The sequence below is a fragment of the Hyla sarda genome, chromosome 2, assembly GCF_029499605.1.
Source record: "Hyla sarda isolate aHylSar1 chromosome 2, aHylSar1.hap1, whole genome shotgun sequence".
Lineage (NCBI taxonomy): Eukaryota > Metazoa > Chordata > Amphibia > Anura > Hylidae > Hyla > Hyla sarda.
This window is the reverse complement of record NC_079190.1, coordinates 81,594,256-81,666,344: the sequence shown is the minus strand read 5'-3', so window position 1 is coordinate 81,666,344 and position 72,089 is coordinate 81,594,256.

Here is a 72,089-nt window from a genome sequence, read left to right as displayed (position 1 = left end):
GTGGATACGACCTGGTTGCTACCGCCGCAGCAAGACCATCCCGCTTTGCGGGGGGCTCTAGTGAAAACCAGTAGCAACCCTAGAACCGGTCCACCGACACGGTCCACGCCAACCCCTCGCTGACACAGAGGATCCACATCCAGCCAGCCGAATCCTAACAGTAGATCCGGCCATGGATCCCTCTGAGGTGCCGCTGCAAAGTCACGCTAACCTACCCACGGTGGTCGCCCAGCAATCGCAGCAAATTGCCCAACAAGGACACCAGGAGCTCCGCCAGGAAAAAGACCTTGATTTCTGGGCACCTCTCTCACAATATCCTTTGCAATCCACCCCTGTGCCTCCTGCCGAGGAGGCTATGCAAGTGGATCGGTCTTGCCTGACCCATGAAGAGAGGACTCGCCGTAGGGATAAAAATTTATGTCTGTACTGCGCTAGTACCGAACACTTCTTGGTGGATTGCCCTATTCGCCCTCCACGTCTGGGAAACGCATGCACGCACCCAGCTCACATGGGTATGGCGTCTCTTGGTACGAAGTCTGCTTCTCCACGTCTCACTGTGCCCGTGCGGATTTCTCCTTCTGCCAACTCCTCCTTCTCAGCCGCGGCCTTCTTGGACTCTGGTTCTTCTGGAAATTTTATTCTGGCCTCTTTGGTGAATAAGTTCTGCATCCCGGTGACCCGTCTCGTCAAGCCGCTCTACATTTCCTCGGTCAACGGAGTGAAATTGGACTACACTGTGCGTTACCGCACAGAACCCCTGCTCATGAGCATTGGACGGCATCACGAAAAAATTGAACTTTTTGTTTTGCCCAACTGCACCTCTGAAGTCCTCCTTGGTTTGCCATGGCTCCAACGCCACTCTCCTACCCTTGATTGGACCACCGGGAAGATCAAGAGCTGGGGTGCTTCTTGCCATAAAAAATGCCTCACGTCTGCTCCCAGTCCCGTCAGTCAAACCTCAGTGTCTCCTCCTTTACCTGGTCTCCCCAAGGCCTATCAGGACTATGCTGTGTCTCCTCCTCATAGCCCCCGCGCTGGTAACACTTTGCCCCGTGCCCAGCTTCACCCTCTTCCCCCCTCCCCACTCCCACGCCTTCTGGTTTGCCCGCTGTTGATGAGGTTTCCTGGGACTTCTCCACCATCTGGAAAGAGACTCAAAAATCCCTCATACAGGCCTCATCCCGGATGAAGAAACATCCCGACAAAAAGAAGGGGAGACCTAAGGGGGGGGGGGGGTACTGTTACGCCGAGCGCTCCGGGTCCCTGCTCCTCCCCGGAGCACTCGCGGCGTTCCTCTCTCTGCAGCACCCCGGTCAGACCCGCTGACCGGGAGCGCTGCACTGACATTGCCGGCGGGGATGCGATTTGCATAGCGGGACGCGCCCGCTCGCGAATCACATCCCAAGTCACTCACCTGTCCCGGTCCCCGGCTGTCACGTCCTGGCGCGCACGGCTCTGCTCCTTAGGGCGTGCGCGCGCCAGCTCTCTAAGATTTAAAGGGCCAGTGCACCAGTGATTGGTGCCTGGCCCAATCAGCCTAATTAGCTTCCACCTTCTCCCTGTCCATATTACCTCACTTCCCCTGCATTTCCTTGCCGAATCTTGTTGCCTTGTTCCAGTGAAAGCGTTTAGTGTTGTCCAAAGCCTGTGTTCCAGATCTCCTGCTATCCTCATTGACTACGAACCTTGCCGCCTGCCCCGACCTTCTGCTACGTCTGACCTTGCCTCTGCCTAGTCCTTCTGTCCCATGCCTTCTAAGCAGTCAGCGAGGTTGAGCCGTTGCCGGTGGATATGACCTGGTTGCTACCGCCGCAGCAAGACCATCCCGCTTTGCGGCGGGCTCTGGTGAAAACCAGTCCACCTAGAACCGGTCCACCGACACGGTCCACGCCAACCCCTCGCTGACACAGAGGATCCACATCCAGCTAGCCAAATCCTAACACTCAATAACGTGAATAGTAGGTTTAGCTATCAATGATCCTTCTCAGTGTGAACAGAAAAGTACTCTGCACTCCTGTCTTTCCCTAAGGCTGATGTGACTAGCAGTTGTAGTGTAACGCTGTGGTATGAGCTATTCACACACACGCAGTCCCGTCCTCTCTATTTGAGTGCATAGATGAAATGAAGAGAGGCAAGATGGCCGCCGATTATATAGGGGCTGTGACATCACAGGGGTCAGTGAACACTGATAGGCTGCATCTCACATGTGGTTCTGGGTCAGCCCGCCTACCTTCATTCCCGCTGCGGTTTCCCGCCCTCCCATAATCCCCTGCCCCATGTACTCACATGTGGATCAGCCATCTTAGGCCTGGAACGCTGTAAAATGGAGTTTAATGAAGCGATTCGCACGATCGAATCGCGGCGATATTCGCATTAGTTGCGAATATAATTTTTCATGAAATTCGTAACGAATTCAGGTTCGTCAACTTCGATTCGCTCATCTCTAGTAAGGACATACCTCGTATCTGGGTGTAGAACGGCTCTACTCACTGGTCACGGAGGAACAGGAGGGCAGTCAGGGGCCTGGAGCTTCTAGACAGCTGCCTATGCAGCCAGAACAGTGGGACCCCCCCTCAAGGGGCAGTAGATGGGGTACAGTGGGACATAAAATGATAAAACAGGTTATGTTCCCAGAATGATGACCCAGAGCATATCCAAAACTAAAAAAATAAGCCCACCCCAAACCCTATGCTCTGAATCATCATTCTGGGAATGTGACCTGTGTGGCCGTCCCTAACCTGTTGCCTCAAATGCACACCTCGCTCAGGTGGAGAGAGAGTGCCGCAAATTTGTGGCAACATAAAAAGTCCCCGATGATAGTGACTCAGTGACCCATGACCCATTTTTTTTTTAATACCCCCAGAGGTCTTATCATTTTGTTTTTTTGATGGAAAAGTTATTTTTTGGGCAATTTAGTGGTTTTATGGGATTAAAACTTGGAATGTACATTGGGGTCAAATTATGGAAAATTAAAATGAAGAGGGAAAATTTAGAAGTCCGTGGAAGTGTGATACTCCCTGAAGCAGTTTTTAATGCAGAGGCCCGGATGATCAGGGCAAGTGTCACATTGAGTGGTGGTGTCCTTCCGAATCCCCCTCCTGTTGCATACTCTGCATTTTTTTCTGGGATCGTCCCTTCCTTCCAGTGTGGGGGACTTCACCTGGAAAGTGTTGGCCTGGGACTATCCTGGCACCTATAACTTCAGTTCCTTTGGAACTCCGGCCTGCTCTTTCCCGGTCAGCAAAGATCAGGAACCTTAGGACTTCTTCCTGTGCTGCCAGTGTTCCGGTACAGTACAAAAGAGTTGTACATGGCAACCTGTACCATGTAGACCGCAACCTTCTTGTACCATACACATGTTTTCCGCATGGCCATGTATGGCTTGAGGACTTCATCAAAAAGATCAACTCCACCCATATACTGATTGTTGTCCAGGATACAATCAGTCTTGAGGACCGTTGTTGTGGTACCTCGCACAGGGACAGGTGAGCTGCCATTATCATGAATAGTGGTAAGCATAAGGACATCCCACTTATCCTTATACTTGACCAGCAACAGGTTTTTATGGATAAGGGACTCACCCTTGGGAATAGGTGTCTGGATAAAATTTAGAGGGAGGCATCTCTGGTTTCTCCGCACGGTCCCACAAGCGGACGTGGATCTGGCGGCAAGGGATGTGAACAGAGGGATGCTGGTATAAAAGTTGTCCATGTACACATGGTAACCCTTATCCAGCAATGGGTGCACAAGTGGGGGAACAATCTGGGGGTTCAATACGGGAATCTCGTCCCTCATATACTCTAAACTTGAGAGTGTACCCGGAGGTACTCTCACAAAGTTTATAGAGCTTCACGCCATACCGCGCCCGCTTCAGGGAATATACTGGCGGAAGATGAGTCTCCCCTTAAAACTGATAAGAGACTCATCAACCGAGAGCTCCCTAATCGGTACGTAGGCCTCCAAAAATTTGGCCCCAAAGTGATCGATGACCGGACTCACTTTGTAAAGCCGGTCATAGGTGGGATCACCTCGGGGTGGACATGCGTCATTATCTGCATAATGAAGGGATTTCCAAATAGCCTTGAATCAGTTAAGTGTCATGGCCATACTGTACAGCGGGGTCTGGTATAGGATGTCCCCACTCCAGTACTGCCTGACCCTAGGCTTTTTGACCAGGCCCATGTGCAGCACGAGGCCCCAAAATGTCCTCATTTCGGCTGCACTGATGGTGCACCATTCATTGGACCTGGCCAAAAAAGAATAAGGGTGGTGGGTGCTGAACTGCTTGACGTACATATTTGTCTGCTCCACCATTAGATTGACCAGGCCGTCACTGAAAAAAAAACTGAAATAGTCAAATTCAGTGAACCCGGCTGTATCAATCCGGATTCCAGAGTCACCAACAATCTCCGGAATCCGTGGCTGATAACCCTCTGGGGGTCTCCAGACAGGTTCACCGGAAGGGAGCTCCGGTAAAATTGCCTTGTGGTCAGACTCCTAGTACGAGCGGCATCACCACTCGCACTAGTGCCGGCCACTGGGGCACTTTCATGGGAGCCGCCTTCTGGGGGCGCATCATCACTACTAGATGATGAGGAGGACAAGGAAGAACACAGGAATGTTGGATCTTCCTCGTCCTCACTGGCAGATTCGGATTCGGAGGCAAGTAAGGCGTATGCCTCTGCCTCCGCCACCGAATATGCCTGGCGAGCCATCACCTTTTATCTACGGTCCTGTACGGGTTAAAGGGGTACTCCCATGGAAAACTTTTTTTTTTTTTTTTTTTAAATCAACTGGTGCCAGAAAGTTAAACAGATTTGTAAATTACTTCTATTAAAAAATCCTAATTCTTCCAGTACTTATTAGCTGCTGAATACTACAGAGGAAATAGTTTTCTTTTTGGAACACAGAGCTCCCTGCTGACATCATGACCACAGTGATCTCTGCTGACATCTCTGTCCATTTTAAGAACTGTCCAGAGTAGGAGAAGTTTCCCATAGCAAACATATGCTGCTCTGGACAGTTCCTAAAATGAACAGAGATGTAAGCAGAGAGCACTGTGGTCATGATGTCAGCAGAGAGCACTGTGTTCCAAAAAGAAAACCATTTCCACTGTAGTATACAGACCCTAAAAAGTACTGGAAAAATTAAGATTTTTTAAGAGAAGCTATTTACAAATCTGTTTCTGGCACCAGTTGATTTAAAAAAAATAAAAATAAAAAAGTTTTCCACGGGAGTACCCCTTTAAACTAACAGGCCTTAATTCCCAGGGTCACTTTTTGACCCCCTTTTAAATATTGGCACCACATTTATTATGCGCCAGTCCTGGGGAACCATCCCTGTCACTATGGAGTCCTTGAATTTTAGAAATAGGGGTCTGTCTATTACTTTACTTAACTCCCTTAGAACACGGGGGTGAATTGAAGGCGGCACTGTACTTCTTCCTGGGTTAGACAGGTGACCTTTACTGGGGAGTTTACCTCACTGTATTTCACCTGGGATTTCATTTTCCTCTATGAATACAGTGGAAAAGAATGTGTTTAATATATTTGCTTTTTCCTGATCCCCATCTATAATTTCTTCCTCATCACTTTTTAAAGGGCCAACACTTTCATTTTTAACCTTTTTGCTATTTATATAGCAAACGAAAATTTCGGGGTTAGTTTTACTTTTCTTGGCAATGAGTCTTTCTGTCTCCATTTTTGTGTCTTTTATCTGCTTTTTACATATTCTACATTTTTAGCTATAGCTTTTTAATGCTTCTTCACTGCCGTACTATTTTAGTAGCTTAAATGCTTTTTTTTTTTTGTCATTTATTGCCCCTCAAAGGGGTTCTCCGCTAGAAAACATTTTTTTTTCTTAAGTGAACTGGTGCCAGAAAGTTAAACTGATTTGTAAATTACTTCCATTTAAAAATCCTAATCCTTCCAATACTTATCAGCTGCTGTATACTACAAAGGAAATTCTTTTCTTTTTAAATGTATTTTCTGTCTGACCACAGTGGTCTCTGCTGACACCTTTGTCCATGTCAGGAACTGTCCAGTGTAGGAGCAAATACCCACAGCAAACCCATAGCTTAAATGCTTATTTATTTATTTATTTTTTCATTTTTTGCCCTTCAAAGGGGTTCTCCGCTGGAAAACATTTTTTTTTTCTTAAATCAACTGGTGCCAGAAAGTTAAACTGATTTGTAAATTACTTCCATTTAAAAATCCTAATCCTTCCAGTACTTATCAGCTGCTGTATACTACAAAGGAAGTTCTTTTCTTTTTAAATATATTTTCTGTCTAACCACAGTGCTCTCTTCTGACACCTTTGTCCATGTCAGGAACTGTCCAGAGTAGGAGAAAATCCCCACAGCAAACCTATCCTGCTGAGGGCGCACTTTTTGATAGAAAAGAAGTGCCTCTAGCAGTTGCATAACTACAACTCCCAGCATGTGTCGGACAGCCGAAGGGCATGCTGGGAGTTATAGTTGTGTGCCTCCAGCTGTTGCATAACTAGAACTCCCAGCATGCCCTTCGGCTGTCCGTGCATTCTGGGAGTTGTCGTTATGGAAAAGCTGGAGGCACTTTTTTTTCATCAAAAAGTGTGCCTCCAGCTATTGCATAACTACAACTCCCAGCATGCACAGACAGCCAAAGGGCATGCTGGGCGTTGTAGTTGTGTGCCTCCAGCTGTTGCCTAACTACAACTCTCATCATGCCCTTTGGCTGTGCATGCTGGGAGTTGCACTTATGCAACAGCAGGAGACACACAGCCCTCACCACCTGCTGCTGCCACCACCGTCCAGGATCCCGCCACCATTGCTGACCTTGATGCCGCTGCCGCCTCCACAGGTACCCCCACCGATCCCAACGTCCACCCACTCTGCCCTCTGCTCTGGGGGCAGGACGGGTGCCTCTCAGCAGGAGTTGTGAATGGCCGGCCAGTCCTGGAAGACCAATCACAGCAATAGTAAGGTGGTACCAGTGCCACCTCACTCCTGCTGCATAAGGGTGATTGGTGCTGTGTCGGACAGCAGCAATCAATCTTATTTATTGGCTCATCGGCTCACCAGAGACCCGATTGGGCTGGAAATGCCGTGATTCGCTGGTCAGAATTGACTGGTGAATTACGGCAATCGCTGACAAGGGGGGTTTCAGGACCCCTCTGGGCAATATGCTGGGGTGGCTGCTGTTATATAACAGCAGCCATCCCAGCCTTATCATCGCACTGCACCGTAAATGTATGGCACTGTGCGCTAAAATGAACTGGGCAGCACCGTACATTTACGGCGCATGTCCTTAAGGGGTTAAAATATGTTTGTGATCCTGCACAGTGAATGACATGAATGTAAAAAGGAAAAAAAATGCCAATATATAAGAAAAAAAATGAATAAAAGTGATCAAAATGTCCCATCAAAACAAATATGGTACCGATAAAAACTACATATCATGAAGCAAAAAATAGCCAGTCATAGGGATCAGAATACAACAATTCTAGGCATAATTATTTTGTTAAAAAAGTTTTACTTAAAGTCATTATTGAGTATTCAATGCAGAATGATGGGGGGAAAACTGGAAAAATTAAGCATCATAACAAAATGTGAAAAAAGTAAAAGGGTCTTAAGGATTTCCGAATCAATACTATACATACCAGTAGTTATAGAGAATAATCAATAAATTACCATTTAAAATACTTATAAGATGTGTCTCCCAACAATGCGGGAGATTAGCAACAGACCTTGGAAAAAATTAACTCTCAAGCTGTAAAATGTTCAGTGGGTACATTGCTCTCTGTGGGAAACACGGTTTTTCCCAGAAGTCTCTCCTGCTTCAGAAATAGGACAAAGTATGACAGTCCTAGAGCAATTTATACATAATTCAGCAAGGAAGTGTTTGCTGAATGGAAGTCTGTGTTCACAGGCAATTTGATTCTGGGACTGCTTACAAAACCAGAAATAATCACATTACTTAAAGGTGCATTCACTCTCAGGTCAAAATGAGGAAAAACTTCACTTGAAAAATGACACATACAAAAAACAATGCCAATCCAAAGGTAATGTTACATTTATTTGACCAATTAATATTGTGGGCTTCTTAAAAATCTTAGAAAAATAGTAGTTGGGGAGGCTACACACTATATTTGGGCTGCACACCTGTGCCGAGGTACTGAGATGCACTATACCCTTAGTGCCAAATTGCAGTAAAATAGATAAAAGAGGTTCAGACCTCAAGGTGCAGGTGGTTAATAGTAAATGGAAATAATTTAAAATATATTGGTGTGACTGGAGCTGTAGCTGGTAAAAATCATGTTTGATTAAAACAAAACATAAAGGATGACCGCAGCACTCAATAGTAGTGAAAATATCAAAAAAGTGGCTTTATTCCAAAAGCAAACAGCAGCGACGTTTCGGTGTTCTCACAACACCATTCTCAATGTTTGATTAAAATATATGTATTAATTGACAATCAAGTGTAACCAAATCCCTGTGCAGGGTCCTTGCTACAGAGATGGTTCAGTATAAGTATTAAAGGCATAAGACAACATGAAAACATATAAAGGACGTTATGCAACAGTTGTAATAATGCCACTCTATGACGTCACAATCTCATAAGTATTAAGAATCAGCGCTAAGGTTGCCCGGGATGGATGGGTTAATAACCATGAATTTGGAACACCAAGAGTTATTATGTGCTGGGTACAATTAGGTAGAGATGAGCAAATCAAATATGACGAATCCGAATTTGTTACGAATTTCATGAAAAATTTGATTCGCAATGAATGTGAATATCGCCGCTATTCTATCGCTCGAATCGCTTCATTAAACTCCATTTAGTGCGGTCCAGGCTCCAGGGCATCTAAAATGGCAGATCCGCATGTGAGGACATGGGGCAAGGAACTCTGGGAAGGCGGGAACACGGGTAGGCGGGATGACTTGAATCAAATACAGGATGCAGCCTATCAGCAGCCAGTCACCCCTGTGAGGTCACAGCCCTATATAATCAGCAGCCATATTCCGGCTAGTTACTTCATCCTTTCACTGCAGAGAGATAAGACTGTCAGTGCTTTGTGTGTTACACAGAAAAGCTTTTTCCAGCAGCGTTTTACCTCCTAGTCACATCAGCATTCTGGAGGACAGAGAGCAGTGCGTTTTTCACTGAAAATAATTTTTACTGCAGCCATTAACCTCCCAGTCACTTCTACAGCATTGTATTACAGAGAGGGGCAAAGAGCCCCTCCTACTAGAGATGAGCGAAGTGGGCTCCGGTGGGCTGGCGACTCTCTCCTAGGACTGTATCCACCTTTTCCAGCCCACAAGAGCACCGGAAAGCTGAACTAATTTATGCAGGCTAAAGTCAGCAACTGCCGAGCTGAAAAGTTTGTGACGAATCGAATTACTGTAACTTCGCTCATCTCTACCTCATACATTTGAACAAGCTGGCTCAGCTTATGAAACGTTAGCAGAGGATGGAGGAATAATTTTTCAGTGCAACTCTGTGTCTTTGTTCCACAACAAATGGTCTGCTTGTTATAGTAGTCTGTAGGCGGTATAATACCCAGCAGTCCATTCCTAATATTCTTTGAGAGAGTGCAATTTTGGGTTTCCTACACAGCGACTGTGTGCTGCAGAACTGTTGTGTACTGCTGGTGTTGTGCAAAAATAAGTTTTTTAAGCATACTGTAGCGCCCTCCTAAGTGCATACCACATACCTATATCTAAGTAGTGTACTAGTTTTGTATATTTGAATCTGTCAAGGGCCTAGATACTGTGAAAGGCCAGGCAAAACTAATCACTGGATCATGTTTTACTCCAATACTTTTTTAAGCGTACTGTAGCGCATTTTTCTGCCCTCTTTGTTCCACAACAAATGGTCTGCTGGCTATACTAGTCTCTAGATAGTATAATACATACCCAGCAGTCCATTCCTAATAGTCTGTGAGAGAGTGCAATTTTGAGTTTGGTACAGAGCGACTGTGATCTGCAGAACTGTTGTGTACTGCTGGTGTTGTGCAAAAAAATATTTTTTAAGTGTACTGTAGTGCATTTTCTGCCCTCATAAGTGCATACCACATACGTACATCTAAGTAGTGTACTAATTTGTACCTGTTAATCTGTCAAGGGCCTAGATACTGTGAAAGGCCAGGCAAAAGTAAGCACTGGCTGGTGTTTTACTCAAATACATTTTTTAACCCCTTCAGGACCAAGCCCATTTTGGCCTTAAGGACCAGAGCGTTTTTTGCACATCTGACCACTGTCACTTTAAACATTAATAACTCAGGAATGCTTTTAGTTATCATTCTGGTTCAGAGATTGTTTTTTCGTGACATATTTTACTTTAACATGGTGGTAAATTTTTGTGGTAACTTGCATCCTTTCCTTGTGAAAAATCCTAAAATTTGATAAAAAATTTGAAAATTTAGCATTTTTCTAACTTTGAAGCTCTCTGCTTGTAAGGAAAATGTATATTACAAATAAAAAATTTTTTTATTCACATATACAATATGTCTACTTTATATTTGCATCATAAAAGTGACGAGTTTTTACTTTTGGAAGACACCAGAGGGCTTCAAAGTTCAGCAGCAATTTTCCAATTTTTCACAAAATTTTCAAACTCACTATTTTTCAGGGACCAGTTCAGGTTTGAAGTGGATTTGAAGTGTCTTCATATTAGAAATACCCCACAAAAGACCCCATTATAAAAACTGCACCCCCCAAAGTATTCAAAATGACATTGAGTCATCACTTTAACCCTTTAGGTGTTTCACAGGAATAGAAGCAAAGTGAAGGAGAAAATTCACAATCTTCATTTTTTACACTCGCATGTTCTTGTAGACCCAATTTTAGAATTTTTACAAGGGGTAAAAGGAGAAAATGTATACTTATATTTGTAGCCCAATTTCTCTTGAGTAAGCACATACCTCATATGTCTATGTAAAATGTTCGGCGGGCACAGTAGAGGGCTCAGAAGGGAAAGAGCGATAAGGGGATTTTGGAGAGTACGTTTTTCTGAAATGGTTTTTGGGGGGCATGTTGCATTTAGGAAGCCCCTATGGTGCCAGAACAGCAAAAAACCCTTACATGGCATACCATTTTGGAAACTAGACCCCTTGAGGAACATAACAAGGAATAAAGTGAGCCTTAATACCCCACAGGTGTTTCACGACTTTTGCATATGTAAAAAAAAAAAATGTTTTCACTAAAATGTGTGTTTCCCCCCAAATTTCACATTTTTGCAAGGGTTAATAGCAGGAAATACCCCCCAATATTTGTAACCCCTTCTCTTCTGAGTATGGAGGTATCCCATAAGTTGACCTGAAGTGCACTATGGGCGAACTACAATGCTCAGAAGAGAAGGAGTCATATTTGGCTTTTTGAGAGCAAATTTTGCTCGGGGGGCATGTCGCATTTAGGAAGCCCCTATGGTGCCAGAACAGCAAAAAAAAAAACACATGGCATACCATTTTGGAAACTAGACCCCTTGAGGAATGTAATAAGGAATAAAGTGAGCCTTATTACCCCACAGGTGTTTCACGACTTTTGCATATGTAAAAAAAAAAAATTTGGAAATTAGACCCCTTGAGGAACGTAACAAGGGGTACAGTGAGCATTTGCCCCCCACTGGTGTCTGACAGATCTTTGGAACAGTGGGCTGTACAAGTTTTCATTTTCACGGACCACTGTTCCAAAGATCCGTCAGACACCTGTGGGGGGTAAATTCTCACTGCACCCCTCATTACATTCCGTGAGGGGTGTCGTTTCCGAAATGGGGTCACATGTGGGGTTTTGTTTTTTTTGCGTTTGTCAAAACCGCTGTAACAATCAGCCACCCCTGTGCAAATCACCTCAAATGTACATGGTGCGCTCTCCCTTCTGGGCCTTGTTGTGCGCCCCCAGAGCACTTTGCGCTCACATATGGGGTATCTCTGTAGTCAGGAGGAATTGCGTTACAAATTTTGGGGGTCTTTTTTCCCTTTTACCTCTTGTGAAAATGTAAAGTATAGGGCAACGTCAGCATGTTAGTGTAAAAAATAAAAAATTTTTACACTAACATTCTGGTGTAGACCCCAACATTTCCTTTTCATGAAGGGTTAAAGAAGAAAAAGCCCCCCAAACCTTGTAACGCAATTTCCCCCGAGTACGGCGATACCCCATATGTGGCCCTAAACTGTTGCCTTGAAATACGACAGGGCTCCAAAGTGAGAGCGCCATGTGCATTTGAGGCCTAAATTAGGGATTTGCATAGGGGTGGACATAGGGGTATTCTACGCCAGTGATTCCCAAACAGGGTGCCTCCAGCTGTTGCAAAACTCCCAGCATGCGTGGACAGTCAACGGCTGTCCGGCAATACTGGGAGTTGTTGTTTTTCAACAGCTGGAGGCTCTGCTTTGGAAACAGTGGTGTACCGGACATTCTTATTGGGGGAGGGGGGCTGTGTAGGGGTATGTGTATATGTAGTGTTTTTAACTTTTTATTTTATTTTGTGTTAGTGTAGTGTAGTGTTTTTAGGGTACAGTCACATGGGCGGGGGATTAAAGCGAGTTTCCCAGCGCAAAATTTGCTGCATCTCAAGATGCGAGAAACCCACTGTAAAAGCCTCGCCCATGTGAATGTACCCTGTACATTCACAGGGGGGGGGGTGCACCAGCTGTTGCAAAACCACAACTCCCAGCATGCATGGTCTGTTAGTGCATGCTGGCAGTTATAGTTTTGCAACAGCTGGAGGCACACAGGTTAGGAAACACTGAGTTAGAAACAGACTATGTTTCCCAACCAGTGTGTCTCCAGTTGTTGCAAAACTACATCTCCCAGCATGCCCAGACAGCTGAAGGGCATGCTGGGAGTTGTAGTTCGGCAACATCTGAAGGGCCAGATGTTGCTGAACTAAAACTCCCAGCATGCCTGGACAGTCGGTGCATACTGGGAGTTGTAGTTTTGCAACAGCTGGAAGAGCACAGATTGGAGACCATTATACTATGGTTTCCAAACTGGGGCCCTCCAGATGTTGCAAAACTACAACTACCAGCATGCATGGTCTGTTAGTGCATGCTGGGAGTTATAGTTTTGCAACAGCTGGAGGCACACAGGTTAGGAAACACTGAGTTAGAAACAATGTTTCCCAACCAGTGTGTCTCCAGTTGTTGCAAAACTACAACTCCCAGCATGCCCAGACAGCTGAAGGGCATGCTGGGAGTTGTAGTTCGGCAACATCTGAAGGGCCAGATGCAGCTGAACTAAAACTCCCAGCATGCCTGGACAGTCAGTGCATGCTGGGAGTTGTAGTTTTGCAACAGCTGGAAGAGCACAGATTGGAGACCATTATACAATGGTCTCAAAACTGGGGCCCTCCAGATGTTGCAAAACTACAACTCCCAGCATGCCCAGACAGCCAAAGGCTGTCTAGGCATGCTGGGAGTTGTAGTTTACAGACTCCTAGAAGCAGCAGTGAAGATCTTCACTGCTGCCTCTGAGGACCACATACTTACCTGCCGGTCCCGTCGCTGCTCGTCCAAGTGGCCGGTCCAGCCGCTGCTCCTCGGTCCAGCCGCTGCTCCAGGTAAGGCCGCCGGTCCCCTCGTGTTACCCCCCTATGCTGCAGGTCCCCGCGAGCCCCTGCAGCCATCGTCCCCCGTTCTGCCCGACTTCCAGGGGCGGGCAGTGCGGGGGATCTGAACTTTCACCCCAGATCACTGTGATTGGTCCACAGGGACCAATCACAGTGATCACTGACCAGGACCATCAATGGATGGTCCTGGGGGGTGAAGCAGAAGTTGTCCCCTGCTGGAAACAGCGGGACTTCTGCCAGTCAACCCGTGCGATGCTGCGCAGCGCCGGGTTAACTGAATGTCATTTATAAATGCCGGGATGCGCGAACGCACTGCACAACCCGGCGTTTATATATGCCATTCTGCGGGAAGGGGTTAAGCATACTGTAGAGCATTTTTCTGCCCTCATAAGTGCATACCTACATCTATGTAGTGTATTATTTTGTACCTGTTAATCTGTCAAGGGCCTAGATACTGTGAAAGGACAGCCAAAAGTACACACCTGCTGCTGTTATAGAAAAATACTGTTTAAAGCGTAGTGAAGTGTATTGTACTCCGCTCATTTACGAACTAAGTATGTAAGGCAGAGAAGTGCCAGGATGTGCACCAAGGAGTGGCAGAGGCCTACATTCATCAGAGGTCGCAGCAGACTAGGGGTAAGTGGCAGCAGGAGTTGCAGCGAGAGGTCTGATCTCCCGGCATCAGCTAGCGATCGTGTCTCGACCAGCAACCCAACTTCCGTCTTCGATTGGTTAACATGGTCATCCACTTCATCACAAGTGACATCTGATACCCCCAGTCAACAGTCGGTGGGTTCCTCAGACACAACCCTCAGTTGGCATGGCCCGGGAGAAGTCCCTGTCCTTCAATTGCATCGGTCCTCTGCTGTTCCCTCCCCTAAAGAAGTATCTTATGTTGTGGGTTCAGCTCCACTATTCAGTGAGGACAATCTGATAGAGAACAGTCAGCAGCTACTGCCCAGCCAAGAAGTGGATGAGACATCCACTGCTTTCCCCGCTAGGCGGGCAAGTAGTGATGAGGAGAGTGACGTGGGAGGCTGTGTTGCCAGCGTTAAGCGTCCTGAAGCAGACACTGTTGAGGAACCTGAGGAGGACATCAGTGACGTCTAGACACTTGTTGATGATGATGAAGCCGATCGCAATTGGGAGTCGGATGCAGAAGGGGCTTCATCATCAGGAGAAGAGGGTTGCAGGCTGCCTGTGAGGCAGCAGCTCTGCAAGCAAGGTGGTAGCATGGTTGGCAGTCAGCATGGTGACAGAAGTGGAAATTCTGGAGCCAAACGTGCTGGAGGGAGACCGCCTGCTTTGCGGCAGCTTACCTTCCCGGAGGTAGTGGAACAGGGGTTCCTGGAGATGGCGGCTGTAGCAGTCAATCAGTGTGGACTGTTGGTGGGAAAATCAGCTACTCGGCGGTGTGGCAGTTTTGTATCAAGCATCCGGAGGAGGTTAACATAGCCACATGCAAGATGTGTCGGCAGAAGGTGATGCGTCCCAATGTTGGCACCACGGCCCTGCATCAACATATGCTGTGCCACCATAAAGCGGCCTGGGAGAACCGTGGCTCTGATGTAGTGGTCTAGTCTGCTACATCACCCAGCCGCTCCCTCTTTCAGCCAGCTAAGGCTCCACCACCTCAGCCAAAGGAAGCTGTGTATCATACCCTGCTTCTGTCATTCCAGATGCTCCTGCTCCCCCTACGTTTAGTCAATCATTCCGCCAACAATCCATCGGCAAAGCCATGTCCAAGAGACAACAGTATACGCCCACTCATCCAACGGCGCAGAAGCTGAATGTGCTCCTGTCCAAGTTGCTGGTGCTGCAGTCCCTCCCTTTACAAGTGGTGGACTCTGCACCTTTCAGAGAACTGATGGCTTGTGCCGAGCCGAGGTTGACAGTGCCAAGCTGTCATTTCTTTGTGAAGAAGGCAGTACCAGCTCTGCACAATTTTGGGGATGAGAAGGTGGGCCAGTCCTTGAGCCTGTTAGTGTTTACCAAAGTGCACAGCAGTGCTGATGTCTGGAGCTGTAACTATGGTCAGGGACAACACATGTGAATGCGGTTCCTGTGACAGTGTCCACTGCACGGACAAGTCTAAGTGCCCCTTCAGCATACCATGTGTGCAGGGCATGATGGTGTCACGCTGTTCTTCACATGGTTTGCCTTGGCGAATGGAGTCCCACAGGGGAGGAACTGCTAAAAGTCATTCATAAAGAAATCGGAGCATGGCATACTCCACAAAAACTGGAAATGGGAACCCTGGTGACTGACAATGGGAAGAACATCTTGTCTGCGCTGCGACAAGGGAGCCTGAGACATGTGCCCTGCATGGCACGTGTGTTCAATCTGGTTGTCAAGCAGTTCCTGAAGTGTTCCCTCCCCCCCATTTGCAAGACATCCTAACAATGAGAAGGAAACTTTGCATGAACTTCAGCCACTCGTACACCGCAAAGCACTCATTGAGCTGCAACGTCAGAATGGTATCCCCCAACATAGTCTGATTTGCGACATTGCAACACGTTGGAATTCCACCCTCCATATGTTGGACCGACTATATGACACCAATTTCTTGATTATCCAAGCAGATAGGGGGACTCCCCTGTGTAACTTCAATGTCAACCAGTGGCAGCTCATACGTGACACCTGCCGTTTGCTCAGGCCCTTTGAGGAAGCCACATTATTAGTCAGTCGACAGTATTAGGGGATGAACAACGTTGTTCCACTGCTTCCTTTCCTACAACACATGTTGGAAACGATGACTGGTCAGGGCAATGGAGACGTGGCGCCCACATCTCACGGCCACATGAGCCCTGTGGGGGCTGAACTGAAGGAGGAGAAGGAGGGGGGGAGGGGCACAGTGGAGCACAGAAATTGGTGGTTTTTCTAGTCATCTGACAGGAGAGGAGGAGCAGGAGCAGCTAGAGGAGCTAGAGGGTTACCCAGACAGGAAACCCAGATACACTTTGGCAATTTTCAGTGGTGATGGAGGCAGGGAGACCCTCCGAGTCACTTGCACAAATGGCACGATGCATGCTCATTTGCTTGCGTAGTGACTGCCTAATTGTCACCATTCGGCAGCAGGATGACTTCTGGCTCTTCACCTTATTGGACCCTCGCTACTGACACAAAATGGGGGACTTTTTTACACCCACTGAAAGGGAGGACAAACTGCACTCACCTTCCATTGCCATGGCTGCTGGGGAGGGGTGGGGCGGCAGGAGCAGTACCAGCTCCATCAGCAGCAGCCTGAGTCTACAGTCGCTGATGAGTACCTTTATTCACCCTCATAGTGAAGCAACTCATCAGCAGTAGGTAGACCTAGAGCAAGACCTGAACCAGCAGTTGGTGGCTTACCTTGACATGCCCATGCTAACACACCTTGAAGATCCGCTCAACTTCTGGCCAGCCAAACTTGATTTGTGGCCGCAACTGGTAGAGTTTGTCCTGGATAAACTGTCCTGCCCAGCCAGTGGTGGAAGATGTATGTACACTGACTGGGGAAGAATTCCCATTTGTAATATGCTTAATAAAGTATAGAGATTCACGAGATGATTATTGTGGATTAGGGGAGTATGCACTATATACATTTGTGGGGTAATGGATATTTTCCAGAAATGATTAAATTGAAAGAGTACGTAGATTGGGAGAAAAGGGGGGTAATTAGAGTTAAAGATTTAGTGGTAGAGAACACGTTAAAAGAGTGGAGAACACTTAATCGGGAATTTAATATAAATCAGAACAATTATTTTTTGTATTTACAAATTAAAAGCGCATTTGATATGGAGGAAAACAACCCTAGATGGGTAATAAATAGACATGAGTTGATGGATTTTATATTTGGGCTTCGGTCCTCTTCTACAAAAGTACTGGGTAATGAATATAATGGATTGGTTAGATCCTCCCTGGGAAAATCTCCTCCAAAAAGTAGGGATAAATGGAAGCAAGAGCTGGGTCAGATAGAAGGGGAAGAATGGAGGGAAGTGTTTTCCAACATCGCACACTCATCCCTAAATATGAATCATAAAATTTCACTGATAAAATTGATACATAGGATTCCGTATACACCGGGGTTCTTACATAGGATAGAAAAAAGAGTGGATTCAAAGTGCCCAAAGTGTGACATGGAAGGAGCAGATTTGTCACATATGGTGTGGATATGTCCAAAATTGTGCTCGTTATGGAAGGAAGTATATAAAATTGCGGAAGCGAAATTGGGAATAAACATAATGTTCGATATTAAAACTGCTATTTTAGGGATAGGATTAAAGGGGTACTCTGGTGCTTACACATCTTATCCCCTATCCAAAGGATAGGGGATAAGATGCCTGATCGCGGGAGTCCCGCAGCTGGGGACGCCCGCGATCATGCACGCGGCACCCCGTTTGCAATCAGCGAACACGCTCCGGGACTGATTACGGTCGACCGCAGGGCCGGCGACGTGTGACGTCACGCCTCCCACCGTGTGATGTCACGCTCTGCCCCTCAATCCAAGCCTACGGGAGGGGACGTGAAAGCTATCACGGGGTGCCGCGTGCATGATCACGGGCGTCGCCAGCTGCGGGATTCCTGCGATCAGGCATCTTATCCCCTATCCTTTGGATAGGGGATAAGATGTGTACAGGGCCATTTGAAGGAATTTGGGGGCCCCAAGCAAAATTGACATGGAGGCCCCCCCCCCCCTGATGTTCACGCATGTCACGCATTAGGTGCAGTATAGTTCCCCCACATTAGGTGCATTATAGCTCCCCACATTAGGTGCAGTATAGTTCCCCTGATAATGGTCGACCGCAGGGCCGGCGGCGTGTGACGTCACGCCCCCACCCCCGTGTGACGTCACGCTCTGCCCCTCAATCCAAGCCTACGGGAGGGGACGTAAAAGCTATCACGGGGTGCCGCATGCATGATCACTGGCGTCGCCAGCTGCGGGATTCCTGCGATCAGGCATCCTATCCCCTATCCTTTGGATAGGGGATAAGATGTGTACAGGGCCATTTGAAGGAATTTGGGGGCCCCAAGCAAAATGGACATGGAGGCCCCCCCCCCCTGATGTTCACGCATGTCACGCATTAGGTGCAGTATAGTTCCCCCACATTAGGTGCATTATAGCTCCCCACATTAGGTGCAGTATAGTTCCCCGCATAAGTGCAGTATAGTTCCTCCACATTAGGTGCATTATAGCTCCCCACATTAGGTGCAGTATAGTTCCCCACATTAGGTGCAGTATAGTTCCCCCACATTAGGTGCAGTATAGTTCCCCCCATATTAGGTGCAGTATAGTTCCCCCACATTAGGTGCATTATAGCTCCCCACATTAGATGCAGTATAGTTCCCCCACATTAGGCAGTATAGTTCCCCCACATTAGGTGCAGTATAGTTCCCCACATTAGGTGCAGTATAGTTCCCCACAATAGGTGCTGTACAGTCCCCCACATTAGGCTGTAGTTCCCCCACATTAGGTCCAGTATAGTCCCCCCACATTAGGTGTAGTATGTTCCCCCCACAGACATACAGCCTCCAGCCATACAGTGTATGGCTGGAGGCTGTATGCCTGATTACTGCCCTACTTCAGTGCTCCGACCACTGACCACTGAAGCTGATGTGCCGCTGGTCACTTACCATGCTGGCCAGCGCATGTCCTGTTCGCTGCTCTGCTCCTCCGCGTTGCTTTCCAATGGGCGCACGCACGGGACGTCAGTGGGCTAACAGGGGCATGGGATGTCCTTAATAGGGATGTCCTTAAAAGTAATGGGGAAATTAATCTGGGGGGGGGGGGGGCAATTTCCCCATCCCCCCCCCTGGATCCGCCACTGCATACATTATATACACACACAACACATTGTACACATTACATACTGTACATGCATGCTTCATACACACACAACACACTGTACATATAACATACTATACATGCATCATACACACACATACTGTACACATTACATATTGTACATGCATCATACACACACACACTGTACACATTACATACTGTACATGCATCATAACCACACACACACTGTACACATTACATACTGTACATGCATCATATACACACAACATACTGTACACATTACATACTGTACATACATCATACACACACACACACTGTACACATTACATACTGTACATGCATTACATACACACAGACACACTGTACACATTACATATTATACATGCATCATACACACACATACTGTACACATTACATACTGTACATGCATCATACACACACACATACTGAGGCAAAATGTCCTGCGCGAGTATCAAGGAACAGGATATTTATTCCAATAAAAGCCACAAAGACCGGGAGAACATAACAAGGTGACACGTTTCGGTCCTAAAACTGGACCTTAGTCATAGGTATGACTAAGGTCCAGTTTTAGGACCGAAACGCGTCACCTTGTCATGTTCTCCTGGTCTTTGTGGCTTTTATTGGAATAAATATCCTGTTCCTTGATACTTGCGCTGGACATTTTGCCTCTGTTCGTTGTTTCCAGTCGGTGTTGCCCACACCGGTCCTGGTGCGACGGGCTGAGGGAGTGAGCTGGACTACATACATCTTTGCTTGCAGTTACACACACATACTGTACACATTACATACTGTACATGCATTACATACACAGAGCACACATACTGTACACATTACATACTATACATGCATTATACACACATACTGTACACATTACATACTGTACATGCATCATACACACATACAGTACACATTACATACTGTACATGCATCATACACACAAGATACTGTACACATTACATACTGTACATGCATGCTTCATACACACACAACACACTGTACACATTACATACTGTACATGCATCATACATACACACACACTGTACACATTACATACTGTACATGCATCATACACACGTACTGTACACATTACATACTGTACATGCATGCTTCATACACACACAACACACTGTACACATTACATACTGTACATGCATCATACATACACACACACTGTACACATTACATACTGTACATGCATGCTTCATACACACAGATACTGTACACATTACATACTGTACATGCATTATATACACACATACTGTACACATTACATACTATACATGCATCATACACACACACACTGTACACATTACATACTATACATGCATACACACATACTGTACACATTACATACTGTACATGCATCATACACACACACTGTACACATTACATTCCATACATGCTTCATACACACACACACACTGTACACATTACATACTGTACATGAATCATGCACAAACAGTACACATTACATAGTTACATAGTTAGTATGGTTGAAAAAAGACATACGTCCATCAAGTCCAACCAGGGAATTGAAGGGAAGGATGTAGTTTTATAATTCTGCATAAGCATTAATGTTATTTTGCTCCAGGAATGTATCTAACCCTGTTTTAAAGCTGTTAATTGTTCCTGCTGTGACCAGTTCCTGAGGTAGACTGTTCCATAAATTCACAGTCCTTATGGTAAAGAAGGTGTGTCGCCCCTTTAGACTAAACCTTTTCTTCTCCAGACGGAGGGTGTGCCCCCTCGTCCTTTTGGGGGGTTTAACCTGGAACAGTTTTTCTCCATATTTTTTGTATGGGCCATTTATATACTTATATACGTTTATCATATCCCCCCTTAAACGTCTCTTCTCAAGACTAAACAATTGTAACTCTTTTAATAGCTCCTCATAGCTAAGATGTTCCATGCCCCATATTAGTTTAGTCGCACGTCTCTGCACCCTTTCCAGCTCCGCAGTGTCCTTTTTATGTACAGGCGACCAAAACTGAACAGCATATTCCAGGTGAGGCCGTACCAATGCTTTATAAAGGGGGAGTATTATGTCCCTGTCCCTTGAGTCCATGCCTCTTTTCATACATGACAATATCCTGCTGGCTTTGGAAGCAGCAGCCTGACATTGCATGCTATTCTGAAGTCTGTGTTCCACAAGTACACCCAGATCCTTCTCTACCAGTGACTCTGCCAGTTTAATACCCCCTAAGACATAGGACGCATGCATGTTATTAGTACCCAGATGCATAACTTTACATTTATCCACATTGAACCTCATTTGCCAAGTGGATGCCCAGACACTTAGTCTATCCAAGTCATCTTGTAACTTATGCACATCCTCTATAGACTGTACCATGCTACAAAGCTTGGTGTCATCTGCAAAGATAGAAACAGAGCTGTTAATACCATCCTCTATATCATTGATAAATAAATTAAACAACAGCAGGCCCAGTACAGAACCTTGGGGTACACCACTAACAACCGGGGACCAACCAGAGTACGAATCATTGACCACCACCACTCTCTGGGTACGATCCATGAGCCAGTGTTCAATCTAGTTACAAACTAAAGTTTCCAAGCCCAAAGACCTTAACTTACCTGTCAGGCGTCTATGAGGGACAGTATCAAATGCTTTAGCAAAATCCAGAAACACTATATCCACAGCCATTCCTCTGTCAAGGCTTCTACTCACCTCTTTATAAAAGCAAATTAGATTGGTTTGACAACTTCTATCCTTAGTAAACCCATGCTGGCTATTACTTATAATACTATTATCCCCTATGTATTCCTGTATGTAATCCCATATAAATCCTTCAATTTACCCACAATGCACATTAAACTTACCGGTCTATAATTGCCTGGCGAAGACCTAGAGCCCTTCTTGAAGATTGGCACCACATTCACCTTGCCCCAGTCCCTTGGCACAATACCAGACACCAGAGAATCTCTAAATATCATGAACAAGGGTACAGATATTACTGAACTTACCTCTCTAAGAACTCTTGGGTGTAGTCCATCCGGTCCTGGAGATTTGCTTACATTTACTTTACTTAACTTACCTTGTACCATCTCTACATTAAGCCAGTTCAGTACATTACATGATGTGTTACCAGCACTGACCTGTCTAATGTCAGCTCCTTCTTCCATAGTATATATAGAACTAAAGAACCCATTCAGTAGCTCCGCCTTCTCTTAATCACCCGTGACAACCACCCCATTATCATTATTAAGGGGTCCTACATGCTCTGTCCTTGTTTTTTTTGTATTTATATATCTAAAAAAATATTTAGGCTTTCTTTGGCCACCTGTCTCTCATTTTGAAATTTTGCAGTTTTTATTACATTTTTACAGATTTTATTAAGCTCTTTGTACTGTTTAAATGTTATAGCTGACCCATCAGATTTGAATTTTTTGAAGGCAATTTTTTTGTTGCTTATTGCTCTTTTAACATCATTTTTCAGCCATGCAGGATTTAGTTTTAATCGTTTATATTTGTTCCCCTTTGGTATATATTTAGCTGTATAATTATTTAGAGTTGATTTAAAAATTTCCCATTTACCTTTTGTATCAGTATTTGACAACACATCCCCCCAGTCTATGTCCTGTAGTGCAGCTCTCAGCCCAGGGAAATTTGCCTTTTTAAAGTTATTTGTTTTTTCCTTCCCCGTCTGTCTTTGTTTTCTACATTTTAAGTCAAAAGTAACTATATTGTGGTCGCTATTACCAAGGTTTTCCCGCACAGTTACATTACCAACCAGCTCTGCGTTGTTGGAAATGATCAGATACAACAAGGCATCACTTCTTGTTGGGTCCTCCACAAACTGGCCCATAAAATTATCCTGCAATAAATGTAGGAATTTTCTCCCCTTTGTAGTTTTAGCCAGCCCCCGGCCCCAATCTATATCTGGATAGTTAAAATCTCCCATTATTACCACTGTACCTGCCCGGGCAGCCCTCTCTATTTGTTTATGCATTACATACACACAGCATACTGTACACATTACATACTGTACATGCATCATACACACACATACTGTACACATTACATACTGTACATGCATGCTTCATACACACACACTGTACACATTACATACTGTACATGCATCATACACACACACTGTACACATTACATACCATACATGCTTCATACACACACATACTGTACACATTACATACTGTACATGCATCATACACACACACACACTGTACACATTACATACTGTACATGCATCATACACACACACTGTACACATTACATACTGTACATGCATGCTTCATACACACACACTGTACACATTACATACTGTACATGCATCATACACACACACACTGTACACATTACATACCATACATGCTTCATACACACACATACTGTACACATTACATACTGTACATGCATCATACACACACACACACTGTACACATTACATACTGTACATGCATCATACACACACACTGTACACATTACATACTATACATGCTTCATACACACACAGATAGAATAGATCAGTATTTGCCAACCAGGATGCCTACAGAGGTTGCAAAACTACAACTCCCAGCATGCCCAGACAGCCTTTGGCTGTCCGGGCATGCTGGGAGTTGTAGTTTTGCAACAACTGGAGGCACCCTGGTTGGGAAACACTGGTATAGATGCACACATGCACTTTACATATAGTCATCCACAGTAGTAACACACACAGGCACAGTACATAGACATACACATATGTACACACACACATACATATATATCCACACACACACACGCTTATACACAAATACATGCAGGGACACCTACTATAGTCAGGCCCCATGTTGTACAGCCTCTGCGGTCTCCTTTCCTTACAGCTCCCTCCTCCCCCCTCCCCCTCCTCCTGCTCAGACGGCTGAGAGAAGAGTCCGGGCTGAGGGAACATACCAAGTGCAGCAGGGGTGGGGGAGCGTGATTGTGGTGAGTTGAGAAGAATTCCAAAGCTGCAAATGAGTTTATTTAAAAAAAAAAATGTCAGACATTTGGGGGCCCTCTTGTTTGACTTGGTGCCTGGGGCCCGGAGCACAAACTCCAAGAGCAGGATTGTTAATCCGGCCCTGGTGATGGGGGGAATTGCCCCATCGCTACAGGACGGGCAAGCACTGACTCTGCTCGTGGCCCCCCAGCCAGTTCGGGGCCCCAAGCAAATGCTTGGTTTGCCGGTCCTGTAGCGACGGGCCTGGATGTGTAAGCATCGGAGTACCCCTTTAAGGGAGCAAGAGAAGAACAGTGTTATAATCAAGGTTTTTGGAATGGCCAGAATATTGATTCTGAGGAGATGGTTTGCACTCAAGGGTCCATGCAGTGTTGAGTGGCAGAGGGAAATAGAACAAATGAGAAGATTTGAGGCCATATATTATCGAGGAAAAAAGATGGGACGGAAAATAGAAACTGAGTGGAAGAAGTGGGGAGAGGCATCCTAGCTGGTACTGGGTTGGGGGTGGGGTACTGGGCGGGAGGGTGATTCTCAGGGAAAAATGTTTTTATGTGTTTGCATTTTCTGTAATTTTGATATAATTAAATTTCAAAAAATTCAAAAATTGGTGGTGCAAAAAGACAAGGCTTTATATGTAAGATGGAAAATTGATAGCGTTATGATTTTTAAAAGGTGAGGAGAAAAAAAAATTAAAATAAAAAAATAAAAAAAAACCTGTGTCCAAAAGGGGTTAAAAAAATATTTATATTTTAAACATTTTTTTCACAACTGCGATGGTAGAGCAGAAAAGTCACAGAGGAGAGGAGGTGGTGTTACAAAGTGTTGTTTTGAAGTCATTTAATAGTTTTGCTTATGTGTGCTAAATAAATGATATTCAAAAGTGATTTATTGTTTTTTGCTTGTGTGAGACAAATTTATCAACCCCATATGATAGTATGATAAATATGTCACACATAAGCAAAACCAAAATCAAGAAAAACATGCCTACATAACTTGCTTACCAAAGCAACAATGGTAAAGGTCCCCGACTATCTACAGTGGGTCCTATCTACTGGGCAACAAACCCACTACAGGGGCAAAACTACCAACAGGGGGCAAACTAAATACTGAGGTATAGTACATACTGGGGAAAACGACCTACTGGGGCCTTACTACTGGAGGGCAAACTACATGCAGGGGGGGGCAAACTTCTGGAGCAACCTATTCTTCCTCAACCCACCTACTTCTCCCAGAAATCCACATTTCTGCCGTACAGTTCCCCCACATTAGGTGCAGTACAGTTCCCCCACATTAGGGGCAGTATAGTTTCCCCACATTAGGTGCAGTATAGTTCCCCCACATTAGGTGCAGTATAGCTCCCCACATTAGGTGCAGTATAGCTCCCCCACAGACACACAGCCTTCAGCCATATACAGTGTATGGCTGGAGGCTGTATGTCTGTGTACTGCCCCACTTCAGTGTTCCGACCACCAGTCTGGGGTCACGATCTACTGCTATGGCCTATAGATCATAGCAGTAGGTCTCGGGACCGGAGGAGCGGTGGTGGGAACACTGAAGATGACGTGCTGCCAGCTGGTGCTGGTGACTTACCATTCTGGCTGGCACGCATCCACCTCCACGATGTGCCGCTCCTCCGTTGCTACGGGCGCACGCGCGGGATGTCAGTGACGTACCTGCGTGCGCTACCTCCCAGCGGCCCCTGCATTTTTTAAGTTAACGGGAAAGGTGACCGAGATATCCTTGTGTCCCGAACACAGGGATGTCCAGAATGTGACGAGGGCCCCCTGTGGGTTGCTCAGTGGCGTCCGCAGATCCCCTCCCCTGAGCTTGATTAGGGTGTGCCCAGGCACACCCAGCACACCCCGTGCGCACGCCTATGTAGGTGACTGCTCTTAAAGTAGGTCTAGAGTTGGGCCTGTGTTGGCTAAATTGCCCTAATAGTTTAACAGATCTGTGGTGTCCCAGCACAAAAGGCTGTCCTGTGAGCTGTGGATCTCCTCGGGCAGACCTGCGGCACATGTGTTGGGCCTACTAAGAGACTGGTTGTCATATTTAACATGTTTGAGCAGCAGAGGAGCAGTGTAAGCCATGTGACCCTGCCTGCCCAATGGATATATTGTGTAGTGGGGGGAGGAGTTGCCATAGTCTAAGTTTAGCCTAAGCACAAGTGTGGTAAAGGAGTTGTGTGTGGAGAAAGCTCGGAGGGAAATCCAGAACAAACTTCTTTTCAAATCCTATCCAGCCATACTGCAAGTGATCCCCTGTACAGTGGAAAGTCAAGCCCTGGTGGAGAAAGTCACAGGACCTTGTCAGAACCCTAGTGGCCTTGAAAATCTTCAGTCTCATATCAAGTCAGTATTAATCAGTTTGGTGAAAAGTATCATATATCCCAGCAAGGCAACAAGGCTCCCAAGGGGTTACACTGCATCCTCTCCTCGCCAGACTGTTGGCGTGTAATAACTTCTGCACCCTGCTCAGTAAAAGGCAGTTATCTGTAACCTGATGTCGGGGTGTTTCTTTACTCCCCATGTCTGGCCCAGAAAAAGCTGTCTCCAACTGGGACTGTGTATAAGCTAATGGTGCCCTTGCGTCACGAAGTGATCAGGTATTCCTTGCACCCCCGTGACACCACAAATCTTTATCCCAGACATCCTTAATCTGCGCCTGGGCAGAATCTGCAGCAGTATAAATTGACAGAGCACAGGTAAAAATGTAGTTCTTACATTCATTGGTATTTACAGTAATAAGGCCAGCCCCTTGATGTTATTAACAGTAATAGCACCCTTCTTTTGTACTCCACAGAGAAAAAGTAGGTAGGTCGGTGGGTTGTGTGTTTTCCAAACCCGTTTAGGACCTCGCAGTGTCCTTAGTCATGGCACACTGAACTTTAAAACATCACAAACATTTATACTAAAATATGTTAGACAAAAATCAGAAAAAAGGAAATGTATGGTCCTTCAGCCAGTAATATATATGCCCTTGGAGACAATTTACCAAAATAATAACGCTACTGAAATCTACCAATGAGGCCACAAAGAACGCATTAAGCTAAAAAATGTATAATTTTATTAATAAAGATAATAGGAAAAACAATGCCTCACGATACAGTGCTCAGAAAGGTATCAGATATAGCACTGAATAATGAGCAACAGACCAAGGGAGGGGGTTTGGGGTACAGGTGAAGAACCTGACCTAACCGACCCTACCTAGTCTAACCCCTTGCCCTCACTACAATAAGTGTGGACAGGGAGTAGGGATAATATAAGTCACATAAACATGAAAAATGAACAATGCAATGACTTAATATGTGTATATTCTTACTCCTAATGACCTACGCGTTTCACCCTCACTTATAGTTAGGGGTTCATCAGGGCTCAGGGGAGCAGTCAACATATCACAAATAATAATCAAAGTGATAAACAAACAAGTGAAGCACACGTGATACAAAAGTATAGTAACCGCACATTGATACTGAGTAATGATAGATAGATGTATGAGAAGTAGATAAATCATCCCACACTGGCCACAATGGAAGAAATGTGGATCCTTAATTGTATTATGAGTAGATGAAGAATATGTCCCTTGTCCAAGGTAAGTACTGTAAAAATAAGATCACAAGACCACCTGTCAGAGTTCCATATTTTAACAAAAATATCGAATGTATGAAGTATAAAGTATAAAAAATATATAATAATAATATATACCTCCAATAGTAATTGGGTAGATATGAAATAGCCCAGCATCATATTATAGATATAGTGCCACAGGGATCACTGTTTGCCACACCCTTATGTTAATGAATGTGCTAGAACCTGATAAATAAATACATCAAAGTTAACTTAGATAAAGAAAACCAAAGATGACACAAAAACAAATAATGAGCCAGTCTTACCCATGTATGATGGTAATAGGCTAAAGACTGATGACTGGTGTGACACACCAAATGTAATAGTACAAGATGTTGGGCCGAAGGTACTATAGGTGGATTTATAGATGGATTAGAAACACTTCCAGCAGAGTACTAGAGATAAAACCAAAAATATAAAATAAAACACCATATGACCAACAGGTGTTATTATTGCCATATCACTAAAGCCCCAATAATACAAACAAATGTAGTATAATATATATATTGCCTACCCTAATGTAGGATGTTTAGAGTATCAGGCAGTCCAGGATACAAGATGAATAAGGTAATGAGAGAACCTGGTATCACCTCCCTAATGTGGAGGCTCCAGAGGAGGCGATAACTCCTGCAATGGAATAATATATATTTGGGGTTTATCTATCCACTCATGCGCCGTTTGAAGCGCATTGCGTTCCATTGACTCCGGACATGCGCAGATACATATCTCCTGTCACTTCCGCTTCCGGTCCCGCGGCTTTTTAATCAGATTCGCGGCGTTCAATGTTGACGCCGCGCACTGAGTCCACACATGGGACACCGGGGATTGGGTGAGTGCATTGTGGCTGCATTGCCTTGCTCATGTGACCTCCACTTTTGGTAACTATATACCCCTTATATTATATTATTCCATTGCAGGAGTTATCGCCTCCTCTGGAGCCTCCACATTAGGGAGGTGATACCAGGTTCTCTCATTACCTTATTCATCTTGTATCCTGGACTGCCTGATACTCTAAACATCCTACATTAGGGTAGGCAATATATATATTATACTACATTTGTTTGTATTATTGGGGCTTTAGTGATATGGCAATAATAACACCTGTTGGTCATATGGTGTTTTATTTTATATTTTTGGTTTTATCTCTAGTACTCTGCTGGAAGTGTTTCTAATCCATCTATAAATCCACCTATAGTACCTTCGGCCCAACATCTTGTACTATTACATTTGGTGTGTCACACCAGTCATCAGTCTTTAGCCTATTACCATCATACATGGGTAAGACTGGCTCATTATTTGTTTTTGTGTCATCTTTGGTTTTCTTTATCTAAGTTAACTTTGATGTATTTATTTATCAGGTTCTAGCACATTCATTAACATAAGGGTGTGGCAAACAGTGATCCCTGTGGCACTATATCTATAATATGATGCTGGGCTATTTCATATCTACCCAATTACTATTGGAGGTATATATTATTATTATATATTTTTTATACTTTATACTTCATACATTCGATATTTTTGTTAAAATATGGAACTCTGACAGGTGGTCTTGTGATCTTATTTTTACAGTACTTACCTTGGACAAGGGACATATTCTTCATCTACTCATAATACAATTAAGGATCCACATTTCTTCCATTGTGGCCAGTGTGGGATGATTTATCTACTTCTCATACATCTATCTATCATTACTCAGTATCAATGTGCGGTTACTATACTTTTGTATCACGTGTGCTTCACTTGTTTGTTTATCACTTTGATTATTATTTGTGATATGTTGACTGCTCCCCTGAGCCCTGATGAACCCCTAACTATAAGTGAGGGTGAAACGCGTAGGTCATTAGGAGTAAGAATATACACATATTAAGTCATTGCATTGTTCATTTTTCATGTTTATGTGACTTATATTATCCCTACTCCCTGTCCACACTTATTGTAGTGAGGGCAAGGGGTTAGACTAGGTAGGGTCGGTTAGGTCAGGTTCTTCACCTGTACCCCAAACCCCCTCCCTTGGTCTGTTGCTCATTATTCAGTGCTATATCTGATACCTTTCTGAGCACTGTATCGTGAGGCATTGTTTTTCCTATTATCTTTATTAATAAAATTATACATTTTTTAGCTTAATGCGTTCTTTGTGGCCTCATTGGTAGATTTCAGTAGCGTTATTATTTTGGTAAATTGTCTCCAAGGGCATATATATTACTGGCTGAAGGACCATACATTTCCTTTTTTCTGATTTTTGTGTTTTTCAATCAGATGTAGGACGTTGATCCTCATCACAGCTGACGAGTATTTTTTATCTTGATATCGTGGTTTAATTCCCTTAGTGTATCTAAGAATGGCAAATAGTTTATTAGCAGGTGGATTTGACACTTCTTTATGGCTGGAAGAGGCGAAAGAGGTTTTTTCAGAGAAAGAACTGTCACATTCTAGTCATTTGACTCCCACACTTAATTCAGTCTTTAAGGAATTGAATTATAGGTATAAAAACCAAATTAAATCTTGGTGGGAGGTACAATCTTTAGACAATTACATCTCAAATCGGATTGTTCCCAAGGGCTTAAGGATAGCCATATCACCAGCCCTCCGTTCTAGGACCCCGACTCTGATGAGTAAGTGGGAGAAGGAGGCCACAGAGAGTTCGCTTCGATTTATGAATCTTTTGTTGGAAGAGGAAAGGAATACCCTGGATAGTACTACTAAGAAATTACAGGAAAGTATTGACATTGCCCTAAAGTTAAAACAAGATCCGGAGTTTGCAAAAAAGGACACTGAACTAAAGAACAACATTGAAAAATTTAAACATTCCCTTAAAGACAGAAAGCATAAGCAATTCATCAGGGATCTGAATGACTTTAGGGACAACAAGGCCTATAACTTCTTAAATCAACAACCATATCAAGGCACAGAAACAGAGATATCATCCTCTGAAACCGACGCCTCGGACTCGGAAAGACCTAACTATCAATCATGGAACCGGTCCCCGTACTCCACTCGGTATCGGGGTGCCTATCGTGGCAACAACAGAGGTTGGGGCAAGAAATCAAGACCGCGGGGCTCATCCACAAAACGTGGAAACTCTGGAGAAACCCAGGGCTCTGGTTCACAATCCTTTACTGTACCCTCTGTACCATCTGGCCCAACATCCTCTTCCACAACTTCTGGTTTTTTAGTGAAGGACACACAAGTGCCCCCTCGAATGTGACAGTTGAGGACAACCAGATAATCAATTTATCTTCACATTTGCTATCTGAGGCCGAGATCTCATTGTTAAAACATGGCCTTTCGTTTGTCCCTGTGAATAAACCTGATATATTTGGGTGGATCAAGGATCTCCACCTTTTTGGTAGAAGGCTAAAGTGGAAAAAATTCTTTTTTCACCATGATAAAAAATCATGCCAAGAATTAGGGATTGACCAAGAGGACCTGAGAGGTGTTTCCACTTTAGCTTCCTTATTAGAGGAGGCAGAGAGAGGGATTGGTTTGGGCCCCTTCTCCACTTGTCATCTTAAGAGTACAAGACCTGCCCCGTCGGGGGACCGAGACTGCATCGATGTCTTTATAGACATCGCCTGTAGTGACATCGAGGCAAGATTGTGTGATTTCAGGATACCGACACACAATCTTACCCGAGTTGAACAAGATGCCCTCAAAGAGCTACAGTCTGATCGTACAATTATTATAAAACCCTCGGACAAGGGAGGGAATTTGGTCATACTAGACCATAAGGCCTATGTGAATATGTGTACTAGTATTCTGTCAGATGAGACGACCTACCGTGTTCTAGAAAGGGACCCTACCACTATCTTTCTGAAGGAACTGAAGGGGATATTGATACAAGCAAGAACCGATTGCTTAATTGATGAACGCGAATATGATTTTCTATTACCAAATGCACCACGTCTCGCTACATTCTATGGACTACCCAAAGTCCACAAGGGCTTGGACCCGCTTAAATGTAGACCTATAGTATCCGGAGTGGGCAACCTAACCCAGAATATAGGCATCTACTTGGACGAGGTCCTCCGCCCTTTTGTATTATGCTTACCGTCCTATTTACGAGACACGATGGACCTCCTGCTTAAGATCCAGGACATCATCATGGAGGAAGATTATTGGTTATGTTCAATTGATGTCGAAGCGCTTTACAGCTCAATACCCCACAATTTTGGGATTAGTGCAGTGGCACATTACCTGCGTAGTCGTAGTATCCATCATGCCGCGCACAATCAATTTATCCTCACTCTTTTGGAATTTGTCCTCAATAGGAACTTTTTTATTTTTTCCTCACGCTTCTACCACCAGCTCAGGGGCACTGCCATGGGCAGCCCAGTGGCACCCACCTATGCCAACTTGCTCCTGGGCTGGTGGGAGGAAGCGATTGTTTTTGGGGAGGATAACTCTCGCTTCCACCACCATATCATCTACTGGGGCCGCTACATTGATGACGTGGCGGTCATCTGGAGCGGCCCCAAAGTGGAGTTCGAGAATTTTGTGCAGTCCCTCAATACTAACCCAGTGGGTCTCAAATTTACTTTTGAGATCCACAAGGATTCCCTAGTCTTCTTGGATGTACTGCTAGAACGTAGCAGCAATGGCAACATTAGTACCAAAATCCATAGGAAACCTACAGCTGGCAATAGCCTACTCATGTGGTCCAGTCACCATCCTTTTTCCCTTAGGAATGGGATCCCTAAGGGACAGTATCTGAGACTCAAAAGGAACTGCTCCTCGGAACAAGTTTTCCATCATGAGGCCAAGGAGTTACGCAGCAGATTTCAACACAGAGGATACCCTAACAGGGTTCTCAAAAAGGCATATATAGAAACAAAACATGTGGACAGATCTACACTCTTATTCTCCAAACCTAAGGCTGGGGATAGGGACCTTCCAACTCGAATTATTGGCACATTTGACGCAGCGGCTAAGGAGATACGCCAAATTTTGACCAACCACTGGCCTATTCTTAAGACGGACCCAGTAGTAGGCTCTCTAGTGGAAGAGACACCCAGAATCACATATAGGAGGGGAAAAAACCTGGGGGATTTTTTGGTACACAGTTTGTACACTCCCCCAAGAGGTCCAGGTACTTGGCTCGACCGCAAAGTATCTGGATCATTCAAATGTGGATCATGTAAAGCGTGCAAATACATGCGTGTTTCCAAAGAATTCCTCAGTCCTAGCACTAATAAGATGTATAAGTGCTATGACTATGCGAACTGCAAAACAAGTAAAGTCATCTACTTGGCTACATGTCCCTGTCCCTTAAGCTATGTTGGCAAGACCATGAGGGAAGTAAGGCGTAGGGTACTCGAACACATGAGTGACATCAGACATAAGAGGGAAAAACCGTTGTCGCTTCATATGCTTAGGCATCATGCGGACACCCCCTTTAATTTGGATTTCCAAGTCATTGAAGTTCTCAAACCCGACATTAGGGGCGGTGACCTGGACAAAAGACTACTACAAGCCGAAACACGCTGGATATACCGGCTAAAGACCACCACCCCCTATGGTCTTAATGACCAATTATCCTTTTGCCCTTTCATTTGATGTAATTATGGATATTTTTTATATTACAATTCTCCCATCTTGTGTCATACATCTTCTGACCGATGTAAGTGTCTTCACTCACCTGCCATTTATTTAGTTATTTAATTATTTATTCATTTATTTATGATTATACATCCATCGTCTAGTTTACCTTATGCTTACCATTCTTAGATTGTATTTACCCTATTTCATTAGTATTTCCACATTGGCCCAGTTTATATACATCTACATTTTTCTAAATGTATATTATCCTTAGTTATGAGTTAAGATTTCAGTCTCCTATACGTCCCATACGTTTATTTTTCTAACATCCACATAGGGCGCATGCGCGGGGTGAATCGCATCACATCCAAGCCTCGCTTTGGGGTTTATCTATCCACTCATGCGCCGTTTGAAGCGCATTGCGTTCCATTGACTCCGGACATGCGCAGATACATATCTCCTGTCACTTCCGCTTCCGGTCCCGCGGCTTTTTAATCAGATTCGCGGCGTTCAATGTTGACGCCGCGCACTGAGTCCACACATGGGACACCGGGGATTGGGTGAGTGCATTGTGGCTGCATTGCCTTGCTCATGTGACCTCCACTTTTGGTAACTATATACCCCTTATATTATATTATTCCATTGCAGGAGTTATCGCCTCCTCTGGAGCCTCCACATTAGGGAGGTGATACCAGGTTCTCTCATTACCTTATTCATCTTGTATCCTGGACTGCCTGATACTCTAAACATCCTACATTAGGGTAGGCAATATATATATTATACTACATTTGTTTGTATTATTGGGGCTTTAGTGATATGGCAATAATAACACCTGTTGGTCATATGGTGTTTTATTTTATATTTTTGGTTTTATCTCTAGTACTCTGCTGGAAGTGTTTCTAATCCATCTATAAATCCACCTATAGTACCTTCGGCCCAACATCTTGTACTATTACATTTGGTGTGTCACACCAGTCATCAGTCTTTAGCCTATTACCATCATACATGGGTAAGACTGGCTCATTATTTGTTTTTGTGTCATCTTTGGTTTTCTTTATCTAAGTTAACTTTGATGTATTTATTTATCAGGTTCTAGCACATTCATTAACATAAGGGTGTGGCAAACAGTGATCCCTGTGGCACTATATCTATAATATGATGCTGGGCTATTTCATATCTACCCAATTACTATTGGAGGTATATATTATTATTATATATTTTTTATACTTTATACTTCATACATTCGATATTTTTGTTAAAATATGGAACTCTGACAGGTGGTCTTGTGATCTTATTTTTACAGTACTTACCTTGGACAAGGGACATATTCTTCATCTACTCATAATACAATTAAGGATCCACATTTCTTCCATTGTGGCCAGTGTGGGATGATTTATCTACTTCTCATACATCTATCTATCATTACTCAGTATCAATGTGCGGTTACTATACTTTTGTATCACGTGTGCTTCACTTGTTTGTTTATCACTTTGATTATTATTTGTGATATGTTGACTGCTCCCCTGAGCCCTGATGAACCCCTAACTATAAGTGAGGGTGAAACGCGTAGGTCATTAGGAGTAAGAATATACACATATTAAGTCATTGCATTGTTCATTTTTCATGTTTATGTGACTTATATTATCCCTACTCCCTGTCCACACTTATTGTAGTGAGGGCAAGGGGTTAGACTAGGTAGGGTCGGTTAGGTCAGGTTCTTCACCTGTACCCCAAACCCCCTCCCTTGGTCTGTTGCTCATTATTCAGTGCTATATCTGATACCTTTCTGAGCACTGTATCGTGAGGCATTGTTTTTCCTATTATCTTTATTAATAAAATTATACATTTTTTAGCTTAATGCGTTCTTTGTGGCCTCATTGGTAGATTTCAGTAGCGTTATTAAAATATGTTAGGTCACCTGACCATTATATCATCCTAGTGATGTCAGGTGACCTAACATGTTTTTTTCTAAATGTTTGTGAAGTTTTATAGTTCAGTATGCCATGACTAAGGACCCTGCGAGGTCCAAAACGTGTCGGTATTACTTTCCAATAAAGATCTCCAAGTTTTTACTGCCATCCTGGTGCCGGACATTCTTTGTATGTGGACTTGTGGAGATTGGAAGCGCTACTGATCATGTCCGAACACAGGTGCGGAAGGTGGAGGTTGGAGCAGTGTGTCTTTTACTCTGTCCCCCACTAAGAAGGCTGGTCAGCCCACTAAGTAGATAGGTAGATCTCCTCATTAGGTAGATTCCCGAGTAGGTAGGTAGGTTCCCCAATTGGTAGGTTACGTAATTAGGTAGTTCCCCCCAGTAAGAAGGTAGGTAGGAAACCCATTAAGTTGGTAGACCCTAACAATTAAGTCAGTATGTAGGTCTGCCCATTACATAGATATGTCTCCCCAATAGTTATGTAAGTCCCCCAGCAGGTAGATCCCTGCAGTGAATAGATATGTCCCTCAGTAAGTAAAAAGTCCCCTAAGTAGGTAGGTAGGTCCCCCAGTAAGTAGGTAAGTAGGTAATCTCATTAAGTTGGTAGATTCCCTCAGTAGGTATGTAGGTATGTCCTTAATATAGGTTTGTTCGCTCATTAGCTAATTGCCACAGTAAGGCAGGACCTCTTAGTGAGTAGGTAGGTAGGTCCCCGCAGTATGCAAATAAGTCCCTCCAGTATGTAGGTGGGTGCCAAACATTAGGTAGATCCACCATTAGGCAAGGCCTTCAGTAGGCAGGTAGGTAGGTCTTATTATTAAAGTAGGTCCCCTCATTAGTGAAGCCCCCCCCCCAGTAAATAGATAGGTTCTATCAGTAAGTAGGTATGTTCCTCCAGTAGGTAACCCCCCCAGTAAATAAATAGGTTCCCTCTAGTAGTTCTCTCCAGCAAGAATGTCTGCCAGCAACTGATCTTGGGCATAATTTGCCCTGCCCACCAGGTAATTGAGCAGGAACGTGCACATATAGACATAAAAGAGGTCTTGAGCCCCTGCCCTTTTTTTGCACTTGCCCTTTGATACCCTAGTAACAGGCACATTATTGCATTTTGCAGCAATTTGCACACAGTGCAAGGATAATACACATCGATGTCACAGTACAGTCATACTAAACACAGTGACGTGACCTTATTTTTTTACTTGAGCCCCTGAACCTCAAAATGTCTTTGCATGTCCCTGGAACTGAGAGCCCACCTTCCAGCAATACAGGGTGGCCTACACAATATTATGAAGGCGGTTTTAATGTTATAGCTATTTGATGTATTTTTTTTTTTTTTTAAATTAAACATTTAGAAAAGTTTTAAGAGAAAAATATATTCTGTTTATTAACAAGTCTAAACTTCATCAAATTAAAGATTGAGTTTGAATACATTCGATTGAGAACAAAATACAAGACATTATGATAATAATAATAATTACAATATGTTATTTTTTATTCAAAATATGGCCAAACACATTTCCATTCGCATGTTATTTTTCCATTATCAGCTGCAGCTGTTCTCATGCCTCATCTTGGCTCTGGTAGACTGGCATAGAATACGATAATTAGGAGAATCAGATGGGTCTACTGGAGAGGAAGGCCTACTGCTGCCACCAACCAGCTCTATTTATATGTGGCCTTCTTTCCATGAAAACCCTTGTTTTTAAACCTTGAACAAAGTAGATTCTTACAAAGAAACATTCTGTCGACCGGACACACTATGTTGACATAACACAATATTTTCTGTTAAAAAAGTGATTTTCAAATACTTCTATGTTAAAGAATAAGTAAAGGTAAAGATGAGTAAAGGTCTACTAATCTAAAAGCAGTAGAATTTTAAGGTGTATAAAAGAAAATGGCTTCTCTGTGATTTTATGTGTTTTATTATTTTTGGACTACTTTATATATCTGTGATATCCCAGTACAGGATATGCTCCTACAGTCCTGTTAGGTTGAGTCCCTGTACGTCATCAGGGTTCTCCTGCACTGTTCCCCCATATTGTGTATAGGTTGTATATTTAGTCTAAAGAACTTTTGATATGGTCACATGATTGTTAGTCACCTGATAAAGGTTGTCACATGTTTAAGTCATATGTTTCGTTACCCAGAGAGCACCAGGTGACCAGATGACCAGCAGCTAGCCTATGGGCTCCTTGCTCAGCCCCCTTTTATAAGAGGGGGAGGTATTACAATCTCTCTCTTAGATCCTGAGGTCAAGTCCAGTCCAGACACCTCAGAGCTAGTGTCCAGCACATCTGGAGGCCTCAAGCCTAAATTGCAGCCACAAGTCAGTAAGTCAAGTCAACTTTGTCTGCTCTCACTATCTTCAGTCAAGTCAAGTCAGTTATAGTCAGCGTGGCTGCACTAAAGTCAAATCACTGCAAGTCCCAGCAAGCTGCAAGGTCCTCTGTGTTACTGGTCACCTCTCTGGGATTCTGGCTGAGTTGTCTACCTCAGTAAAGCTACCGTTAACCTTAACCTGGCTTTTGGACTATTATTTGCCCTGCCTAATCTAGGACTAGCGGTACTACCTTCAGGTGGTTACATAGGCAAACCACAGCCTGGCGTCACGAACACAAAGGGGTTAACACCATCTGCCCCTTACACCCCACATCACACCCCGTGGCTCACCACATATCAAATTGACTTTTATATTCTGTTAAAAAAAAGATCAAATATTGGTTTATGCAAACAGAGGTGTAAGTAGGATTTTACCAAGTAAAGATGAAAAAAACTATTATGCCACCACACCATGACTGCATTTTACTCCCATATTGTGTCTGGATAATACCGCCTTAGGGTACGTTCAAACGTACGCAGATTTGATGCACAGGATTTTATGCTGCAGATTTCAATGTAAACAAAATGACTGAGCACAGCTTCTAATCGGCAGTTACAAATCCTACGCATCAAATCTGCGCAGGATCCTGTATGTGTGAACGTACCCTTAAAGGGGTATTCCAGGAAAAAAAATGTTTTTATGTCAACTGGCTCCAGAAAGTTAAACAGATTTGTAAATTACTTCTATTACAAAATCTTAATCCTTCCAATAATTATTAGCTGCTGAAGTTGAGTTCTTCTTTTCTGTCTGGCAACAGTGCTCTCTGCTGACATCTGCTTGTCTTGGGAACTGCACAGAGTAGAAGAGGTTTGCAATAGGGATTTGCTTCTACTCTGGACAGTTCCTGAGACAGGTGGCATCAGAGAACACTTAGACAGAAAAGAACAACTCAACTTCAGCAGCTCATAAGTACTGAAAGGATTAAGATTTTTTAATATAAGTAATTTACAAATCTGTTTAGATTTCTGGAGCCAGTTAATATATAAATTTTTTTCCTGGATAACCCCTTTAATGCTACTTAATTATACTCTCACACCAAGACACATTAACACCATACTCTTATTTAAAAAAAACACTATACAGACAAATTTTTCCCCATACAGTGAAAATATATTGTGGTAGATACCAGCCCTTCACTGGTGCTCTGCAAATGGTATAAGGCTAAGTTTCCACTTGTTTTTTTTTTTCTGGCAGTTTTTGGAAAACTGCCACTGCAGTTTTTGGAAAACTGCCACTGCAGTTTTTGAGTCAAAGTCAGAAGTGGATCCATAAGGGAGGAGAAGTATAAGTCCTTCCTTTATATGTCCTATTTCTTTTGAATACATTTCTAGCTTTAGCTCAAAAACTTCAGTGGCAGTTTTCCAAAACCTGCAGTGGCAGTTTTCCAAAAACTGGCAGAAAAAAAACCAAGTGGAAACTTAGCCTCAGAGCAATGCATTTACATCCAGTGACTCACAGGTGACGTCTTCTCTGATCATTGTTGTTCACTTTTCCTCTTCTTCTCTGTTAAGCCTGAATCCCCATGATGACTTCGTACAGCTACATTTTTTGTCTACTGATGTCTTTGGCTTGTTGAGTTTTCAGCACCCACTCCAAAACTTCTCCACCCTCTACGCAAGCTTCCCATCCTACTGCCTCTTTAACAGGGCTATCCTGTGTCTGTTGCTGACCTTTTAACTATAGTTTCATTTAAAAGACTAGCGCCAAATAGATAATAGCACTCCAAAGTGGCATTAACACAGTTATTGTGTTCCATTAGTGCCTTTACACAGTAACAATGCCCCCTTAGTGCTGCTACACAGTTACAGTGTTCCCTTAAACAATAGTTCTGCTCTCATAGAATAAGTGCCAACAGTAAGTGACCATTTGTGCCCCCAAACACAATAAGTGCCTGATTAGTTTCCTCACACACAGTTAGGGCCCTTTTATTCCCCTCAAAGTGAGTTCTCCCTTTTTTCCTCCACATACAGTCAGAGGCGTACCTAGCATCCCTTGTGCCCCTGGCTAGATGCTTTATCTGCGACCCCATACCCGCCCCCAGAACCACCCTGGCCACACCCCCTGCCCCATATTTATTTTTAAAAAGGCGCTGTTTTTAACAACATTTAGGTATGTGCTTTATAGCACATGGCCACTGACTTCCATTCCAACCAAATTCTCTCTTCAAAAGCTCAATGGCGCTCCTTCTCTTCTGAGCCCTGTTGTGTACCCGCAGAGCACTTTACATCCACATATGGGGTATTTCCTTACTCAGAACAAATGGGGTTACAAATTTTAGTGGGCTTTTTTCCGATTACCCCTTGTGAAAATGAAAATTATGGGGCAACATAGCATGTTAGTGTAGACCCCAACTTTACCTTTTCATAAGGGGTAAAAGAAAAAAAAAATTCTCCCGAGTACAGAAATACCCCATATGTAACACTACACTGTTGCCTTGAAATATGACAGGGCTCCAAAGTAAGAAAGCACCATGTGCAATTGAGGCCTAAATTAAGGACCCGGATGCAAGCATGGCGTTTGCCTCTGCCACCAAAAATACCCTATGGCAGTGTTTCCCAAACAGGGTGCCTCCAGCTGTTGCAAAACTCCCAGCATGCCTGGACAGTCAATGGCTGTCCAGCAATACTGGGAGTTGTTGTTTTGCAATAGCTGGAGGCTCCGTTTTGGCAACAGTGCCGTATGAGATGTTTTAAATTTTTATGGGGGGGGGGGTAAGGTGTGTGTATATGTAGTGTTTTACTCTTTATTTTGTGTAGTGTAGTGTTTTTAGGGTACATTCCCACAGGCAGGGGTTAACAGCAAGTTTCCCGCTGGGATTTTGGAAAATTTGCCACACCTCAAACTTGAAGTGGGAAACTCGCTGTAAACCCCCGCCCATGTACATTCACATTGGGGGGGGGGGGGGGGGGCAAACCTCCGGCTGTTGCAAAACCACAACTACCAGCATGCACTGACAGACCGTGCATGCTGGGAGTTGTAGTTATGCAACAGCTGGAGGCACACTATTTGGGAAACACTGAGTTAGGTAACAGACTAACGCAGAGTTTCCTCACCAGTGTACCTCCAGCTGTTGCAAAACTACAACTTCCAGCATGCAAGGTCTGGGAATGCTAGGATTTGTAGTCTTACAACAGTTAATAGGTATGTGGTAGTTGCCAGCCGAGGAGTGGAGATTTACAAAAAGTCGCAGTTGAGACATTTTGTGCACATTTTTTACAAATGCAATCAAATGAAAGTTTGCGACTTTTTAACCCCATAACAACATGGGACTAAATGTATGTCCTGATGCCAGGGTACTCAAACCACCAGGATGTACATTTCCGGACCAGTGCTCGTATCATGCACAGCAGGTCCCAGCTGTGATAATGGCAGACATAAGCGATTGCGCTGATGTCCGTCACTAACCCCTCAGATGCCGTGATCAATACAGACGGCATCTGCGGCAATGCAGTAGTTTGAATGGATGTTCGGATTGCCCGCGGTGCTGCTGTGGGGATCCGATCATCCAACATGGCAGCCGGAGGTCACCTTACATGCTCTGGCCGTCATCCCAGGGTCTTCTCCTCTGGTCTAGATAGCACTGTTCAGTATATGCAATCTAATGATTGCTATAAATAGTCCCCTATTGGAACATAAAAAGTGGAAAAAATTAAAAAAAAAATTGAAAAAGCCCATCCCACAATAAAAATGTAAATTACACCTTTTTCCCATTTTTATCACAAAAAGGATTTAAAAAAAAAAGTATAATGAATAAACATATTTGCTATTGCCACGTGCGTCAATGTCAAAAGTATCAAAATATAATGTTAATGATCCTGTACGGTGAATAAAAAAGGCCAAAATTGCTGTGTTTTTGTGACATCATATTCCCCAAAAAATATATAAAAAGCGATTTAAAAGTTACATGTAGGCAAAAGTGGTACCGATAAAGTACAGAAAGTGCAAAAAATTTGCCCTCATACAGCGTGTATACGGAAAAATTTGAAATTTATCGGTATCAATTTGATCGTATTGACCCACAGAATAAAGAAAACATGTCATTTTTACTGTAAAGTGTACAGAGTGAGAATCAAACTTTCCAAAATTGCTGTTTTCTTTTCAATTTCAAAGATAATTATATGACCAGTCCTCAAAAAGTAGTGAAAAGAGAAAAAAGAAAAAAAAGAGGAAAGAACAAGGGATAATGGTGATAGTGATTAGGATAAATATAAACAATAATATATGAGTGAATAATTAAAAATCTGAGTGGAAAAATAGGGGTGATGAGAATGAGCTATTAGGGGTGAGTATAAAGGGTTTATAAGATATCAAAAAAGTGAATGAGTGCAGAGTGATAATCGGAAAAAATGAGGGTAATGAAAATATTAGTAATTACTAGACATCAAAGATGAGAAATAATGTATATAGATAATTAAAATGCCTGCAAAAGATAATAATCTTAAACAATCATATGCATTTATTAGATGATAACAAAATAATAATCAATGCCTGAGCAGGGCCCTTGCTCAGGTATGCAATGTGAATATTAAAAATGTATAATGATTAAAAAGTGCCAACTATCTAAAAAATGTGGAATTAAAAATAGTCCTTTATAGCCGAAAAAAGTCTTATAGAATAGGTTTGTATGAATAGCAGCAGTATTGAATGTATTGTCCAGCGATCAAAGAGTCTGTATATGTAAAACACAGTCACTTTCAACTGTAGCAAATATGTTTTAATGTTTCACTTAGAAGATACAATGTGATTGATCACTGTTATCCACTTAACCTCCTGAGCCGTAATCCCGAGCGTGACTCGGGGTTAATTTTCCCTGCCAGGATCGGTAACCCCAAGTCATGCTCGGGGTAGAATTGCAGAGTTCCCGGCCGGGCTGCACAATATATCACAAAAGCAATGCGATATAGCGATGCGGCCCCCGGGAAAACATGCTCGGGTCGGCTCCCGTTGCGGGGGCCGGCCAGAGCAGGTGAAGAAAAATACTAAAAGTCAGTGTTTCCCTACCAGGGGGCCTCCAGCTGTTGCAAAACTACAACTCTCAGCATGCCCGAACAGCCAAAGACTGTCCGGGCATGCTGGGAGTTGTAGTTTCACAACAGCTGGAGGCACCCTGTTATAAAAACACTGAGCTAAGTGTAAAAGGAAAAAGGAGTAAAATTAAAAAAAACTTCTGCTTACCTAATCCCGGTCCCTGCAGATGTCGTTCCCCTCCGTGCGCTCTGGTCCCTGCTCTCTTCACTATTCATCTTACAGGACCTTTCCCTTTTCAGCCAATCACAGGCTGCAGTGGTGTAAAGCCTGTGATTGGCTGAAAGGGAAAGGGCTTGTTCTGCAGCAAATACACTAGTTTTGAAATCTGCCCGGCAAACCTGGTGTATGCTGCTGCAGGACAAGGTGAGAAGGGGAGATGAATCTGACGGTACTTATTAGCTGCTGAATGCTACAGAGTAAATTCCTTTCTTTTTGTAACACTGATGACATCACGAGCACAGTGCTCTCTGCTGACATCTCTGTCCATTTTAGCAACCATGCATAGCAGATGCATAGCAGATGCATAGCAGATGTATGCTGAGGGCAGCATGGTGGCTCAGTGGTTAGCACGGCTGCCTTACAGTGCTGGGGACTTGGGTTCAAGTCCCACTAAGGACAATAAATAAAGCGCTATTATTATTATTATTATTATTATTATATTAACGTCAGCAGAGAGAACTGTGCTCATGATGTCATCAGAGAGCATTCCAAAAAGAAAATAATTTCCTCTGTAGTATTCAGCAGCTAATAAGTACAGGAAGGATTAAGATTTTTTAATAGAAGTAATTTACAAATATGTTTAACTTTCTGCCACCAGTTGATTTAAAAGAAAAAAGGTTTTCACCGGAGTAACCCTTTAAGTCCAACAACAAGTGTTTGTAGGATACCAGTGTTAGTAGCAAAGTATAGTTACAGTTGCTAATAGCTTATAGTTGTATTCACCGTGATAGTCGGCAGCTGAATGCCTCCAGAGTTTCAGGCTCCGGGGACTGTGGAAGTCCAGTGCCCGCACAGACCAAATCGATCACTACCGTGACATGGGTAGGAAGGTACCTTAAGTGCCGTAGTTGAAAGGATGCAATAATCCAGATAAATGGATCGCTTTGGTGTAAAGCACTGGACTGTAGATCGTAGGGTAAATATGCAAATGAGCAGGAGTATCGTGCTTAGCACAGCTCAGTAGCCGGTCTGTAGGAAAATCGTCAGCGGCTGTCCGGCGTCCTCGTGGCGTGTGAATAGCGTGCTAATTCACAGTGGTCCACTAGTCCGGGTCCTGCAGCGCTGTCTAGGCGGTATCGGCTGATAAATATGTCAAACAAGGTTGAGATGGATATGGCTCATAAATATAAAATAAGGCTAGACGCGTTTCACGACGTAATGTCGCATTCTTCAGTAGCCTGATTAGATTAAAAGAGGCCAGTACATATGAGGCAGGCTTATATAAGAAAAAAACAATGATGTCACTAACAGGTAAGTGAAATAGGAAGACATAGGGAAAACCTGGAATCGGATCTGACAAATAACATATAGATAGTACAGAGGATAGGTGGACACATTCAAGGATGGTATATAGCGTGCATACATTATTTTCTCATATTGTGTAATTGTATATAGATGAATTAATGAATATATATGTTAAAAATGATAATAGAATATAGATTTTATATAAATGAAAGATGAAAAATAAAAATGAGAATAAAAAGATAATTGGTTAGTAGATAGATATTATATATATATATATATATATATATATATATGTATAGATGTGTATATACATGTAAAACATGTGAGTAAAATAAATAAAAATATATATAGAATATATGGAAAATATTAAAAATTACATATAGGACATAATAAGAATAAATTGCACTATGTTTGATCAATTAATAAATGAATAGACAATGTAATATTTACTATATAATTATAAAGAATATGTGGAAAACGAAAGGGGAAAGATGAAAGAAAGAAGAAGAAAAAAGAAGAAGAAGACAGACAGATGCATGATAAAAAAAACATAATAAAAAAAACTATGTTAAAATATATACTAAAATATGCAATTGTGGTAAACAATACATAGGTCGGACCAAACGTCAATTGAAAATCAGAATATCAGAACACATCTATTAAATTAAAAAGGTAATAAATTCCGCCCATTAGCTCTTCACTTTCATGAATCACATAATAATTACCCCTCTGAATTGTCTTTTGTGACACTACAGATAGTTAAAAATGTTGGAGAAGTAGTGATCTCATTCCTCGTTTATCCAGGGCAGAAGCAAGGAAGATCTTCGAATTTGATTCTTTAGTTCCTAAGGGACTTAATGCAGAGATGGAACTTTTTGGATTTCTTTGATACACCCGTTGGGTCCTTCTCCATGGCCCGTCATTGTTTGGTCGTTTATCGACACAATGACGCGCCCTGGTAGGGACCACGCGTGTGATTAACACATGTATTTGTATTCTCTACTGTATCTCTCTTTTTTATGGACTACCAGTCTTTTACTGTCAAACTGCGAGATTGTCACATTTTGATTGAGTTATCCTGATTTTTTCTTATATCTTGAGTATCACGTCATATTTTAGTATATATTTTAACATAGTTTTTTTTATTATGTTTTTTATCATGCATCTGTCTGTCTTTTTCTTCTTTTTTCTTCTTCTTTCTTTCATCATTCCCCTTTCATTTCCCACATATTCATTATAATTATATAGTAAATGTTACATTGTCTATTCATGTATTAATTGATCAAACATAGTGCAATTTATTCTTATCATGTCCTATATGTAATTTTTTATATTTTCCATATATTCTATATATATTTTTATTTATTTTACTCACATGTTTCACATGTATATACACATCTATACATATATATACAGTGGTCCCTCAACATACGATGGTAATTCGTTCCAAACGAGCCATCGTTTGTCGAATCCATCGTATGTTGAGGGATCCGTGCAATGTAAAGTATAGGAAGCTGTACTCACCTGTCCCCGCTGCTCGCGATGGTGTCCCCGCCGCTCCCGATGGTGATCCCGGGCCTCCGCTGGGCTCTCAGCTGTCTTCTCCGGTCCTCTTCTGTCTTCTCCGGTCCTCTTCTGTCTTCTCCGGTCCTCTTCTGTCTTCCGCAAGGCCTTACTGGGCCTGCGTAGCGACGTCATTACGCCGCTGCGTACGCCATTCCTATTGGATGACGTACGCAGCAGCGTATTGACGTCATCGGAGAGGGCCGAGAAGACGCCGGAAGACCAGCGCTGGACCCGGAGGGCACACCGGAGATTCGTGGAGGGGTAAGTAATACTTACCGCACCACACGGGGAACATTAAGCTGCTATCCGGCAGCAGCTTAAGCATTTGGCGCTGCCGGATAGCACTTAATGCGATGGCCCCGACATAAAAAAGCATCGCATGTCGATGCTGACATCGACATGCGATGGCCTCTGAGAGGCCATCGTATGTCGATTTCATCATATGTCGGGGCCATCGTAGGTCGGGGGGTCACTGTATATGATATCTATCTACTAACCAATTACCCTTTTATTCTCATTTTTATTTTTCATCTTTCATTTATATAAAATCTATATTCTATTATAATTTTTAACATATGTATTCATTAATTCATCTATATACAATTACACAATATGAGAAAATAATTTATGCACACTATATACCATCCTCGAATGTGTCCATCTATCCTCTGTACTATCTATATGTTATTTGTCAGATCCGATTCCAGGTTTTCCCTATGTCTTCCTATTTCACTTACCTGTTAGTGACATCATTGTTTTTTTCTTATATAAGCCTGCCTCATTTGTACTGGCCTCTTTTAATCTAATCAAGCTACTGAAGAATGCGACATTACGTCGTGAAACGCGTCTAGCCTTATTTTATATTTATGAGCCATATCCATCTCAACCTTGTTTGACATATTTATCAGCCGATACCGCCTAGACAGCGCTGCAGGACCCGGACTAGTGGACCACTGTGAATTAGCGCGCTATTCACACGCCACGAGGACGCCGGACAGCCGCTGCAGATTTTCCTACAGACCGGCTACTGAGCTGTGCTAAGCACGATACTCCTGCTCATTTGCATATTTACCCTACGATCTACAGTCCAGTGCTTTACACCAAAGTGATCCATTTATCTGGATTATCGCATCCTTTCAACTACGGCACTTAAGGTACCTTCCTACCCATGTCAGGGTAGTGATCGATTTGGTCCGTGCGGGCACTGGACTTCCACAGTCCCCGGAGCCTGAAACTCTGGAGACATTCAGCTGCCGACTATCACGGTGAATAAAACTATAAGGTACTGTGCCTGATTTCATTTAGCAACTGTAACTATACTTTGCTACTAACACTTGTATCCTACAAACACTTGTTGTTGGACTTAAGTGGATAACAGTGATCAATCACATTGTATCTTCTAAGTGAAACATTGAAACATATTTGCTACAGTTGAAAGTGACTGTGTTTTACATTGGAGTGCTACTGGATTATACAGACTCTTTGATCGCTGGACAATACATTCAATACTGCTGCTATTCACACAAACCTATTCTATAAGACTTTTTTCGGCTATAAAGGACTATTTTTAATTCCAAATTTTTTAGATAGTTTGCACTTTTTAATCATTATACATTTTTAATATTCACATCGCATACCTGAGCAAGGGCCCTGCTCAGGCATTGATTATTATTTTGTTATCATCTAATAAATGCATATGATTGTTTAAGATTATTATCTTTTGCAGGCATTATAATTATCTATATACATTATTTCTCATCTTTGATGTCTAGTAATTACTAATATTTTCATTACCCTCATTTTTTCCGATTATCACTCTGCACTCATTCACTTTTTTGATAGCTTATAAACCCTTTATACTCACCCCTAATAGCTCATTCTCATCACCCCTATTTTTCCACTCAGATTTTTATTCATTCACTCACATATTATTGTTTATATTTATCCTAATCACTATCACCATTATCCCTTGTTCTTTCCTCTTTTTTTTTCTTTTTTTTCTTTTCACTACTTTTTGAGGACTGGTCATATAATTATCTTTGATTATATATTTTTTCCTGTTCATTTGTGGGTCTTTTGGGGGTTTTCCAGACCTACCAGTTAACCTCGGAGTAGATTGTTGATTGAGCTGCACTGCCTCTCTGTTATTTATTATTCTTTTCTTGAGTTGCAGTATACATTTTATGGTAAAATGAGTGATGTCATTATAAAAGACAATTGATGGCTCAAAAAACAAGCTCTTATATGTGTCTGGAGATGTAAATATAAAAAAGTTATGATTTTTAGGAGTGGATGAACATAAGAAAATGCAAAAATAAAATTGGCGGTGTCCTTAAGGGGTTAAAGGACATTCGTACCTGATAAATTCCCGACCATGGCTTTGGGAGGGGGGCACTGTCAGTATCTAACCCATACATGGGGGCAAAATATCATAATGTGACCCCCCCCCCCCCTCCTATGTACATTAGATACTGACAGCAGCCCCCTGTATGGATTACATACTGATGATTGCAGCATGTGGGGGTATCATCAGTATCAAATCCATACAGGGGGCCTCTGTCATTATGTAATCCATACATGTGGGGGGCAAGATAATATAATCTATATTGGGGGGGGGGAGTGTCCCTCCCCCCCCCCCAATATAGATTGTACATGTGGTGGCCCAGTACGGGATGGTGTTGCCCCGTACCTTTCCTGCCCTGTCCAGCAGTGACCCTCAGTGTCCCAAGGGCCCCCTATTGTTATTTCCCCATTTGTACATATGTTTTGTATTATAAGATGTGTTATATCTTTAATAAGATGTACCATGTGATTGTTACCCAGGAGGTATCAGTGACCAGCTGACCTGGGTGGAGCTAGCTTCTCTCTCTTATTGCTGAGGTCCAGTGCAGTCAAGCTGTCTCAGTGTGTGTGTCCAGAGCATTGGAGGCCTCAAACCCAGTCTGCAGCCACAGTCAAGTGCAAGTAAGCTAAACCTGCAATAATTGTCACCAGTCAAGTCAAGTTGTCTATCTAGTCAACATGGCCTGCACTTAAATACCCAGTCCTACTACAAGTCCCAGCGAGCCTGCAAGGCCTCTAAGTCAATGGTCCCCTCCTTGGGCCCTTGCTGCACTGTATAGAATTTACCAACTGTCTATCCTCAGTAAAGCTACTATTATTCGTAACTTGGTGTCGGAGTCTTCATTGCCCCCGTGCCTAGCCAAGGATCCAGCGGTATACCTTTGGGTGACAATGCTTGAGGACGATGGGGATTGGCCTGTGAACCCGGCAGAAAGGTACGCCGAATTCTTCACGAGAACCGTCGCCGGTGAGGCTATCACCCCATCACCAGACCTGGGGATCCTGGGCAGAGATCTATACGGAGGAGTCGGAAGTGAGAACCCCGGCCGAGGCCGCGTTTTCTACCCCTCCATCTACCCCAGTACAGAGCCAGCGCCCCAGGTCCAGCAGCCCCCAGCATGTCCCCAGTCACCAGCACTAGGGTTGAGCGATTTGCAACGAATGCGAATATTGCCGCGACTCGCCTCATTAAACTCCATTTAGTGCGGTCCAGGCTCCAGGGCATCTAAAATGGCGGACCACATGTGAGGACATGGGGCAAGGAATCCTGGGAAGGCAAGAACAAGGGTTGGCAGGATGACCCTGAATCACTTGCAGCATGCAGCCTACCAGCAGCCAGCCACCCCTGTGATGTCACAGCCCTATATAATTGGCAGCCATCTTGCAGCCAGTCATTTCAGCCTTTTATTGCAGAGAAAGGGAGAGACAGCAGTGTGTGTTGCACAGAAAAGCATTTTTACAGCAGCGAATTACCTCCCAGTCACATCAGCGTTCTATTGCAGAGAGGGACAGAGAGCAGTGTGTTGCACAGAAAAGCTTTTTTACAGCAGTGATTCCCCTCAAGCCCAAATCCAGCCTAAAAGCACTGATAGGGAAGGGAGTGAGATTGAGAGAGAGAGAGAGAGAGAGAGAGTGCAATTTTGGGTGTAGTACACAGCAACTGTGTGCTGCAGCACTGGTGTGTACAACAACTGAAAAGCTAATAATAGCCAGACAGTTAGGGTGAGCAGAGCACTAAAAGTATATTGTGCTCTATTAAGTGTAAACTGTCCATACATCTAAGTGCTGTACCATTTTGTTCCTGTTAAAGTCTTAAGGGCCTAGATACTGTGAAAGGCCAGGCAAAAGTACACACATGCTGGTGTTGTAGACAAATACTGTGTTAAGCATACTGGAGCATATTGTTCTCCCCTCATAAGTGCATACCACATAAGACTTTAACAGGACCAAAGTAGTATACCACTTAGATGTGCGTATGTGGTATGCACTCATGAGGGGAGAACAATATGCTCCAGTACGCTTAAAACAGTATTTGTCTACAACACCAGCAGGTGTGTACTTTTGGCTGGCCTTTCACAGTATCTAGGCCCTTAAGAATTTAACAGGACCAAAATAGTACACCACATAGATGTACATAAGGGCCTAGATACTGTGAAAGGCCAGCCAAAAGTACACACCTGCTGGTGTTGTAGACAAATACTGTTTTAAGCGTACTGGAGCGCATTGTCCTCCCTCATATAAGCACTAAGTATGTCAGGCAGAGAAGTGCCAGGATGTGCACAGAGGAGTGTCAGAGGCCTAAATTCATCAGGCAGAGATCGCAGCAGACTAGGGGCAAGTGGCAACAGGAGTCGCAATGAGAAGCCTGAGCTCCCGATATCAGTTAATGGTCATGTCTTGACCAGCAACCCATCTGCCGTCATCGATTGGTTAGCATGGTCATCCACTTCATCACATGTGACATCTGACACCCCCAGTCAACAGTCTGTGGGTTTCTCAGCCTCAATCCTCAGTTGGCATGGCCCGGGAGCAATCCCTGTCCTCCCATTGCCTCTGTCCTATACTGTTCCCTCCCCCACAGAAGTATCTTATGCTGTGGGTTCAGCTCCACTATTTAGTGACAAGCATTCAGGCTCCTGAAGCAGACACTTTTGAGAAACCTGAGGAGTACATCAGTGATGTGCAGGCACAACTCGATGATGATGAAGTCGATCGCACTTGGGAGCAGGGTGCAGAAGGGGCTTCATCATCATCATCATCATCAGGAGAAGAGGGTTGCAGGTTGCCCGTGAGGCAGCAGTTGAGCCAGCAAGGTGGTAGCATGGTTGGCAGTCAGCATGGTGGGAGAAGTGGAAAGTCTGGAGCTAAACGTGCTTGGGCGAGACCACCTGCTTCGCAGCAGCCTACCTTCCTGGGAGGTAGTGGAACAGAGGTTCCTGGAGTCAGCGGCAGTAGCAATCAATTAGTGTGGACTGTTGGTGGGAAAATTAGCTACTCGGTGGTGTGGCAGTTTTTCATCAAGCATCTGGAGGATGTTAACCTGGCCACAAGCAAGATGTGTCGACAGAAGGTGAAGGGTGGCCAGGGTCCCAATGTTGGCACCACAGCCCTGCATCAACATATGCAGTGTCACCATAAAGCGGCCTGGGAGAACCGTGGCTCCTATGTGGTGGTCAAGCCTTCTGCACCACCCAGTGACATGCCGCTCCCTGTTTCAGCCAGCCAAAGCTCCACCACCTCAGCCAAAGGGAGCTGTGTGTCAAACCCATCTTCTGTCGCTCCAGATGTTCCTGCTCCTCCTACTTTGAGTCAGTCATTTCGCCAGCAATCCATCGGCGAAGCCATGTCCAGGAGACAACAGTATCCGCCCACTTATCCAATGGCACAGAAGCTGAATGTGCTCCTGTCCAAGTTGCTGGTGTTGCAGTCCCTCCCTTTTCCAGTGGTGGACTCTGCACCTTTCAGAGAATTGATGGCTTGTGCTGAGCCAGTAGGAGAGTCCCAAGCCGTCATTTCCTTGGGAAGAAGGCAGTACCAGCCCTGCACAATTTTGTGGAACAGAAGGTGGGCCAGTCCTTGAGCCTGTCAGCGTGTTCCAAAGTGCACGGCAGCACCGACGTGTGGAACTGTAACTACGGTCAGGGACAATACATGTCCTCTACGGCCCACTGGGTAAATGTGGTTCCTGCACAACCACAACAGCAACTTGGACAGGTCACGCTACTACCGCCTCCACACTCTCAGGCTGTTGGTCCTGTGACAGTGTGCGACTCCGCCTCCTCATCCTCCACCATGACCTCAGCCTCCACTGCACGGACAAGTCTCACGCTGTTATTCACATGGTTAGCCTTGGCGAACGATGTCACACAGGGGAGGAACTGGTAAATTTCATTAATCAAGAAATCGAATCATGGCTTACTCCACGAAAACTGGAAATGGGAAACATGGTGACCGACAACAGGAAGAACATCTCATCTGCGCTGCGACAAGGAAGCCTGAGACATGCGCCCTGGATGGCACATGTGTTCAATCTGGTTTTCAAGCCGTTCCTGAAGTGATCCCATCATCTGCAAGACATCCTAACAATGGGAAAGTAACTATGCATGCACTTCAGCCATACGTACACCGCAAAGCACACCATCCTTGAGCTGCAGCATCAGAACGACATCCCTCAACATAGTCTAATTTGCGACGTTTCCACACGTTGGAATTCCACCCTCCATATGTTGGACCGACTATAAGAACAGAGAAAAGCCATCACCGATGTCCTGATGATCCAAGCGGATAGGGGGACTCCCCTGTGTAACTTCAATGTCAACCAGTGGCAGCTCATACATGACACCTGCCATTTGCTCAGGCCCTTTGAGGGAGCCACATTATTAGTCAGTCGCCAGGATTATGGGATGACTACACAAAAAGAAAGAGAGATGCGCAATATAATGCACACCCACAATAACTGTAATCCAAAAAGTATATCTTTATTACATATAAATAGTACAAAAAGCAGACAATACAGTTAAAACCAATTAAAAAAGGCCCAATTGGCCACTGCACAAACGAGGGGGGGGGGGGAACCCCCTACCCCCTCGTTTGTGCAGTGGCCAATTGGGCCTTTTTTAATTGGTTTTAACTGTATTGTCTGCTTTTTGTACTATTTATATGTAATAAAGATATACTTTTTGGATTACAGTTATTGTGGGTGTGCATTATATTGCATATCTCTCTTTCTTTTTGTGTAGTTATTGTTATTTGGTACGCTCAATAGCACCCCTTTGTGTATGATGCTGAGCCCGCCTGCTTTCTATATACATAGTGTTACGCCGAGCGCTCCGGGTCCCCGTTCCTCCCCGGAGCGCTCGCCTCATCTTCGTTGTTGCAGCGCCCCGGTCAGATCCACTGACCGGGTGCGCTGCGGTCCCGCCTTCAGCCGGGGTGCGATTCGCGATGCGGATAGCGCCCGCTCGCGATGCGCACCCCGGCCCCCGTACCTGACTCGCTCTCCCTCGGTCCTGTCCCGGCGCGCGCGGCCCCGCTCCCTAGGGCGCGCGCGCGCCGGGTCTCTGCGATTTAAAGGGCCAGTGCACCAATGATGGTGCCTGGCCCAATCTTCCCAATTAGCTTAATTGGCTCCCACCTGTGCACTTCCCTATATCTAGTCACTTCCCCTGCACTCCCTGGCCGGATCTTGTTGCACTTGTGCCTAGTGAAAGCGTTCCCTTGTCTGTTCCTAGTCCGTGTTCCTGACCTCCTGCCGTTGCCCCTGACTACGATCCTTGCCGCCTGCCCCCGACCTTCTGCTACGTCCGACCTTCCTTCTGCCTACTCCCTTGTACCGCGCCTATCTTCAGCATCTTCAGCAGCCAGAGAGGTGAGCCGTTGCTAGTGGATACGACCTGGTCACTACCGCCGCAGCAAGACCATCCCGCTTTGCGGCGGGCTCTGGTGAAAACCTGTAGTGGCTTAGAACCGGTCCACTAGCGCGGTCCTCGCCATCCCTCTCTGGCACAGAGGATCCACTACTTGCCAGCCGGCATCGTGACAGTAGATCCGGCCATGGATCCCGCTGAAGTTCCTCTGTCAGTTGTCGCTGACCTCACCACGGTGGCCGCCCAGCAAGCCCGACAGATCGCCCTTCTAACCCGTCAGCTGTCGGAAATGTCCACCATTTCGCACCAACTTCAGTCGCAACTTCTCCAGCAATCTTCTCCTCCGCCAGCTCCTGCACCTCCTCCGCAGCGAGTGGCCACTCCTAGCCTCCGCCTGTCCTTGCCGGACAAATTTAATGGGGACTCTAAGTATTGCCGTAGCTTTCTTTCGCAATGTTCCCAGCACTTGGAGATGATGTCGGACCAGTTTCCTACTGAAAGGTCTAAGGTGGCTTTCGTGTTCTGCCTTCTGTCTGGAAAAGCCCTGTCATGGGCCGCACCGCTCTGGGACCGCAATGACCCCGTCACTGCCTCTGTACACTCCTTCTTCTCGGAAATTCGAAGTGTCTTTGAGGAACCTGCCCGAGCTTCTTCAGCCGAGATTGCCCTGCTGAACCTGGCCCAGGGTGTTTCTTCCGTTGGCGAGTACGCCATTCAGTTCCGTGTTCTTGCTTATGAGTTGTCCTGGAATAGTGAGGTTCTCTGCGCGACCTTTAAAAAAGGCCTATCCAGCAACATTAAAGATGTTCTGGCCGCACGAGAGACTCCTGCTGACCTACATGAACTCATTCATCTAGCCACTCGCATTGACATGCGTTCTTCCGGATGGCGTCTGGAGCTCCGCCTGGATATGGACTTTGTTCGCACGAAGCGTTTTTTCTCCCCGGCTCCTCTCTCCTCTGGTCCTCTGCAATCTGTTCCTGTGCTTCCCGCCGCGGAGGCTATGCAAGTTGACCGGTCTCGCTTGACACCTCAAGAGAGGACACGACGCCGCATGGAGAATCTTTGCCTGTACTATGCCGGTACCGAACACTTCCTGAAGGATTGTCCTATCCGTCCTCCCCGCCTGGAAAGACGTACGCTGACTCCGCACAAAGGTGACACAGTTCTTGATGTCAACTCTGCTTCTCCACGCCTTACTGTGCCTGTGCGGATATCTGCCTCTACCTTCTCCTTGTCTACTATGCTCTTCTTGGATTCCGGATCTGCAGGAAAAATTTTTTTGGCCTCTCTCATCAACAGGTTCTACGTTCCTGTGACCAGTCTCGCCAGACCCCTCTACATCTATTGTTTTTACAATAAAAGATTGGACTGTCTCGTACGTTTCCACACAGAACCCCTCCTAATGTGCATCGGACCTCATCCCGGAAAAATTGAGTTTTTTTTCCTCAGGTTCTTTGGCCCCAAGAAGAGGGGGAGACCCAAGGGGGGGGGTACTGTTACGCCGAGCGCTCCGGGTCCCCGTTCCTCCCCGGAGCGCTCGCCTCATCTTCGTTGTTGCAGCGCCCCGGTCAGATCCACTGACCGGGTGCGCTGCGGTCCCGCCTTCAGCCGGGGTGCGATTCGCGATGCGGATAGCGCCCGCTCGCGATGCGCACCCCGGCCCCCGTACCTGACTCGCTCTCCCTCGGTCCTGTCCCGGCGCGCGCGGCCCCGCTCCCTAGGGCGCGCGCGCGCCGGGTCTCTGCGATTTAAAGGGCCAGTGCACCAATGATGGTGCCTGGCCCAATCTTCCCAATTAGCTTAATTGGCTCCCACCTGTGCACTTCCCTATATCTAGTCACTTCCCCTGCACTCCCTGGCCGGATCTTGTTGCACTTGTGCCTAGTGAAAGCGTTCCCTTGTCTGTTCCTAGTCCGTGTTCCTGACCTCCTGCCGTTGCCCCTGACTACGATCCTTGCCGCCTGCCCCCGACCTTCTGCTACGTCCGACCTTCCTTCTGCCTACTCCCTTGTACCGCGCCTATCTTCAGCATCTTCAGCAGCCAGAGAGGTGAGCCGTTGCTAGTGGATACGACCTGGTCACTACCGCCGCAGCAAGACCATCCCGCTTTGCGGCGGGCTCTGGTGAAAACCTGTAGTGGCTTAGAACCGGTCCACTAGCGCGGTCCTCGCCATCCCTCTCTGGCACAGAGGATCCACTACTTGCCAGCCGGCATCGTGACACATAGGATTATGGGATGAACGTCATTCCACTGCTTCATCTACTACAACACGTGTTGGAAACAATATCTGGTCATGGCACTGGAGATGTGGTGCCTACATCACACGGGCACATGAAACCTGTTGGGGCTGAACTGGAAGAGGAGGTGGAGGGGCACAGTGGGGCACAGTTTAGGTTTCGCGGGATGGTTTTTTTTTCTAGTCATCTGACAGGAGAGGAGGAGCAGGAGCAGTTAGAGGGTTATGAGGAAGGCGAGACAGAGGACCAGAACACACCGTGGCAGTATGGCAGTGGAGATTAAGGCAGGGAGTCCCTCCGAGTCACTTGCACAAATGGCACGATGTCTGCTCACTTGCTTGCGTAGCGACCGCCAAATTGTCACCATTCAGCAGCGGGATGACTTCTGGCTCTCCACTTTATTGGACCCTAGCTACCGGCACAAAATGGGGGCCTTTTTTACACCCATAGAGAGGGAGGACAAACTGACCTACTACAGAGACATCCTAGGTAGTCAGTGGGATGATGCCTATCTGCGCCATCGTCCATCCTCTCGCAGGTCTGACTCGGGTGGGCCCTCTGCGCTCACCTTCCACTGCCATGGCTGCTGGGGAGGGGTGGGGTGGCAGGAGCAGTATCAGCTGTATCAGCAGCAGCCTGAGTCTACAGTCACTGATGTGTAGCTTTCTTTACCCGCATAGTGAAGCAACTCATCAGCAGCAGGTAGACCTGGAGCAGGACCTGAACAAGTGGTGGCATACCTTGACATGACCATGCCTACACACCTTGAAGATCCGCTGGACTTCTGGGCAGCCAAACTTGATTTGTGGCCGCAACTAGCAGAGTTTGCCATGGAAAAGCTGTCCTGCGCGGCCAGTAGTGTGCCATCAGAGCAGGTGTTTAGTGCGGTGGGAGCCATAGTAACCCCAAGGAGAACTCGTCTGTCCACAGAAAATGTGGAGAGACTGACCTCTATGAAGATGAATCAGGCATGGATCAACCAGGATTTCCACCCACCAATGCTAGATGCATCAGAGTAGATTGACCATGGTGCCACACCAACACTTCACAAATAGTGCTAAATATTTTTAAGGCGCTGCTCCCCAATTACAGACATTTCTCCGCATCAGACCACAAGTAAGTATTGAGGATATGCTTTGCGTAAAACTTAACTTTTAATAATATTCTTAAGATAAAATATATGTACCCAAATTTTTTTTTAAATCAAACAAAAGGAAAGATGTGTAAAAAAAACACCATGTGCCACCTACACCACCAAGTATTGATGTGATGCAAAGACCTCTAAAAGGTGGGAGGTAACAATGTATGGTCCACTGTAACCGGTGGGGTAAGGCCCTACTCTCGCATTATTAATTCCCTTCTTGGCAAGTGTTACTCGCAAGTGTCACTTGGCAAGTGTGAATAATGCGAGAGCAGGGACTTGCAGGGGAAGTTTTTACCCCACCGGTTACAATGGACCATACGTTGTTCCCTTCCACCTTTTAGTGGTCTTTGCATCACATCAATACTTGGTGGTGTAGGTGGCACATGGTGTTTTTTGCACACCTTTCCTTTTGTTTGATTGAAAAAAAAATTTGGGTACATATATTTTATCCTAAGCATATTATTAAAAGTTAAGTTTTACGTAATGAATTCTTACTTTTGCACACTAACACATTTATAAAAGAGACCATTTTCTTCTGCCTATCTTCCTCAGCTAATATTTTAATCCTGCCATTTGCCTGAGGCCACACATCTGACGCCAAGTTCTCCTTTTTTCACCCACCTTCGTCACCGGGTACTGGTATTTCTACCCACCACACCACTCTGTCACCGGGTAACTTTCAGGATTCCTGATGCTGCTTCTGCCACTTCCAGGCTGTCTCATTCTACCACAATATGTTCTCCTCATGCTGCTGCCATCTCCAGGCTGTGTCATTAAGCCACTATATGGTCTCCTCATGCTGCCGCCAACTCCTGGCTTTGTCATTTAGTCACTATATGGTCTCCCCATGCTTCCGCCACCTTCAGGCTGTGTCATTTAGCCACTATATGTTCTCCTCATGCTGCCACCTCCTCCTCGCTGTGTCATTCAACCACTATATGGTTTCCTCATGCTGCCGCCACCTCCAGCCTGTGTCATTCAGCCCCTATATGGTCTCCTCATACTGATGCCACCTCCAGGCTCTGTCATTGTGCCTCTCTGTGACAGTGATTCTAATAGTGATGCCTCTGATCTGCACCCCAAGCACACACCCTATGCGTGTTACAGCAAGGCAAAGTGTTCTACACCCCTATTGAGGCTCTCTGTAGGCCAGAAATAGCCATTTTTAATAGCGATTCACCGCAAATAATTTTGTATCAAAACAATTTTGGGGGGAAAATTCGGTGAATCGTCCGAATCAAATTTTTCAAAAATTCACTCATCTCCAACCACCGTTACCCAAGTGGTTATTTGGCGATGAGCCAGCACTTATCCAGTTAATGAGGGATCATCTCCTACCCCTGCCAGGGAAGGCACATCCTTCTGTTCCTACTGCCCAGGCCAAGAAGGCTAAATGGGAGGCCAAAGTGGCTGCCATCATGTAAGAATTAAGGGCGCAGAGGAGAAGAGAGTATAGCCCTCAAATCATGCCTTATGAAGTCCGTCAAGTCCGGCAGTGGGACACTAAGAGCCTTGAAGCGTTGTACATCAGAAGGCTAGAACAACCCCAAGAGGAAGAGCCACTCCCTAGAGAGCGGGGAGATTGTAGAATACACCCCTGTACAGAGCCTGCAAGGGGAATGGGCAGCAGCCATCACCAGACACAAGAATCCCACACAAAACTCCTTCGCCTATTTCCCCTCTGAAGATTGGGACTCGGATCCATTTGGTCTCCTGCCACCAAGCATCAAGGGGAAAGTCATTTAAGAAGAATGGTATCCTGAAGCACCTACACATGGTCCCCCAGTGGCACAAACTGCTGCTGTTCAAGTGGTGGTCACTGTGAGACCAACTATCACTGAATCCAGTTTGTCCCATGTGTCATAGGATAGTCATGTCAGCCCCATGGAGGGGTCACAGTCTCGTGGTCCTAGGTACATGTCCCAGCCTAAAAAGCAAGTGACCTTTGAGGTTGGGATGGAAAGTTGCCAGGCCACAGTGTTTGACGACTGCAAGATGTTTACTATTATGGAGTTTTGAGACTAACCGTGTTTCATGCAAAAGCATTGTTGTTGTTTATAGGTTCCTGCAACGTTCAAGAAGAGGTGACGAACTTGTCGAGAAGTTTACTTGTAACCACATGCATTAGTGTTCCTGCCCGGCTTCCAGCCGTGTCCCTTTACTGAGAACTCAAAATGTACCTGAACTGTAGAGCAGAACCCTCTATATGTATATTCAATGTAATATATTTTGTCTATGTTTTGCACAGGTGAATACACATGTTGCTGTACTACATTATGAGGTGAGCCACGGACAATTACATTAGTCCTCCAAAGGTCCTCTATACTGTCTATATATTAGCATACTGACTTTATGCCTATTACAATAAATAACATTGTACTAACAGCAGGGGAGACACTGCAGTAGAGCCCACAGGTCACTGAGGGACTCAACCTGACGGGGCCTAAGTGTAGTACAGTTCTATGTTCTGTACTGGGACATTACATTTGTTTCTGAAGTGTTGTAATAAAATGAGTATAATAGGTAAATACAGAGTTCTCCTTATGTCTATGGCGATTTATCTAGGAGGCATCCTGCTAGGTCAGGAAAAAGCATAACTGCCTCAGTTATGTCACCGCCATGACAACTTCCTGTGAGGTATAAAGATTAGCTAATAAAGTAAAGTTACGTACCACACATAGTCCATTCATATATCGCAAAATAGTTCATACATGTAAATATATAAGTTAGTACTGTAGCCTTTTAAGAAGTCCCAGTCCACTAGCTCTAAATGTGTGTAGAAATGTGTCTAAATGTTCTCTCTCATGTCCACGTGTCCAGTATACTTTACTGGCCAAAAGGTATTCCTGATATCTAAACAGAACACGTACAGTGAAAGAGGTGAAAATGTCAAGGTAACGTTACTGTTTTAGTTGAAAATGTATTGAGTTCTGGGGGGAAGTGCGTAGAACCGAGGGACCCCAGCAGCCAAGGCATTGGGTAGATAGCTTCCGGCAGCCCAAGCCGAAAAGCCGTATATAATTGTTATGCATATTGTTGTTGGAGTGTGTCAAGAGAGCAGTTACAAGGTCAAAATTCCCTTCATATGTTTAAGAGCATGTTTGGACATTCACCATGCCACATGGACTAATTTTTGTTTGACATCAGAGCTGGAAAGGACATTCTGTTAAAAATGCCTCAGGAATTGTCATTGGCCCCAGTAGTCACTTCGGTCCTCCCCCCTCCGGGGCAGGGTGTCGAGCGTGACTGTACTTAAGAGGGGGAATTTGTGGTTGCCCAGTACAGGATGGTGTTGCCCCGTACCTTTCCTGCCCTGTCCGGCTGTGTCCCTAAGTGTCCCCAGGACCCCCTGTAGTTGTTTCCCCATTTGTACATATGTTTTGTATTATAAGATGTGTTATACCTATACCTTATGAAATGTACCATGTAATTGTTACCCAGGAGGTATCAGTGACCAGCTGACCACAAAAGTGATCTTACTCACTGCTAGATTTACTCACTGCTAGTCTCCACCATATAAGCCCTGGGTGGCGCTAGCTTCTCTCTCTTATTGCTGAGGTCCAGTGCAGTCAAGCTGTCTTAGTGTGTGTGCCCAGAGCATTGGAGGCCTCAAGCCCAGTCTGCAGCCACAGTCAAGTGCAAGTAAGCTAAACCTGCAATAATTGTCAGTCACCAGTCAAGTCATCCGTCTAGTCAACCTGGCCTGCACTAAAATACCCAGTCCTACTGTCAAGGATGGCAAAAATAACATTTCACTGGTTCTCTCACAACTTCTCCCGATTTGCTAAACTGTGGACTTAGGTTTAAGCAGCAGCAGTCAGTCACCTGCGACTAAAACTCCTCTGTGAAATGGAGACCACACAGGGGGAGATTCCCTGTCGCTAAGGGCTAGTCCTAGAGGGTTGACAAAAGCCATCTCCCAGGCTCCCACAAAACTGCCCAAAGGATACAGATAAGCTACAGATTCATAAAGAAATCAGCAGACTTACCGTGTTCTTGTGATTAGGCTCCTAGTTTTGAACAGTTCTGGGTCGCCCTGGGCGGCCGGGGGTGTCGGTCCAACAGAATTGGCTCTTCCCTCGAGTTTGGTCCAGGGATCAGATCCCATTTCTGACACCAAATGTCCAGGTTGGTTGCTGGTTAGGCCTTAAAATGTGCATGACTGCCGCTGTATACTGCTGAGTGTCAACACATGAAATGTAGACCAGACAAAATGTTGGTATATATCTCCTTCTCAGCATACTGGCTAAGGAGCTTTCCCAAGGAGTTCTCTTTATTATACGAAAGTACATTTGTTTTTACATTTGACAAAAAGGGGAGGTTAGTTATCACGTCAAAATCATTGTTTTATATTTTGATTGGTTATTTGAGTATTGCATCTGTATATATTAGCATATTAAGCATTCATTTCTTTCTTGGCCATAGTTCACTTATGTTGCATTTCCACCTATTCTACCCGAAAATTCCGGATATATCTGTCCTTCTGCACAGTCTATATTTCTTCAAATGTTTTGTCTTCACACTTCCAACTTCTTCTTTATCTCGCGTCTTTTGGTCTAATCCCAAGGTCTTCATCTGGTCACAAGCAAATAGCCAGTTGATATGTCTCATAAGGAAAATAATGTTTTTCTGCAGCATATTAGCATATATATGTCTATTTTTAATCACTGATCACTTCCTTGGGCCCTAGCTGCACTGGATAGACTTACAGTATGGATTAGATACTGATGATTGCAGCATGTGGGGTATCATAAGTATCTAATCCATACATGCGGGCACTGTCAGTATCAAATCCATATGCGGGGCACATTATGATATAGATACTGACAGTGCACCCTGTGTGGATTAGCTACTCGTGATACCCCCGTATGCTTCAGCCTGCTATAATTACTGTGGAAAAGTTAAAACATTTTTCAAAGATATTTTTTACTTTTAACACTTGCAGCAACAGCCCGTTCCTTTCTCTTCACAGGATCTTCTGGAAATGGAGGCCCAGCCCACGCTCAGCTACAGAGTGCAGGAACCAGGACTCCTCCTCCTATTACAGAGGGAGTCGCCAACAGACGCCACACATAACAAGTGGAGTGACGTCAGGTGCAAGGAGTGTGTTCAAGGTGCAATGCTCCCCTGCACCTTGAACACACAACACGAACTATACACTGGGACAGCCACAGCATCAGGTGATTGCTGCTGATCCCAGTCCCACTGCAGCAGCCGATCCTGGGCTGCTGCCACCTGTATCTTCTGAAGCAGCATGTTTAGAGCTAGTGGCGCGGCCTGACCAGTTTGGCTGCCTGCGCCCCAGCCGGGTTTGCCAAACAGTAGGTACGCCACTGCACATAGTAAGTGCCCCTTGGTGCCCCCACACAAAGCACTCCCTTAATGCCCATATACACACAGCAAGGGCCCTTAGTCTCCCCACATACAATAAGTACCACCACACACAATAGGTGTCTTATTAGAGCCCCAACACACTATTATGCCCCCTTGTAATGCCCCCACACACAGTTAGTCCCCCTCCCCACAAAAAAATAAAAATAAAAGAATACTTACCTAAACCTGTTCCCATAAAGAATGGTGCTGTGTAGGCTTCTTCTTCTTCCCTTTGGTGGTGCTGCCAGTTTTATGGCACCAGCGGGAGCTATGACATCAGTGCATGCTACCTATGAGAGTGTAGGGAACTGGTGGCTGGTATGGGTGGTTTAGATGGTTTAGCATGGTTCATGTATGTGGCCAGGGACACAGAACCAGTTATGTTTTCAAGTATGAAGTGAATATTATGATTATGCCACATGTACAATAAACAGTAATTATTTTATTGTTTTATTTATATGTTCATTTAGTCTTAGAGGGATGTTTGAGAGCAAAACACAATAACCAGACCATATTTGAAAAATGCTACAAAAATAACACATAAAAGGCTTGTTGGTTTTAGACAGTCCATTTTTATTGTAATGATCTTCTGACAATCACTGACGATCACTGAGTGAACCACTGCTGGCAAAACCAGCAATCAGTTAAAACCTGTGGTGGGCTTTCTGGGAAATGCATGAATAGGATAAGTCCCTTAGAACTAGATGAAGAAATGTTCAACTATAATAGACGAGACTCCTGATTAAGGTACAGAAACCTGGTTGGGATACTCTCCTCTACAATCCTCATGAGCTTCCTAAACCAAACATTCCCTTTACTTTAAAGTGGCCACAACCAGGGGCGTAGCTATAGAGGTAGCAGAGGTAGCAGCCGCACCAGGGCCCTGGTGCCTAAGGGGGCCCCAAAGCACATCTGCCCCATAAGAGAGCAGTATAATAATTGGCATACGGGGCCCTGTTGCAGATTTTGCATCGGGGCCCTGAAGCTACAAGCTACGCCTCTGGCCACAACCGTCATTTACTATAATTTGTCATCTTGTAATACTAGGTAATGCGGGGGCAACCAGGGTAATATGGGGAATGGGAGGACCACAGTACCCAGAAAGATTATCAGAATTAGGGTTATTTAGTTTAGAAAAAAGAAGGCTTAGGGGAGACCTAATAACTATGTATAAATATATCAGGGGACAGTACAGAGATCTTTCCCATGATCTATTTATACCCAGGACTGTATCTATAACAAGGGGGCATCCTCTATGTGTAGAAGAAAGAAGGTTTCTACGCCAGCACAGACGGGGGTTCTTTACTGTAAGAGCAGTGAGACTGTGGAATTCTCTCCCGGAAGAGGTGGTCATGGTGAACTCTGTAAAAGAATTTAAAAGGGGTCTAGATGCATTTTTGGAGAGTAAAAACATTGCTGGTTATGTATATTAGATTTATAGGGACAGAACGTTGATCCAGGGATTTATTCTGACTGCCATATTTGGAGTCGAGAAGGAATTTTTACCTCTAGTATGAGGGGTTTTTGCCTTCCTCTGGATAAACTCAGTAGGGACTCATTAGGGATATAGGTTAAACTTGATGGACTCTGGTCTTTTTTCAACCTTATGAACTATGTTACTATGTTAGCTTGTAATGTATACTATTTTCACTGCTATAAAACAATAGAACTTTAAAGAAGTTTATAGGGTTTAAAGTTACTGTGGTGGCGGGGTGTGTGGTGCAGGACAGATGTTGTTACCCTAGGGGCAGATGGTATTAACCCCTTGTATTCGTGACACCAGGGCGTGGTTTAGCCTATAACCACCCGCAGGTATACCGCTGGATTCTGGGCTAGGCATGGGTGCAATAAAAACTCTGATGCCAAGTTACAGACAATGGTATCTTTACTGAGGGTTGACAGTTTGTAAAGTCTATACAGTGCAGCTAGGGCCCAAGGAGGTGACTAGTGACTCAAAGACCTTGCAGGCTCGCTGGGACTTGTAGTAGGACTGGGTATATTAGTACAGGCCAGGTTGACTAGACAGACAACTTGACTTGACTGTTGACTGACAATTATTGCAGGTTTAGCTTACTTGCACTTGACTGTGGCTGCAGATTGGGCTTGAGGCCTCCAATGCTCTGGACACACACACACTGAGACAGCTTGACTGAACTGGACCTCAGCAACAAGACAGAGAAGCTAGCTCCACCCAGGGCTTATATGGGGGAAACTCACAGGGAACCCATAGGTCACCCTTGTGGTCAGCTGGTCACTGACACCTCCTGGGTAACAATCACATGGTATATTTTACTTACGGTATAACACATCTTATAATACAAAACATATGTACAAATGGGGAAACAACTACAGAGGGGCCTGGGGACACTAAGGGACACAGCCAGACAGGGCAGGAAAGGTACGAGACAACATCATCTCGTACTGGGCCACCGCAAACTCCCCCTCTTAAGTACAGTCTCCCTCGACGCCCAGTGCTGGAGGGCGGAGGACCAAAGTGACCACTGGGGCCAATGACAGTTCCTGAGGCATTTTTAACACATTGCCCTTTCAAGGTCTGATGACAAACAAAAATGAGTCCATGTGGCATGGTGAATGTCCAGACATGCTCTTAAACATATGAAGGGAATTTTGACCTTGTAACTGACCCCGGGGCTGGTGAGACACAGAAGACTGCAGGTTCACTGGGAGAAAACATAGGGAAGTCCATAGATGGGTGGATTCCCTTGTCTGGAATGTACTCTCTTGTAGGTCTGCCAGCTGGAGGAGGTGGTGCTGTGAGCACGGGTTAATCTTCTTTCAGACACAACTTGATCCGGTTGCAGTGAACAACTTGGGGCTTTTGTAATCTGTACACATCAAAATCTGGATAGGGTATGGCCGTCATGCGTACGGTTCCATTTCCAAGATGGAATCCAATTTATGGGTTCTCGGAAACTTCCGCAGCCACACTTTGCCCAACTGGAGTGGTTGGGCAAAGGCATGATGGTTGTAGTCCTGTTGCTGTCTTTGTTGAGCCTCGCCCACCTTTTTGCTGACAATTTCTTTTGCTTCGTGGATTCTTCTCTGGTGGTCCGAGACCCATCCCAGGGAGGCTTGTGGAGAGTTGTTGAACGGAGCTTGAAGCCCAAATGTTCGGTATTTAAGCAGCTGCCCATGTCGCCCCATCATCAGGTAGAAAGGGGTGTATCCAGTAGAACAATGGACTGTGTTATTGTAAATTTCCATTAATTCAGGTAGTAGTCGGGCCACTCTTCATGTCTGGAGACAGAGGCTGCTCGCAAAATGTGGAAAAAGACTTGATTGATGCGTTCACATAGCCCGTTCCCCTGGGGGTGGTAAGCAGTAGTCCGAAGTTTCTTACATGCATGGAATTGACACAGCTCTTGGAAGAGTTGGCCCTTGAAGGCCGTTCCACGGACTGTTAGGACAGACTCCGGACACCCAAGGGTTTGCACCCAATTGGAGTAGAACATCTGGGCCGCTGTCTTGGCTGTGGGATCTTTTTATGGGTACTACGACAACCCATTTAGAGTAGTGATCCGCCATGGTGAGAGCATAGGTGTACCCGGACCAAGTAGGAGACAACTTGACATGGTCTAGTACGACCAACCGGTTAGGCCTTTAACTATGGATGGAATGGAGGGGTGCTCTTGTGTCCTTGCGCGCATTCTTAATTACGTTACAGACAGCACATTCATTGCATCATTTCTCAATGTTGCTCCACATTCTGATCCAATAGAATCTTTGCCTGACAGTAGCTTTGGTCTTGTGGACTCCAAAGTGTCCCAAATGATCATGGTATGCGTGTAGGACCATTGCCGCATCTCTTCAGGGAACTAGAATCTGAAGAATCCAAAGAATTTTGGTACAACAGTCTTTTGTGCCCAAACAGTCGCTTCCTCTGTCGCCACAGACGTTTCAGCTCGTAGTCACACTGGGCCTGGCGTAGACGGGTTGGTACCTTTTTCACTAGAAGGTAGTCCAACAGATTCCCCTGACTTGACTTTCGTTCTGAAGAGTCTTCCATGTGTATAGGTCTTCTTTAACCTTTTTCGGACCTGGGTTCACCATCCATGAGGGCAGTCACAACTAGTGTTGCTCGCGAATATTCGCAATGCGAATTTTATTCGCGAATATTGCATATTCACGAATTCGTGAATATTTGCAAATATAGCACTATATATTCGTAATTACGAATATTGTTATTTTTATTTTTTTCACAGTACACATCACAGTGATCATCCCTCTCTGCTTCCAGCTTGTGTGGTGTAAAGAAGGCTCTAATACTACAGAGTGAGACTGGCGTGCGAATTTTCACATATGCGAAAATATGCATATGCAAATTTTCGCATATGCGAATTTTCGCGTATGTTAATTTTTGTTCATGCTAATTTTCGTATATGCTAATTTTCGCATACGCAAATTTTCGCATATGCGAAAATAAAACGCAAATATTACGAATATGCGAATTTAGCAAATATATGACGAATATTCGTCCATATATTCGCAAAATATCGCGAATTCGAATATGGCCTATGCCGCTCAACACTAGTCACAACATTCTGATTCAAGAACCATTGGTAGAATCTCCACGTCCTCCCACACGTCTTCGACAGGGGGTTCTTTGCCGGGGGTCATCCTAGACAGTATGTCGGCATTGACATTCGACTTACTGCTTCTATACTTGATGGTGAAACTGTAACTGGCTAATCTTGAAGCCCAATGCTGCTCGATGGCACCCAACTTGGCAGTGTTCAGGTGGGCCAACGGGTTATTATCCGTGTAGACAGTAAATGGCGTGTCGGCTAAATAGTCTTTAAAATTTTCGGGGACGGCCCACACCAGAGCGAGAAGTTCAAACTTGAATGAGCTGTAATTCACATCGTTCTTCTCTGCTTCTCGCAGTTTATGACTGGCATAGCCCCTCCTGGATTTGGGACAAGTCGGAACAGCTGACTGTAGTCTGGATATGCCAAGATGGGTAGTTCTGTCATCAGACTTTTGAGAGCTCGAAATGCTGTCTCTTGCTTTTCGGCGCATTCAACAGGTAGTCTTCCATTGTAGCTCTCTTTTGTCCTACCCCGTAAGAGAGCTGTGAGGGGTTCTGCAATCTGGGTGAAGTGGGAAATGAAATGGCGGTAGTAGCTGGCAAATCCCAAGAAGCTACTGACATCCTTCACCATGCGCGGGGTTGGCCAGTTCTTGAAAACTTCCACCTTTTCAGGATTAGGCTGGACTCCCTCTGTGCTGACCACATGACCCAAGTAGTGGACCTGAGGTTTGAGCAAATGACACTTTGATAGTTTTATCTTCAGCCCATGCCTGATCAAGACTTGGAAGACGTCTGACAGTTGGCTAAGGTGTTATTGATAGAACTTGGAATACACAATGACATCGTCCAGGTACAATAGGACACTTTGAAAATTCAGATGACCTAGGCACCTTTTCATCAGATGTTGGAAATATGTAGCAGGGGCATTGCACAGCCCAAACAGCATACTTTTAAACTCAAACAGTCCCATGGATGTCACGAAGGCAGTCTTCTCCCGGTCTTCCACGGCCATGGGCACTTGCCAGGGTGGAGAAGTAAGCAGCAGACCCAAGGTGCTGTGAGTGACTCCTTGATCCTTGGCAGAGGATAAGCGTCCTTATGTGTGACATTGTTCAGTTTCCTGTAGTTGACACAGAAGAGGATGGTGTAGTCTTTTTCCTTGACCAGGACAAGTGGCGCCGCCCAGGGACTCTGACTTTCTTGGATGACGTCTGCCTCTTTCATGTCAGCCAGCATCTTCTTGACAGACTGGTACATGCCTGGCACGACCGGGCGGTGTCTTTCCTTGATAGGTAGGCTGTCGCCTGTTAGGATTCGGTGTTGGATCATGGACGTATGTCCGAAATCTGTGGGGTGTTTGCTGAAAGCTTCATGGTACCTATTGGCGACATTGATGACTCCCTTGACTTGGTCCCTTGGGGTACTGTCGTCTCCAACTTGAAGTTGTGCCCATTAGGGCTCGGGAGGACTCGTACTGGATCCTTCAGCCACTTTGGCTGCACGCTGTTGGGCCACCATATATTCTGTTAAGATGTCCTTTGATTCTATGAGATACAACTGGGCTACTGGGGTGTATTTGGGCAACACAGTAGCTGCATCAGACAGGTTGACTAACCGGGCTGGAACTCTCCCATTGGTAACGGTGACCAGGCTTCTCGCAGCTCGGACAAGAGGATTGTCTTCTAGTTGCAGAGGCTCAAGCAGGGTTTGATGTCTCTATTCTTGACTCCGGGATGTGCATGACACCAGATGATAGTCTCTGTGTTGGGTTGCAAGGTCACCGACCGGATGTCTTGTACTCAAACTCTGCAGATTTCACCTTGCTTGTTGGCAAACTTCCGCTCCGCTTGTAGAACTTTCAAGTGGTGCTGCGCAGCCCGCTGGCCTGAAGGGGGCATATGGGGAAGAGAGGTATGCAAGGCATCTACTAAAGTCATGGCCGTAAATGTTGGCACCCCTGAAGTTTTTCAAGAAAAGGAAGTATTTCTCACAGAAAAGGATTGCAATAACACATGTTTTGCCATACATAGAAATATAGAATGTGTCGGCAGATAAGAACCATTTGGCCCATCTGGTCTGCCCAATAATCAGAATCCTATCAATAGTCCCTGGCCTTATTTTATATGAAGGATAGCCTTATGCTTATCCCATGCATCTTTAAACTCCTTCACTGTATTTGCAGCGAAAACTTCTGAAGGAAGGCTATTCCATGCATCCACTACTCTCTCAGTTACATAGTTACATAGTTACATAGTTAGTATGGTTGAAAAAAGACATACGTCCATCAAGTTCAAAGTAATTATTCCTGATATTACTTTTAAACCTTTGCCCCTCTAATTTAAAACTATGTCCTCTTGTGGTAGTTTTTCTTCTTTTAAATATGCTCTCCTCCTTTACCATGTTGATTCCCTTTATATCATATCCCCTCTGTCTCTTCTTTCTTCCAAGCTATACATGTTATCCTTTCCTGGTAAGTTATATCCTGCAATCCATGTACTAGTTTAGTAGCTCTTCTCTGAACTCTCTCTAGAGTATCTATATCCTTTTGGAGATACGGCCTCCAGTACTGCGCACAATACTCCAAGTGAGGTCTCACCAGTGTTCTGTACAGCAGCATGAGCACTTCTCTCTTTCTACTGCTTATACCTCTCCCTATACATCCAAGCATTTTGCTAGCATTTCCTGCTGCTCTATTACATTGTCTTCCTACTGTCACGATGCCGGCTGGCAGGTAGTGGATCCTCTGTGCCAGAGAGGGATGGCGAGGACCGCGCTAGTGGACCGGTTCTAAGCCACTACAGGTTTTCACCAGAGCCCGCCGCAAAGCGGGATGGTCTTGCTGCGGCGGTAGTGACCAGGTCGTATCCACTAGCAACGGCTCACCTCTCTGGCTGCTGAAGATGCTGAAGATAGGCGCGGTACAAGGGAGTAGGCAGAAGCAAGGTCGGACGTAGCAGAAGGTCGGGGGCAGGCGGCAAGGATCGTAGTCAGGGGCAACGGCAGGAGGTCAGGAACACGGACTAGGAACAGACAAGGGAACGCTTTCACTAGGCACTAAGGCAACAAGATCCGGCAAGGGAGTGCAGGGGAAGTGACTAGATATAGGGGAGTGCACAGGTGAGAGCCAATTAAGCTAATTGGGAAGATTGGGCCAGGCACCATCATTGGTGCACTGGCCCTTTAAATCGCAGAGACCCGGCGCGCGCGCGCCCTAGGGAGCGGGGCCGCGCGCGCCGGGACAGGACCGAGGGAGAGCGAGTCAGGTACGGGGGCCGGGGTGCGCATCGCGAGCGGGCGCTATCCGCATCGCGGATCGCATCCCGGCTGAAGGCGGGACCGCAGCGCACCCGGTCAGTGGATCTGACCGGGGCGCTGCAACAACGAAGATGAGGCGAGCGCTCCGGGGAGGAACGGGGACCCGGAGCGCTCGGCGTAACAGTACCCCCCCCCTTGGGTCTCCCCCTCTTCTTGGGGCCAAAGAACCTGAGGAAAAAAAACTCAATTTTTCCGTGATGAGGTCCGATGCACATTAGAAGGGGTTCTGTGTGGAAACGTACGAGACAGTCCAATCTTTTATTGTAAAAACAATAGATGTAGAGGGGTCTGGCGAGACTGGTCACAGGAACGTAGAACCTGTTGATGAGAGAGGCCAAAAAAAATTTTCCTGCAGATCCGGAATCCAAGAAGAGCATAGTAGAGAAGGAGAAGGTAGAGGCTGATATCCGCACAGGCACAGTAAGGCGTGGAGAAGCAGAGTTGACATCAAGAACTGTGTCACCTTTGTGCGGAGTCAGCGTACGTCTTTCCAGGCGGGGAGGACGGATAGGACAATCCTTCAGGAAGTGTTCGGTACTGGCATAGTACAGGCAAAGATTCTCCATGCGGCGTCGTGTCCTCTCTTGAGGTGTCAAGCGAGACCGGTCAACTTGCATAGCCTCCGCGGCGGGAAGCACAGGAACAGATTGCAGAGGACCAGAGGAGAGAGGAGCCGGGGAGAAAAAACGCTTCGTGCGAACAAAGTCCATATCCAGGCGAAGCTCCAGACGCCATCCGGAAGAACGCATGTCAATGCGAGTGGCAAGATGAATGAGTTCATGTAGGTCAGCAGGAGTCTCTCGTGCGGCCAGAACATCTTTAATGTTGCTGGATAGGCCTTTTTTAAAGGTCGCGCAGAGAACCTCACTATTCCAGGACAACTCGTAAGCAAGAGCACGGAACTGAATGGCGTACTCGCCAACGGAAGAAACACCCTGGGCCAGGTTCAGCAGGGCAATCTCGGCTGAAGAAGCTCGGGCAGGTTCCTCAAAGACACTTCGAATTTCCGAGAAGAAGGAGTGTACAGAGGCAGTGACGGGGTCATTGCGGTCCCAGAGCGGTGCGGCCCATGACAGGGCTTTTCCAGACAGAAGGCAGAACACGAAAGCCACCTTAGACCTTTCAGTAGGAAACTGGTCCGACATCATCTCCAAGTGCTGGGAACATTGCGAAAGAAAGCCACGGCAATACTTAGAGTCCCCATCAAATTTGTCCGGCAAGGACAGGCAGAGGCTAGGAGTGGCCACTCGCTGCGGAGGAGGTGCAGGAGCTGGCGGAGGAGAAGATTGCTGGAGAAGTTGCGACTGAAGTTGGTGCGAAATGGTGGACATTTCCGACAGCTGACGGGTTAGAAGGGCGATCTGTCGGGCTTGCTGGGCGGCCACCGTGGTTAGGTCAGCGACAACTGACAGAGGAACTTCAGCGGGATCCATGGCCGGATCTACTGTCATGATGCCGGCTGGCAGGTAGTGGATCCTCTGTGCCAGAGAGGGATGGCGAGGACCGCGCTAGTGGACCGGTTCTAAGCCACTACAGGTTTTCACCAGAGCCCGCCGCAAAGCGGGATGGTCTTGCTGCGGCGGTAGTGACCAGGTCGTATCCACTAGCAACGGCTCACCTCTCTGGCTGCTGAAGATGCTGAAGATAGGCGCGGTACAAGGGAGTAGGCAGAAGCAAGGTCGGACGTAGCAGAAGGTCGGGGGCAGGCGGCAAGGATCGTAGTCAGGGGCAACGGCAGGAGGTCAGGAACACGGACTAGGAACAGACAAGGGAACGCTTTCACTAGGCACTAAGGCAACAAGATCCGGCAAGGGAGTGCAGGGGAAGTGACTAGATATAGGGGAGTGCACAGGTGAGAGCCAATTAAGCTAATTGGGAAGATTGGGCCAGGCACCATCATTGGTGC